Source organism: Perognathus longimembris, chromosome 14 (genome assembly GCF_023159225.1).
Source record: "Perognathus longimembris pacificus isolate PPM17 chromosome 14, ASM2315922v1, whole genome shotgun sequence".
NCBI lineage: Eukaryota > Metazoa > Chordata > Mammalia > Rodentia > Heteromyidae > Perognathus > Perognathus longimembris.
Window position 1 is genome coordinate 8888296 of NC_063174.1, and position 72089 is coordinate 8960384.

The 72089-nt window shown below is 44.1% G+C and overlaps 1 protein-coding gene across 1 annotated transcript; it reads right to left on the reverse strand.

The window, feature by feature from the left end:
- Positions 1–16588: 16588 nt before the first annotated feature.
- On the reverse strand, positions 16589–43224 carry Egln3 (egl-9 family hypoxia inducible factor 3). Its single transcript, XM_048362135.1, has 5 exons — positions 42547–43224; positions 21951–22070; positions 19755–19891; positions 18196–18269; positions 16589–16957 (listed from the first exon to the last, which is right to left on the reverse strand). Exons 1-5 carry the CDS (start codon positions 42901–42903, stop codon positions 16926–16928), a joined length of 720 nt encoding a protein of 239 aa, XP_048218092.1. The 5' UTR covers positions 42904–43224; the 3' UTR covers positions 16589–16925.
- Between the last annotated feature and the right edge of the window lie 28865 nt (positions 43225–72089).

A 72089-nucleotide genomic window follows, 5' to 3' on the forward strand; every position in this document is an offset into this window, starting at 1 on the left:
AGTTTGCCCAGACCTTAAGTTTAAGGCCCAATACTAGCACTAAATAAATAGAAATCAGTTTTATCAGAATCTAAGCAGGTATTTCATGGTTTGGAATCCCACTCAAGACTGAACATCTTAATTCAAAAAATTTAGGACACTGAATTTTAATAAGTATGACTCAATTATCCCAATAATTAATTCTTTTGTTGTTGTTGTTATTAATCATGGGGCTTGAACTCAAAGCCTGGGCGCTGTCTCTGAGCACTTTTGCTCAAGGCTAGCACCTTTCCACTTTGAGACACAGTTCCTCTTCTGGTTTTCTGATGGTTAATTGGGATTCCTGCCTGGACGGGCTTCTAACCAGGATCCTCAGATCTCAGCCTCCTGAGTGGTTAGGCTTACAGGCATGAGCCACCAGTGTCCGGCTGTATCCTCAAGAATATCAGCTATGTGGCCACAACAAAGAATTCTTTTTAAAACTGAGCTAGAAGCCCTCTTCTTGTCAGAGTATGACTTAATGACTGAAACTGAGAGGGAAAGGATTTGATCTTGTCCTTTTCACTCTGTAAATATTCTAGCAAGCTCTGGACAGTTTACCCCTCCTCATAGTCCATGTGGTCATCAGTCAAACAGCTGCTTGGAGTTCCATGGAGTTCGTATCCATTGAGATTTCATCACAATTAACCACGGATGCCATGCTGTAGACCACCAGTCCCAGCAGAGCCCTTCCCCATTAGCAACTCCTCCCCCAGGAACCCTCCAATCCCATCTGTGTACGCATGTGTACTGGGCAGGACTGATCTGTCTTCCTGGATGCCACCTCATCCCAGTTCTGTACCAGGCAGGAGCCAGAAATGAACTAGAGCTATTTGAACTGGGATAGTTTAACACAAACAACTATTTATAAAGATAAGTATACTGGTAAACAAGAGCACCCTAGCGGGCAGAGGGCCCTGGCTCCCATCCATAACCCTACCTATGCAGGAAGCTGAGAACAGACGGTCAATGTTCAAAGCCAGCCCAGGCAAACACATCTCAGAGACTCTTCTCTCTACTTAACCAGCAAAAAGCCAAAGAGAGGGATGGTTCAAGTGGTAGAATGCTAGACTTGTGCTGAAAACCCAAGCAAGAGGACAAGGGCCCAAGTTCAAGTCCCAGTACAGGTACCCGGCACACACATGCACGTGCACCCTAGGGTATTGTGCACATGAGCACAACATACATGCACAACACCCTAGGGCTGAAGAGGAGTTAGCTAAGGACAGAACAGACTTGGAAGGGCAGCTTCTTCCCCAAGCTGCCATCCAGACCATATTGGGGAAGATGAGGCTACAGCCCAGTGCATGGCGGCCCAGCTCTGATCCAAACTCAGGGCACAAAGACTGGTGGAGAACCAGGAGGCCTCACCCTGGGTGCAGCAGGCAAAACACACAGCATGAGACAGAGGCATAAACAAACTCAATAAGGTTCTGTGGCACAGAGTAAGCAGTAAGTGCCCACTGATAAACAAGACCAGGGTCCTTTCTCCCTGCAACATCCCACCATGACCTCCACAGACAAAGTTTCACTCTGAGCTCTGTAGTAGGCAACTCAGTATGGGGGAGGGAGAGGTAGATTTGCAGCTGAGAAGCTGTAACCCATCATGTAACTACTTAAGTTATTCCTTACTATTATATCCCCCTTGCCTTCAACCAACAGCTGCACAGCTGTCCCCGGCACTTTACGTGGGACAGAGATTCCCCTGTGTCTGCTGCCCATCGTGTCACTAGAGATGTCTGTTCACCTTAATTATAGGGTGTGGTAGTCTAAGGATGGAGCCCCAATGGAGCCCTGATACAGACCACCTCCATTTCCCCGAATTCTCCACTGGCATTGACCTTGATCCTCTAATAGACTCATCCACCCCTCCAGCTGCATCTGACTTTGGTTGCTTAGTCTTCATATTTTCCCATTTACCTAATAATAATTCCTGAAGCTCTGCATGGATGCTGATTCTCTTGACATCCGAATTCAACCAAAGCGGGCTGGGAATATGGCCTAGTGGTAAAGTACTCGCCTTGTATACATAAAGCCCTCGGTTGGATTCCTCAGCGCCACATATATAGAAAAAGCCAGAAGTGGCGCTGTGGCTCAAGTGGTAGAGTGCTAGCCTTGAGCAAAAAAGAAGTCAGGGACAGTGCTCAGGCCCTGAGTCCAAGGCCCAGGACTGGCAACAAAACAAATTCAACCAAAGTGCCACTGTGCCTCTCAGTAGAAGCATTTTACTTTGGCATGAAAACCTTAAAGTGAGCCAAGAGCCAGTGTCTCACACTTACCTATAATCCTAGCTACTCAGAGCCTGATATCAGAGGATCCCAGTTCAAAGCCAACCTGGGAAGACAAATCTAAGAGACTCTTCCCCAACTAATCAGCATAATGCTGAAAGTGGAAGTGGCTCAAGTGGTAGAGCGTGAGCCTTGGGTGAAAAAGCTAAGCAAGAATGCAAGGCCCTGAGTTCAACCCCCAGTATCAACACAAAGACAAAAACAAGCTTTGAAGCTAGCAGAGCCCAAACTCATGGGGACCAGAAACGCCTGGCAGATTTGTTAGCATGTAGTCTTTTGAGGGCATGAAGGCAAAGTTTCAGAGGAAGAAACTGACACATAGAGGTAAGATAGCTTCCACAGGTTGCAGTTAGAAACTGTTGAGTTGGATTGCTTTGACTCCAAAGTTCACATAGTTTCCACTACAGCATGTCTAAAAACAATTTCAGATCCAAACACTCCATGCTCTGTCTCTGGACATCTAAGCAGATTCTCTGTATCTCAGACATACATGATCATCAGCTGCCCGTGACACCCCTGCCCAAGTGTGTTTACCATCCCCCAAATGGCACGTTTGGCCAAGGAGGCCCAAACCATGTATGTCACCTTCACGCATTGTAATTACTTACCTTATGTTGGAGTTAAACCTTTACCAAGCTTGAAAACACAGCTAAAAGAGCTAGATCTTGGCTCTAGACCCTGAACAACTGAATGACCTCACTTCTTGTCCTGTGGACAGCAAGCCCTCAGCTAGTCTAGCTTAAGTGATGATCATGGTTTTGTATAACATGGTACACCTGAGAAGGGGGGCAGCATGAGTTGAGTTTGGAGGAACCCTTAAGGCCCAGGCCTGGCTGCTTGGCCTAGAAGGAGCAGGTGTGAAGGAGCTAGCTCAGCGCCTACAGAAGGCCAAAGGTCACCAGTGCCCTCAATCGCTGGACACGGCTATTTGGGATTATCTCTGCCTCCATGACGCACTACTGTGGGAGGGAGCACTGTCAAAGGTAAACACACAAGTAGGATTTGAGGAAAACATTAACTGGAACCTACAGTAAATGCAGGGCTCTTTTTCTTCTTGGTAAGAGGCAGCTGGCTGTAATCCAATCGTTAAGGAAACAGCTACGATGCAATTATTCTCCTCAAAGACGAAACTTCATAAGGACATTACTTTCATTTGGATAGGTCATCCACCAAGGCCGGGCTCTGGCAAAGGTTCTGGAGATGCAATTGGATTTGCACAGCTGAGTAACAGAGCTGCAGGTGTGACTCGCCCCTCACTTCACTGTGGCACACCCAGGAGGTGTAGGGGTAGAGAAGGGAGGGAAACTATCTGCCAGCAGCCTGTCTCCTCTCATCTGTCCCTCTATCCGGGCTCCCTGGATAAGGCCTAGGCCTTATTCAGGTGTTTGGCACAACTGACACCTGTTTCCTGTATCTTACACGCTCACAACCCAGCTGTCAGCGGATTGCATCTACAAGCAAGCTCACCCACAAAGGCCAGTAGGCACTGGCCCCCACTTTAGAGAGAACACATAGTGTGCCCACCTTATTCAAAAATCTATTGCATGTGTTTTTGAACGAGTGCAGTCAAACAATAATAAATTAAGAAAAGAATTTCCCAAGTTTTTAACTCTCACACGTGCATCACACAGCTCAATGGATAGGATGAGAAGCTCTCCGCAACCGGAATTCTCACCTGAGGTCTTTCAATTGTGCCAGCTGCTGTTTCCCTTCGTGTTGTGAACCCAAACCAAAGGATTCCCCCAAAGCGAGGTTAAAGCCATAGTAATCCTCCCAAGCCCCAAACGGCCCACATATATGCTTCATTGAAGTGACATTGGCTAAGGGGGCATCTCTTTACTGGAATCTGGGTGGTGTTATGGGAAAATTGAATCAGGTATAAGTACCACTTGACAGCACTGAAAGCTGCACAACCTGAGCATGAGCAGTGTGTCCTCCACGGTGGTCGCCTAGGAACCACAGACCCACAGATGCCAAGCCTCACTTTTTTTTGCATGTACCAGTCCTGGGTCTTGAACTCAGGGACTGAGCACTGTCCTTGAGCTTTTGTTCTCACAGCTAGTACTCTACCACTTGAACCACAGCTCCACTTCTTGGTGGTCCATTAGAGACCAGAGTCTCAGGAAGTTTCCTGCCCAGGCTGGCTTTGAACCACAATCCTCAGATCACAGATAGGATTACAAGCGTGAGCCACAGCCCTTGGCCCCAAGGCTTCCTTTTTCATACCATGGCAGTAGGACTTCCAATTTTCTGTATACTTAGCAAATGTGAATGTGGTACTTATTGACCTCACAAGGTAACCAGCACAGTTTCAAATATTCTGCAATAGTCACTGAACAAGCCTTACAAAAGCCTTTTAGGATACTCTGTGATTTGTCTCATTTTATAAGGAAGAAAACTGAGGCAAAGAGAAGCTAAGAAATCTACCCAAGGTACCCAGTGAGCCAAAGTGTGTTTCCAAAGTGCAGTACTGTTCCCTATGAGCAGCACACGCGCACATTCCGCTCTCACCACCCACAATGCTCGAATGGCAAGTCTTCTCTGTATTCACAAGCTCAAGAGACACAAGAGGCATGACAAGGAATTGTTTTCCGAGGCAGCCAGGCCTTTCTGTTCCAAAGTAGCAAAGCGACCTCGGACTCTTGAGGTCATCTGAAGTCAGCTGGCCTTTGACGTCACCATCTTCCCTTGCTTTGTAATAAACAAGGTAGAGGTGACAACACTTAAGATGGCTATCCTCCCAGCTCAACACAAACGAGAAGCCTGACCTGGGGGATGATGGGACCCGAGGATTGCAGGGTCAGGATTGCCCTGACCTGGCCCCCCAACCCCAGCCCCAGTCCCCGGACCCTTACCTCTGGGCATTCTGCAGTCACAGTCCAGGGGGTTCCGGGGGCATCCTTGCAGTGACAAGAAGAGCGAGGAGGATGAGGCTGCCGAGCCCCACCTGAAGCTTCCCCTGGCCAGTGTGGCAGACATCTTCACCAGTACTCAACACTCCTATAAGGATGAAGAAGAAAAGAAAGCTGCTCTCCTCTTAAGAACTAATCCATAATACACTCGGCACTGGTGGCTCAGGCCTACCAATCCTAGCTACCTGGGAGGCTGAGATTTCAGGATCACCATTCAAGGCCAGTCCAGGAAGAACAGTCAGTTGAGATTCCAAACCATGGTAAGCAATCCAAAGGCAGGCTCACGTGATAGAGTGCCAGATGTGGGCAAAGCAAAGCAAGCGTAAGGCCCCGAGTTCAAGCCTCAGTACGAGAGAAGAAGGACAGGGAGGAGAAGGAAGATAGAGCAGAGAAGGACATGAAAGAGGAAAGGGAGAAGGAAGAAAAGAAACGGACTATAATTCACTTCTGTTTTTATGTGGTTTTTGTTTGGTTTTGGTTTTTTGCCAGTCCTGGGCCTTGAACTCAGGACCTGAGCACTGTCCCTGGCTTCTTTTTGCTCAAGGCTAGCACTCTGCCACTTGAGCCACAGCGCCACTTCTGGCCATTTTCTATATATGTGGTGCTGGGGAATCGAACCCAGGGCTTCATGCATGCTAGGCAAGCACTCTACCGCTAAGCCATCTTCCCAGCCCTCACTTGTGTTTTTAGCAAAGCCTGAAAGCGGGGAAGGCATGGGTTTGTCCTGCAGGGGCTGTGTGTTGGGAGCTTGGTGTCGTGTGGCAATGCGGGAAGTGATGGAACGTTTAAGAAGAAGGGCTTAGCGGGAGGTCGCTGGGTCTTCAGAGGCCATGTCCTGGAAGGGAAAACTGGTCTGTATAGTGAGTTCTTGACAGACTGCAAGGTTATCCACGAAGAAGTCTGCCTCCCCCCCCAACCCCCCCCCCCCCCAGCTGCTGTCTGGCTCCCTGACTTGCCCTGTCTCTCAGGAGCACCCCTGCACCGTGCCATCCACGTTAGTCCCTCACCAGAGACTGCGCCAGTGGACGTGCAGCCCCCACATTCCAAAGCTGAGTTAAAGAAACGTCCTTTTTGTTTTTAAAGAGAGTTGACCTGCTTTAGGCATTTCCGTATAGTTACCAAAAAAAAAAAAAAGGAGTGGAAATAGGTTTGTATACTAAGTATTGCATCAGAGCTGGCAGACAAAATCCTTGAAACACCTCCCCTCCCTTGGGAGTGCTGGGGTTTGAACCCAGGGCCTTGGACATGCTAGACAAGTGCTCTCCTCTCGTATCATGTCAAGCGCACGACAGCACACCTTTTCAGCTCCTATATGCGGCGCTGGAAAACGCATACCTTCAGTTGCCTGGCCTACCTACATCCTCTACTGAGAAAACCCAAAAGGAAAAGCCCGATCGCTCCACCCACACGCTCAGTGGATGGCTACTCCTGTAAGGTAAATCCATTTTCTTTGTAGTCTTGTTTTTCATTTTGTTTTCTTTATTTAGTGCTTGCAGTGAGGTTTGAACTCAGGACCTCACACTCTGGCTTGGCTTTTTTTTGCCTAAGGCTGATGTTCTACCGCTTGAGCCACATCTCCACTTCTGGCTTTTTGTTGATGAATTCAAGGATGAGCCTCTTGGATTTGGCTTCCCGTGCTGGCTGTAAACATAAATCCTCAGATCTCAGCCCCCTGAGTAGCTGGAATTACAGGTGTGAGCCACCAGCACGCAGCTATTCATCATATTTTTAGATCATTTGGTAAGAACCTTTCATCTTTTGAGGCTGTATCAGAGATCTTCATTTCTTTAAGCCTTGTTTCCAAGTGCCTACGAGCATTACAGAAAATGCTTAGTGGCCATATTCAGGATGCCTAACAGAGCTAAGTGAGACGTGACAGACAACTGGTCCTTCTAGAAGGACATTCCCAAGTACACCCATCTCTGGGGAAAGCCTCCAGGCACTGAGGGCCCATCCCCCTCTCCAGGTTAAAAACTTCCTCCTTACTGTAGTGTATGTAGGAAAAGATTCAGTCATAACCATATATAGTCACATTTGGGGAGGGGGGAGTGGCAAGTCAAAGGCTAAAAACAAAGGGGGAAGAAAGAATGCATACATACTGAAGTAGCTAAGTTTATTCCCAACATATTTCCCTGGGACACGTGAGAGCAAAACAAAACAGCCCCAAACCCTTTCCCTGCATTTGAGTGAGCCACTGACTACTATGATGAATTCTCATGACAAGCCCCCAGCCTCCTTGTAACTGTGGAAGTCTTGCTGGCCACAAGCTCATCACTGCAAGTCCCAGCTGTCTGGTTCTCTGCTAAGTGGGTGTTCTTCATCAAGATAATATAAACTTACTAACAAAAAGAAATTTACAAGATAGTCCTAAGGGAAAGCAGGAGATAAGAGTGAGTAGCTAACAACAGTACCAGACACACAGAAGAAAAGTTTCTCTGAGCCTGACATTGTGACTAGCACCAGTAATCCTAGCTACTCAGGAGGCTGAGGTCTGGAAATGGAGGTTCTAAGCCAGCCTAAGCAGGAAAGCCTATAAGATTATCCTCCAATTAACCACCAAAAAAAAAAAAGCTGGAAGTGGAGTGTTGGCTCAAACAGTAGAGCACTAGTTTTGAGTGAAAAAGCCAAGGGACAATGCCTAGGTCCTGAGTTCAATCACCAGTACTGGCACCTAAAAAGAAGGAGGAGAAGGAAGAACAAGAGAAGGGGGGAAGGGGTGGGGTGAGGAGAATAAAAAAGTTTCTCCAGCCTTGGAAACCAAGCTTGCTTCCCAGCTCTCTGATCAGCTGCTCCAGTTAGAAAACCCCAAGGCCAAAAGATGATAATCCCAGTTCTGTGACACGTTCTGAGAAAGGCTGAGAAGCGTGTGGGCCTCTGAAAATAAGAAGCCAAGAGAAAAGGATGTCGAGGTTGGTTAAAAATAAAACTTATCAGATGAAAATTAAGTCCTGAGAATGTTATCTCTCCCCACAGGAGGGTGGAAAAAAAAAATAGGCATGTCAAGGAGAACACAGGCCACAGGGTGAATAAGCATAAAAATAGGAGGAAATGACCAAGCAAACGTGCCAAGCGTGAGGCAGGACTTTGCCAGGTGCGGGACTTCCAAGATCACCCCGCCCCACCCCGGCAGGGAGGGCCACCTGCCCCAGGGGAGAGGATTCCTGCAGGAAGAAAGTCCTGGAGAGAAAAAGAAGAAACCAGTAGCCACTGTTTCTGGGAGGAGAAAAAGCTTTCTCCTTCAGTGCTTTTTGGGACTCATTGTGCTTCTTCCCACCTGCATATACTACCCTTTCAAAGCAAGAATGTTCCTACCAAAGTTTCTTGGTTAACTGGGTGCTGGCCACTTACTGCCTGTAATGCTAGCTACTAGGGAGGCTGAGATCTGAGGATCTAGGTTGAGAAGCCAGCTCAGCAGGAAAGTCGGAGACTCCAAAGATAAAAAATAAAATAAAATAAAATAAATGCTGAATGTGGAGCAGTAGCTCAAGTGGTAAAACACTAGCCTTGATCACAAAAGCCCAAGGACAGTGCCCAGACCCTGAGTTCAAGCCCTAGGACCAGCACCCCCTCCCCACAAAAAGGGGTGGGGGCTTCTTGGTTAATGTCTCTTTGCCAGCATTTTCTGGCAGGTAACCTGACCCAGGTTCTCAGTAAGTTGTTCAAAATGCAGATAGTTAGGGCTGGGAATATGGCCTAGCGGTAAAGTGCTAGCCTCATATACTGGGTTGGATTCCTTAGCACCACATATATAGCAAAAGACGGAAGTGGCGCTGTGTCTCAAGTGGCAGAGTGCTAGCCTTGAGCAAAAAGAAGCCAGGGACAGTGCTCAGGCCCCGAGTTCAAGCCCCAGGACTGGCAAAAAAACAAAACAAAATGCAGATAGTGGGTGAATCTGTCCTGCTCCAGCTTCTTGGCCCTGCTGCCTCCCTGCCTTGCTCTGAAGGGAAGCAGCTGTCTACAACAATGCTTGACTAGGAGACCACGAGCTGTGAACTTGAGCCCAGAGGCCATGGGCTTGAACTACTTCAAAGTTCTCTCCAGCATGGCAAATCACCCCCACACTTACCCTCAAATCACAACAGTGCCTTTTTCCCTTTACTTCAAATCATCTTTTTACCTTTACATATGTGATCGGCCCTCAAGAAACAAGCATAAAACCAAGAACACCTGTTCAAATGAACTCTGTGCGCATGTGCACGCTCATGCATGCGTGGCCAGTACAAGGGCTTGAACTCAAGGTCTAGACATTATCCTTTAGCTTTTCCTCTCAAAGCTGGCACTGTACCACTTGAGCCACAGCTCCACTTATGGTCTTTTGGTGGTTGGTTGAAGATAAGAGCCTCATGGACTTTCCTGTCTAGGCTGGCTTCAAACTATCACCCTCAGATTTCTGTCCCCTGAGTATCCAGTGTTATAAGCATGAGCCACTGACACCCAACTAAAACTAATTTTTAATGATGTGGGATTTGTTTACTCTTAAAATAATTTCACTCAATTGCTTTTAACTCTGAAAATTGTGCCAATAGTAGGCAGCAGCCATTCTCTGAGATGTCGAACTTTTTCTGAATTGGTTTTATTTATGTGGTACTGTGGAATCAAACCTAGGGCCTCATGCAAACCCTCTACCACTAAGCTACATTCCCAGCCCAAGAGATGTCTAACTTTTAATAAAGAATCCCAAAATGATCTCCAGAAAGTCTTTGAAAAATTTTAGCATTGAGGTATATAAGCAGCAATTCTTTCCAAAAACACTAACTTTTCTAAGTATGTTTTTCAAAGATAAAACAAGCAAGCAAGCTGAAGGAAAGAAATTTGGTCCTTTTCCACACTTATAGTCTTTCATACTATTAAAATAAACTGGAAGAGGGGTGTGCCATAAAGAAATTAGGATGGCATCCTTCTATAAGCCCCTTTAAGATTAGCTGGCCAGGTATTGGAGGCTCACACCTATAATCCTTGGCACTCAGAAGGCTGAGATCCAGAGGGTCATGGTTGCAAGTCAGTCCAGGTTTAAAAAAAAAAAAAGTCCAAGAGTCTCCATCTTCAAAATAGCTAATAAAAGCCAGACAGAAAGTATGGCTCAAGTAATGTCAGCTAAGCAAACGGAGCAAGTATGAGGCCCTGAGTTCAAACCCAGAGTCATGGCGGGGGCAGGTTGGGGGACAGAATTAGCTAAACCAAGCAGAGTACAGCACACTTGTAATCCCAGGACTTCAGAGGCCAAGACATGAGGATCTCAGGCTCAATGCCAGCCTTGGCTACACAGTGAGAGCCTGCCTCAAAAGAAAAGAGAAAGATAGGTAGAGATGACACAAGTGCCTTTAAGAATTAACCATGTTTGTAAATTAGATGTGATAAAAGTATTCCACCAAAAAAAAAAATACCATTTACTTATCAGAACAGACTTCCTTGACATTTTAGCTGCACCTCAGCCTAAGGCAGGAACTAAGGAGCACTAGAAAGGAAAGGCAAGAGTCTCTTTCCCCAGGATAGATCATTTGACAGGCAGAAGCTGGGACCTTGCCAGCCTGATGAGAGGTCTCCTCACTACGCCCCAGAAAGTCCACTGATTCCTACTCCAAATGGCCCACGCTGTTTAAATCTGATGTAAGGGCAAGGGCACACCACAAAAAGCTGTCATTAGCCCCAAAGTCCAGTGTTCAATGAGCACCCAAAGTTCTTCAACAATCTGACAAAGCACAAAGAAAAAAATCCCATTCAAAGAACAGAAAGAATTTGACCACGCTGCTGGTTTTGGCCTGTGTGATTTTTACTGAAAAACTGGTACTCCTTGAGGAGGACAAGGCGCCTGTTAATGATTGTAAACTTTGTAGAAACTACAAAGCAGCAAGCATCTAATACCATGCCTCTCCCACCTCTACTCATTGCTAAATCCATTCAATCTTGGTTTTGTTATCAGTCCTGGGTCTTGAACTCAGGGCCTGGGCGCTGTCCTTCAAGCTTTTTTGCTCAAGGCTAGCACCTTATCACTTGAGCCACAGCTCCATCTCTGACTTTCTAATTGGAGATGAGTCTTATAGACTTTCCTGCCTGAGCTGGCTTTGAGTCATTATCCTCAGATGTCAGTCTTCTGAGTAGCTGGGATTTACAGGGGTGAGCCACCAGTGCCTGGCCATTCTTGATCTTTGGTTTGACATCTGCTCTGCAGAAAGAAGATCCCAAAGACAACAAACTACCAGGGAGCTGGAAGTCCTGAGTCAAATCCTGCTGTGCTGCTCCATCTCGCTGGGTAAACTTGGATGAGCCACCATGCTGCCCTGAGTACATTTCCTCTACAGTGAAAGAGGAAGAGCTGGGTCGGTGCTAGCTAAGAACAAACACGGGTGAGCCCGCAGCACAGGCCCTGCCTATAGAGATCACGTGCTCAGCTCCAGACAGACTTGCAAATGTAAAGAAGATGGACAACAGGAAAGCCAGCCATTCAAAGGCCCTACCCTAGCAACACAAGTGGGAAGCAACACTGAAAATCCTATTTGGATGTGAGTAATTAGGTATACCGTTTGAGGTTCTGTTGTTTGTTTTTGTTGTGCCAGTCCTGGGGCTTGAACTCACTGTCCCTGAGCTTTTTTTGCTTAAGGCAATAACTCTACCACTTGAGCCACAGCACCATTTCTGGCTTTTTGGTGGTTAATTGTAGACAAGAGTCTCACAGACTTTTCTGCCCGAGGTGGATCCTCAGATCTCAGCCTCCTGAGCAGCTAGTATTATACCCATGACCCACCAGTGCCCAGATGGATTTTTAATATAAATAAGCAGATAGCTGGGTGCTGGTGGCTTAAGCTTGTAATCCTAGCTACTGGAGAGGCTGAGATCTGAAGATCACTGTTAAAAGCTAGCCTGGGCAAAAAGTTCCATAAGGCTCTTATCTCTAATTAACCAGGAAAAGAGCTGGAAGTGGCTCAAGTCTCAGAGTGCCAGCCTTGATAAAAAAAAAAAAAAAACCAAGGGAGAGCTTAAGGTATTGAGTTCAAGTCCCAGGACCAACACAAAAAACAAATAAGCACAAACTCAACATATATTACCCCACAGAGTAATAGTAATGTAGATAGTTCATCTCAAAAAGAACTGTTAAGTTCTCCTGTGTGCTGAGAGTCCCTAATTACCACATTCACTGGAATTCCTGCCATTTAAGATTGGAGACAGAAACAAAGTCAATTGTATGACAGTTTTTAATTTAAAATAAATTTACTAAGAACATCCCTGGTGCTTGTCCTCACAGCAGATCAAATGTCAAAGGACCTCCTGTCTTACACAAACTGTTGACCACGAGTGACATTTCCCTTTACCACTTTCTAAAACAACACAGGAAATTTCAACAGTGAATGATCAAAAGAAATAGAATGACTGAGACTCTAAAACAACTTGAGTTAGTTAAGAGAAGAAAAACAAAATCACGTCTGAATGAATAATTCATGATTTAGACAGCCCCCAAATTTAATTGGTATTAACTACACTACTAAAGATTTTTTTTAATGCACTTAGGTAAGAGTTTTTATTTCCATGAAATTGGATCTTTGGTTCAAAATTGAATCTCCTACTAAAAAATCTCTGCCCTATAAAGATGATGTAATAGTGAGGTACGCTCTTAACATTTCATTGCTGGGAATATAAATAAAATTGATCTGATTATTTGCCAAATAATGTTTCTCCAGCCAGGCTCTGTTCTGCCCGCACTGTACTGTCAAAAAAAGGACAAAAAGCAGACACTCAGTATTAAAGTTGCATTTTCTAGCTTAATCTTGCAAGATTCATATTCAGCCGTGGAAAGTCAGAGTGTATGGAAAATTGATTTGTCATATTGTATATTAGTTAAGAGGACCTTTGTCTGGAAAAAATAAGCAAAGCCTAAGGGGGCAGACCTTTTGGCAAGCTGAAATATTGACTAAAATGAAAGACAGAAAACACAACCTGAATGGAACTACGTGATGTTCCTTCAGAATATTGTCACTATCATTCTCATGACCTTGGTAATCTTTTTAAAAGTGGCTACAGTTCTGCAGAATCTAAACTATATTTCTTTTCTTCTTTCTTTCCTTTTTCTGTTATTTTCTCCCCCCTCTCTGCCTCCCTTCCTCGTTTCCTTCCTTCTTTCATTCTCTCCTTCCTTTTTTCCTTCCTTTCTTCCTTCCTTCCTTCCTTCCTTCCTTCCTTCCTTCCTTCCTTCCTTCCTTCCTTCCTTCCTCCCTCCCTTCCTTCCTTCCTTCCTTCCTTCTTTCCTCCCTCCCTCTTTCTTTTCTTTCTTTATAAAAAAAAACTACTTATTTATTGTCAAAGTGATGTACAGAGGGGTTACAGTTTCATATGTTAGGCCATGAGTACATTTCTTTTTTTTTTGGCCAGTCTTGGACCGTGAACTCAGGGCCTGAGCACTGTCCCTGGCTTCTTTTTTGCTCAAGGCTAGCACTCTGCCACTTGAGCCACAGCGCCACTTCTGGCCATTTTCTGTATATGTGGTGCTGAGGAATTGAACCCAGGGCCTCATGTATATGAGGCAAGCCCTCTTGCCACTAGGCCATATTCCCAGCCCCTACATTTCTTGTACTGTTTGTTCCCTCCTCCCTCATTCCCCCCTCCCCCTCCCCCATGAGTTGTTCAGTTGGTTTACACCAAATGGTTTTGCAATTATTGCTTTTGGAGTCCTTTGTCTTTTTATCTTTTGTCTCTCGATTTTGATATTCCCTTTCACTTCCCTAGTTCGAATACCAGTATATACAGTATCCAGGGTACTCAAATGAGATACAGTGATAGTGCAGGAAGGGGATACAAGAGGATCATCAACAAAAGAAGCTACAGTTTCACATCACATGTTGAAAGTAATCACAACAGTGATATAACAGTGGTTTCCATAACATGGAGTTCATTTCACTTAGCATCATCTTATGCGTTCATAGGGGCATAGCTATTAGGCTCTTGTGATCCTCTGCTGTGACTAGCCTAAACCTGTGCTAATTATTCCCTATGAGGGAGACCATAGAGTCCATGTTTCTTTGGGTCTGGTTCACTTCACTTAGTATAATTTTTTCCAAGTTCTTCTTTCTTTTCTTTCTTATGCCAGAATTGGGGTTTGAACTCAGGGCCTCACACTCTCATGTGGCCCTTTTGTAATCAAGGCTGGCACTCTACCACTTGAGACACAACTTCCACTTCCAGCTTTTTGCTGGCTAATGAGAGATCATTAGAGATTGAGTCTCACCCAGACTTTCCTGATCAGGCTGGCTTCAAACCAAGATTTTCCATATCAGCCTCCTGGACAGCTAGGATTACAGGTATGAGCTCCCAGCACCTGGCTAAGGAATATAAACTTTCTAATAAACAAAACACTTTTCCTCGTTTGAATTAAATTTTTTTTCTGCAGGAAGTATGATACTCTACATCCCATTTGAAACTATTCTTCTCACTATGATACTACTAAACTCCTAAAACATTAGCCTAGGAAGGACTTACAGGTAAACAAATATGAAATGACACTATGATAAAAAGCTATCAGAAAATCTCAGCCTAAATTTACACATCAGCAGAAGTGACTCAATGGTAGAGCACCTCAGCATACCATTACCACACACACACACACACACACACACACACACACACACACACATCACACCAAAACATAGATTTACTATAAATATTACTCACTGGTGAAGCTCAAGAGTAGAATGCTTGTCTAATAATATGCAAAGACCTGAGTTCAATCCCTACCACTGCAAAAAAAAACACAAACATACACAAACAACAACAAAAAGAGAGATGCATATCCAAACTTTTAACCTCCCTTGCCAACGACGATGGAGGAAATAAATCAAACCATTACAATGACAACAGAGGAGTCTGAGTGTTTATTCAGGAAGTATTTACTGAGCCCTTAATGAGCCAGGTAGTATCTTAGGTGCTAGGAATACATTGCTTTGATTAAAAACATAGAAAATCCCTGTCTTTCATTGTGCCTCTAGAAGGAAGGATACAAGACCATAAACATAATAAATAAGCAAATGACATAGTAAGTTAGAAGGTGTAAGTATTACAATAAAACAAAATAGAGAAGTTTTTGAGAATGAATAACAATTTCATCTGGAAAATTTTCCAAACCATACAAGGACTAAGCTTATGTATATGTACAGGACAAAAAAAATATTTCTTGCTCTATAATGTTTATGAGATTTGTGTGTGTGTGTGTGTGTGTGCGCACACGCGCGCGCATGTGCCAGTAATGAGGCTTGAACTCAGGGCCTGGGAGCTGTCCTTTGGCTTTTTCACTCAAGACTGGAACTCTTATAATTTGAATAACACAGCTCTAATTCTGGCTTTTTGCTGGTTCATTGGAGATACGAGTCTCATGGCTTTTTCTGCCCAGGCTGGGTTCAAATCATGATCCTCAGATGTCAAGTCCTGAGTAGCTAAGATTATAGGCGTGAGCCACCAGCACCAAGCTGTTTGTAGAATTTTTCAACCAAAAAAAATGAAAGGGATTTTTTTTAACAATATGAAAGTAGAATTCAAAACTTGTGAAAGGTAACTTTCATAAAACAGATATTCAATAAAGAGTTCTTGAGGCAGTGAAATTTGTTTACTGCAGCAGTAGAACCTTCAAGAGTTCTAGCAAATCCCATGATTCTGGCCACTTTACCAACCAGTCCATCTCAAAGGTCAAGTCGGCTTGAAGAAAGGCTGGTAGGGACAGACAACACTGTAGAACTCAAATAGCTCTGAGATATTTTTAAATATCCACTTCCTTTTAAAAATAAAGCACCCTCCTTTTCTTATTTTGTTGAAGAAGGGTGAATTCATTAAAAAAGAACACTGGAAAAACATGAGAATGCCCACATTCCCAACTCCATCTTTTCTCCAACTGTTTTCAATGAACGCATTTATCATGTATCACGAAGCCTAGCTCTTTCCACACTTATCAGATGCTGACACTAGCAGGTAGATTTTTAAGCCTTTGATTTCAATTCAAATTTCCATTCCACCAAAGCAATCAAAACTACCAACATCTAGTTTTGGCCTCTGGGTAAATTAGGTTCTCCAAGTAAGAAATGAAACCAGAGAATAAATGATGTTGTCATCTTCAATTAGAAAGTCATTACTTTTAGCAAAATGGAGCAGAGACAGAAGGGCCCAGGGTGGAGGACCAGGAAACAGGAACGTCCACCCTATGGGATACTTTTAAATAGATCACCATGCCAGCAGCCCTTTCCAGAGGTAATAACACCATTAGGTCATAGTAATTTTCTAGAGACCCCAGCAGTCCCTGGTAAAGAACATCTGGACATGGATCAGATGATACAGATGTCTGTTTCCTGATGTTACGGCTCCAGTCACGTTGCTCTGTCTCATTGATCACCTTTTTAGCAAAACCTCCTCCTTTCAAATCAGGAAGTATGCATAAAGTGCAAGTGGGATTCACTCGAAGGTCCCAGGCGCTTCTTCTGATAGGGTCGCCAAGTCTGTCGATTAAACCGCTGGCCAATGAGGAAGGAGTTAGCAAAATGAGCTCATCTAGTGAAGAGGGTGTCTGAGGTGGGCGCAGTCCTGGTGCTAAGTACCACACAGTAGACAGGGAGGGGGAGGAAGCGAGCAGGAGCGGAGACTTTTAAGGTCACTTCAAGTGGCCATCTTTGGATCAAACTCTTAAAGAGAGTTTAGGAATCGATACTAAAATGAATGAGGCCAGCGGATTTCAGAGCAGTCAGTCTTTAGCAAGGGCAGATTCTGTTTTCCCTGGGTTGGAAACAGAAAAAAAAAAATAAAGAGTCAAACTTGATGAGCTTTATATCACCAGTGTCTGCAAGTAAAAACAGAAAGCTTCCAGTAAACAACCCCTATATGTGTGTGTATGCATATATGTATGTATGTATTTAGTGCCCATAGTCCAGCGTGAACTCGGGGCCTCAAGCCATCACTTGGCCTTTCAAACAAGGCTAGCATTCTACCACTTAAGCTGCAGCTCCACTTCCAGCTTTCAGATGCTCAGTTGGAGCTAGGAGTCTCACAGACTTCTCTGTCCAGGCTGGCTGAATGTCAGCTCCTCAGATCCCAGCCTGCTGAGTAGTTAGCGTGACAGGGGGAGCTGCAGCTCCGAGCTGACTTCTCATTTTATAAGGCAACTTAAGCCTCCGGGGAATTTTTCAGAAGTGTCTTGATAGGTAAACAGTTCAAATGGTTCATAGGTTAGGTAATGTCACATGCAAGATTTTTTCTTCCTGGGACTGGGGATTCAACCTAGGGCTCTTTGCATGGTAGACAGCACTTTGTAACTGAGCTTACATCTCCAGCCTTACTTGAAGACTTCTTAGGGCCTTAGTGACTAGCAGTGCTGTACTTCAGGAGAGAGATAGTATACAGTCTGCAGCACTTCCCATATTTTATGGGGACCAGAAATTTACCTTTTCACAAACCAACTTGGCAGGATCAATATTTTAGAGCAATATTTTTGCTGGTTTTTTTTTTTTTGAGACAATCTTATTATGTAGCCCAATCTGAGCTCACATTCATGATCTTCCTGCCTCTGCTTCTTACTATTGGGGTTACAGATGTGCATTACCATGCCCGGCTTATTGCAACATTTTCTGGGAAATGTTGCCATACAATATTGGTGAGAGAGGACTGGAATGGTTAAGCCAGACTCACTTTAAATTACACAAGCCATTTTAAATATGGAGTTATAATCCTATACCAAAATAATAAATTAGTCAGAATAGCTGGATTCTACTATCTTTGTTACGTGCCCAAAATTATGATCCAAATTTAATATTGCACATGTGTACTTAACATTAATGATGAAAATTAATCCTATTTATTATAAACACAGTAAGTAGGCATCCTCAGGAGACATCTTTTACATTCTTTTTTTTCTGATTATACCCACCATATATGAAGTTAAGCCACAATTGGGATTAAACATAGTATATTATAAAGATCAATAAAATGCAAGTCATAGAAAATGATTCAACACATACTAGTTAAATTCCTGAATTTCTTTTTGGCTTCTGCCCTTTCTTCTGCATCAAAGTACCAAACGGTCATAGCATATCTGCAAAGAATAAACAGGTATAAGAACTGAGATTACAAAAAAAAAAACATATTATGAATCTCACATTTTAAAAATAATTTGTAAAACTAACACTTGGCATTTTACCTATCATTCCAAGTTCCACCCCCTATTTTCATTCAATATTAATTTCTATGGTTTCAACTTTGTGTCAATGGAAGAAAGCATACAAGGACTTCTAGGTTGTGAGGTGAGGAGAATTCAAATGATCCTATAATGGAATCTTCCTAGAGTTCCTCAAGGATGTCAGCCCCATACAGGGAAGACAGAGAGTCAACAGATTATAACAAGGAACCATGGCCTTGGTAGAAAGGATTGGAAAGAATCCATTCTGTGGAAGACTGAGAGGCTCCAGTGGACATTAGAGAACAAAGAAAAGAAGGTGAACATGAGCAAACCTTTGAAAGATAACTTGGTGACATCACAGAAGAATAAAAACTTATGGCTTGCTTTGTCTAGTATGGGATATTGAGGCATGGCTATAATTGAATAATGATGACATCAAGCTTCTACTTCATTCCAATTATTTACTTTATCAGTTCCATGAGATAGACTCTAATAGGAGCTATTTTATTTGTTTTTTAAAAAGATTCCTTTTATAATCATTATAATTAACCACAGCAATGTTTAAAGCACCTGACTCCTCTCCACCAAGGTCTTCGGCCTAGCCTTTGCCAATGTTTCCCTTGGGCAAACTCAGCTAATTCTGCCACAGAAGACAGGGTCTAGTTACAGAATGCCATAAGCCAAGCCACAAGCAGACTTTGGTGGTAGAATTAGAGAGGCATGTTCTTCTAGAGCACATTACAACTTGGTACTGAATATGTAATGCTATTTGGGGTTCAGTTCAACTTGGAGATGTCTGGATGGAGACACTCCATTGGCTTTATTGAACGAGACTTGTTAAGGTCTTCATTCAAAGCTCACATCCTGTCCTCAGCTGCTATTTGTACCATAACTCCTCCAAACGACACTCCTATCTACTTCACATCTCTAGCCACAAGATAAAGGTAAGGAAGAGGTAGAACCAAGAATTAAGACTTTTACCAGAAGTCCCTATATTGATATTAAGCAATACTAAGTTGTTCAGTAACTGAAAACCTTCATATCCATGTGCTTAAAAAAAAAAAAAAAAGATGTAGCCAGGTGCCATGGCTCACACCTTCAATCTGAGCTACTCAGGAGGCTGAGATCGGAGGACCGAGGTTCAAGGCCAGGCTGGAGAGAAGTCCTTGAGACTCCATCTCAAAATAATCTAATAATCACTAAAGAAAAATTAGATTTGTATATTAAAAATTCCCAAGTTTCCCCTTTAACTCTCATTATTACAAACAAGTCAGGCTGTCAGCTAATTTAGAGTACAGCCAGTGTCTCACACACACCGATGTGATGATGAGTTTAGAGTTTCCTGGGAACTACAGTTTGCATCACAAGCCCCTCCACAGGAATCCTGGCCTGGACTACTACCTGGTCGCATAGGAAGGCTGGACTTCATGTGGATTCCTACGATCTGACCAGAAGAAGAGGAGTCTATCAAAAATGGGCTCCACATCAGCGATGAATGACTTCCCTTCTGGAAATATCCTCAGGATCCCACCGTGCAACTGGAGACAAAAAAGAGAGAAAGAAGGTAGATTAGTTCCTGGCCTCATGGGACTTTACTTCCAGCTGGAAACCACAATACCTCCTAAACTCCAAAATAATTGTTGTTGTTGTTGTTGTTGTTAGTTTTTGTTTGTTGTTTTGTGTTCTTTATTAACATGGGGCTTGAATTCAGGGCCTGGGCACTGTCCCTCTGCTTTTGCGCTCAAGGTTAGCATTCTACTACTTGAGCCACAGCTCCATTCCAGCTTTTTGGTAGTTAATTGGAGATAACTGTCTCACAGATTTTCCTGCTTGGGTTGGCTTTGAACTGTGATCCTCAGTTCTCAGCCTCCTGAGTAGCTAGGATTATAGGCAAAAGATACCTCTCCAGCCAAACTCCAAAATTTTAACTTCAGCCTCCAACACAGCATCAAACTTTATCTCTAGCTGACTGAGAGAGATACTTCTTATTCATTTCTTAACACACAAGGCCTTTTTATCTCTACAAACAGGAAATACTGATTACTAGATTACTTCTGTTACAATTGCCAACATCTGACTATTTTGACCTAAAACAAAATAGATAAAATCGCACATCCTACTAGCAAGTTCCACCTCCGACTAACAGCTTCCTAAGAAACATACCAGGCAGAACTTCCCTGCAATGATAATTTCTAGTTTTCTTCAAAACTCTTCTTAGTCCTATGTGACTGCATTGGTTAGACATTATATATTATTTTCCCTGAACTCTCAGATCACTTTATCTGCACTTATCCCACTCTCTTGAACTGATTCATTTTTTTTAACTGTGTATTCCCAATCTGTCCTACGAGATCTACATTCTAGGTGGAAATCAAATGTGGTCCATCACAGCACAAAGCCTGACATAGCAGGAACTCCAATATCTGTTGATTCCACTCTGGGTAATGCACTGTTACTGACCCAGCATAGCACCCCCTACGAATTTTAAGACACTTTAATGGATGTATGTCGGTCATGTGACTGACTAAAGGTAAGCCTTTTCACTAATTCATTGGCTTCCTAGCTTTCATTTTTCGGACCCCAGCTACAATATTGCTTTATGACATCTAGATGCTGCCCTCATGAACAGGAAATTGAAATGCAGAAGGTTCAAACAGGTCAAAGGAGCTTGTAAAGTTCTCTGACTTTCCAGACTCCTAAATCATTCTGAACTCTCAGAGCACGTATGAAGTCCAGCCAAATGTTCATCAGCATGAATGTAGAATTACCGTTGCTGTCTATCTATACCAGCCACAATGCAAAAAATGACTCTAAAGGCCTCCGGCATTCACAAACCATGGCATGTAAGCATGACAACAGGCCCAGGATAAGCTGCGTTGCCTTGAGAAAGAGGGCGGTGTGGGAAGCTGCTCTGGACTACTGGGACCTACATCCTATAGTTCTTTTTCTTGCAGACATCTTTCAATGTTACTGCTGGAAGGGAAAAACATACATACTACTGAGCATTGAGATCACTTCAGCTCTGAATTAGACTATAAAATCCACCCTTAATCCTAATACAGTTCTCTTTTCTTCAGCCATAGTCTCCACACCTTAACAATCACCTACCTACTTTCCACCAAGTTAATTTCTTAATCACTTTTTTTTTTTAAGCTTGCCAGTACTAGGGTTTGAACTTAGGGCTGTGCTTTGCTAGACTTGCTTGCTCATAGCTGGTGCTCTTCCACTTGAACCATGCCTCCAGTCCAGCTTTTTTCTGGTTTATTGGATCTGGAGTTACACAGACTTTTCTATCCAAGCTGGCTTCAAATTGTGATCTTCCTCCTGAGTAGCCAAAATTACAGGCAGGAACCACTGATGCCTGGCTCATAAGTCATAATCTTTACCTCATAAACTTCATGAACTATTCAATAGATGTGAAAAAGAGAAAATAGAAAACAGAAGTAGAAATGATTCAAAAGCCGGAGACAGAACTAGTTGGAATTCAAATCTTTTCTCAAGTGACCTGAATTCTTTTCCTAGTTGGAAGTGGCATGCTCTTTAAAATGATCTCCAGCACACCTTATCTGCTCCCAATCTCCCATGATTCCAACATACCTTAGCATCCCAATTCTTGTTCAGGTAGTAGATGCAGGTGATACAGCGTCCATCACCATTGGGGTTGTCCACATGGCGAACATAACCAGTGCCATTTCCTGGATAGCAAGCCACCATTGCCTGCAGAGAAATCCCCAAGAAGCTGCCGGTTAACAAGCTTCACTTCTATGGGTGAGCAGACAAGCAGTCACCTTCTTGACTGCCATATGATATTTAGTGAGATGCTAGCTTCTTAAGTACATGTCCAATACATAAACGTGGATCATTACCGTAACAAAATTAACATAAATTCATCTCTAGCACAAAAGCTTAACAAGCAGGCCATGCCTTATGGCTCAGTCCAGATGTAAGAATAACCCCACCGTTCTAGAGCATTTCAGACAGACTCTCTTCACGGCAACCTGTCTCCATCATCATTAGGATATTACTTTTTAAAAGAAGTAGGTTCTAGGTTCCGATTTGAATCCTGATAGAGTCACTAGGAATGGGAGTTGGGTATGGCAGTACGTCCCTGTAATCTTACCACTGAGGAATACCGAGGCAGGATGATGGAGAGGTTAGAGTATAGAGAGAAACTGTGACAAAAATAATACACGACCAGGGTGGCTCATGCCTGTAATAGTAGATACTCAAAAGGTTGAGATCTGACAATTGCAGTCCCTGCCTAGGCAGGAAAGTCTGTAAGACTTTTGTCTCTAATTAACCACCAAAAAGCTGGAAGTAGAGCTTTGGCTCAAGTAGTAGAGCTCTAGCTCCTCAGGGAGAGAGTTCAAGCCCCAGGACCAGCATCCAAAAAAAAAAAAAAAGAAGGAAAGAAAGAGAGAGAGAGAGAAATAGAGAGAAGAAGGAAGGAAGGAAGGAAGGAAGGAAGGAAGGAAGGAAGGAAGGAAGGAAGGAATCATTAAGCATGAGGCGTTAGATAGAGACCGCCCGTTTAGACAGCACCCCTGAATTGCAAAACCATGACACTTTATTTACAAAGAGACCCATCCAATGACAAAGGAAATCATGGCATGGTATACTCAGTAGAAAGTTTAGAACAAAAAGAAGAGAGAAGGAAAAGATCAAGACAAAGAAAGCCATACTTGTTAGCCACAGACCCAAGGAGACATTCTTTAGGAAAAAAGATAAGTATCTTACATCATCAAGTCTTTCTTTTTTTTTTTTTGGTTTTATTGTTTTGTGCCAGTACTAGGTGCTGATCTCAGGGCCTCACTCTTTCACTTAGTTTACTTGTTCACAGCTGACACTCTACCGCTTGGGCCATGCCTCCACTCCAGTGTTTTTACTGGTTAACTGGAGATGGAATCTCAAGGACTTTCCTGCCCAGGCTAGCTTAGAACCTCAATCCTCCGATTTCAGCCTCCTGAACATTATGTATTTCTTATACATTATGTATTTCTTAACCATGTTTCTTAATGTTTTGTCCTCTTACTGCCTGATAATTGTCAAATCAGTAGGTGATCTGAAGATCTCTGACTTTGTCTAAGTACTATCTACATCAACAAGGTGGGAAAAAGCTGAAAGGCACTTCAAACATGCGACTGAAAATTACTATTATAGGGCAACAAGCCTCTGTTTCATGGGAAACTTAGAAAGTAGATTTTTAAAAGGCGAAGTACAAACCCCCTTTTCTTTTCAGGACACTGCTATTTTTAAAAGTATTTTTATTAGGAGTCAAGAAACTTTAGGGACATAATAAAAAAATGACGACAGAAATTTTTTCCTGTTCTGTTCACTGCTGTGATCTTAAGACTAGGACTGTGCCTGAAACATAGAAAGTGTTCATTGAAAATTCAATGAATAAGTCAAAGAATTAGTGAATGGTTTCGTCTAAAGAGAAATTCATATTCTACCTAGATCGAGGGTTCTTTTAGAGGCATTTCACAGACATGCTTTCACTCATACATTTGCGGTTCCAGTTCAGAAGATTCTCTGATAAACAACAGAGTATTCCGTCAGTAAAATGACCAGTGGGTAGAGCCCCAATACTGTTGCACTAATGTATCAGCTTTAATCAGCTTCAGAACACTCCAATAGTAGCCTCAAAATGTGGAGCTTGACACCACATGGTTAGCTTGTTTTTGTCTGTCTGTCTATCTATCTAGTCTGTCTGTCTGTCTATCAAGGCTGAATGGTGACCTGACTTTATAATGATCTTCAACCTGAACTCATCATATCCCTTATACTTTCGGAAACACATGCAGCTAGCGATCCCCATATCCTGCCTCTGAACCTTGAAAATGTCAGCACAATCTTATCCTTAGAGTTCAGGCTTGACTGTTAGCTCCAGCATCTTCCTGGAAGTGGGATTTTGAGTTTAACTGCCAAAACGATTTAACAAATGATGGTCCACCTAAGGAGAGGATGGCTGCGAAAAGGGGATTGGGAGCAGATGGAAATAATGGCCTTTCTAGAGAAGAGGAGATAAATGAAGTCACCTGGGATGGGTGGAGATGTTCTGTCAGGATTATCAGGGCCAATAATGATAGTCACTAAGGCTACAATTACTGGCTGGACTTCCTGCTATCTGAGCCTCCCCCCTCCTCCCACCACATGTGTCTGAAAAGAAAAGTGTGCTGTCAACTTTACATTCCTAAGCAGCTCTACTCAGAGAGAAAGGTCAGCGGTCTGGATGCCAGCCATCTGTTTCATCCTACAATTCTACTGATCTCAGGCTGTCTCTCTCCTATACAGAGGAACCTGTGTCAAGTAAACTAGGATTTGATTTAAACATCAAATCTAGGGAAAGCAGTGGGGTTCTTTGGGGGTCATTCTCAAGTGTTTACCAGCATTCAGAACTCAGGTTAGAATCCTGAAAACCAAACAGAACCAGGGAGCTCACAGAAGTACATCCTCCACTGTTGGCAGCAGGTATAAAACACACACATAGAGGAAGAGGAGCTTCCTGTCAGGATGAAGGCTGAAATGGAAGCAGAGTACCTGACTGCTTAGGAGAGAGCAAGAGACCATTTATTTGGCCATGGTGAATATACATCCTCTCTCGTGGTTCCAGAAGCCTTGTTGTGCATCAAGTTTGAAACAATGGAAGGAAGTCATTGTGAGCCTCTGTGAGCCTGTTGAAACCCCATTGGCCAATGGGATCCATGCGTTTTCTGGTGACCCAGGAGATGGGCCCTAACTTGGGCATATTCCCCACTATGTGCTGGTCTTTGAGGCAGGATTTAAAACTACGAGGCTAAGTGTGTGCTGAGAAGCAGATATTACTTAGTAACTACCCATCCCTTCCCATGCCAAGTTGTGCACGAGGCAGAAACAAACTCCGGAAACAGATCGTTCAACTGTGCTGCTATCTAAATCTCATCCAATCTGGGTCTAGACTGTAGACATGGAGGAAAGCCTTCAATGCTGTATTGTTACATGAACAGAGGGCTCGAATGATTATCCACTAAACATTGGCAAGCACTGAACACTGACACTCACCAGGAGGATGTCTTATTTATTTATTACAGGCTTCTCATTGACTAAAACTTCCGGAGTGGACTAATAGTGGAGATTTACACAAGTTTCATAAACGCGTCAGTGTCACCTACAACAGCACATATGGTGGGGTCTGGTTCTGTTGGTAGATGGACGGGTGAGTCCACACACACACCCCCTTCCCCATCCCGTGCCTCCACTGGCCACTCCTGGGCATGTCCCTCCCCCACTCCATCCCCAGGGGCTGCTCTGCTGCTCTGTAGCAACAGGAAATGAGAGGAATGAACCAGGTGTTGCCGGGCTGGCTCTAGCCCAGAGATATGTGCTCTAGGCACCCTCAATAGTCACGTTCAGGCAGGAAATGTGTATGTGTTCTTTAAAGATGTCCACATAAGCTGGGCGGGGTGGCTCCCACCTCTAATCCTAGCTATTTGGAAGACAGAGATGGGGAGAAGCAGGGACTCGAGACCAGCCCAGGCAAAAAATTCACAAGACCTCCATCTCCACCGATATAAAAGGGGTGTGGTAGTGTGTACCTCTCATCTCGGCTACACAGAAGGTGTGAGGGTCAGACAGTTCAGACTGGCCCAAGCATAAATCTGAGACATTTGTTAGAAAAATAAACATTAAAAGCAACAGGGCTGGAGTTTGACTCAAGTGACAGAGTGCTTGCCTAGCAATCAAGGCTCTCAGTTCAAACCCCAGTACCACCAAAGAAACAAATAGATAAATAAATGGACACAGATGTCCACAAGTCCAAGTATAAGATCTGCTTCCCACGTGCTACGAGTAGCACACAGAGGTTCTGCTGATAAAGGCTGTTGGCAAGCTGACTTCATAGAACACTGAATCTCAAAGTCCAAAGATAAAGTTAAAAAATAAAAGTCTAAGATTTCCATTCCAATGCCTAAACAGAATGCTCACAAATGCAATGAACCACAGCTTGACTGCACGTACAAGCCATTTTAAATGCTGGCATCAACCATCCATTGTCCATTCAGCAATGGTAGTCATTCTTGAAACCTTACAGTTACCACTCTGATAGCTCAGTGGCAGAGTGCACACCCACAAGCCTTGGGTTCAATCTGCAGCCCCCACAAGGAAAAAAAAAATCTCATACCATGTTTGTTCTGGGAAATAAAATTTAACATTGTTCATGACGTGTCAGAGTCACTAGCAAGACTTGATCGTACAAGTTACAGCAAAGTGGCTCTGTATGCAAAGTCCAACTGCACAAATTAAAATATTCATCTTGTTCCTTTACAAAATTTGCAACAAATGAAAATCTATGGTTGCATGACCTTTAAACTTGCATTTTGATCTACTAGTGAGTATGAGATCATGCTCGCTGCTGAGCAGAAATGCCCACCAACTTTTATAAGACTTGGTTTTGAATTAAAAATGGTTTTGTTGCAAGGTACCAGTGGTTCATACTTGTAATCCTAGCTACTTAGGAGGCTGAAATCAGAGGCTCAAGGGTCAAAGACAACCCAGCCCATTGTAAAAGAGCCAGTTAAAAAAAAAAAAAACAGATCTAGGAAGAATGGTTCAAATGGGAGAGCGTCAGAATAACAGTCATGAGGCCCTGCGTTCAAGCCTCAGCACTGCCAAATATACTATACTGTTAGCAAGACCCTGTCTCAAAGATCTTGTGCAGAGCATGCTGAAAATAAAACACAGCCTTAGTACCACATAATCCGTATTTAATCTCTTCATATCCCAGTTTGCTCATCTGTAAATTCATGACACTGCATGCTTATCTCCCCATTTGCTGGGACTTCAAAATGTCTTTCAGGAATCCATTGTAACTTCCATATCAGGACTGCCAGACTAGATTGTAACCTGCCCATAATTGACCGAAGCCAACCAGGTACTCCCATGTTAGGACTCTGGAGGGTATAGTTCAATGCCACCTGCCCTAGCAGACTGGCTGCCATTTGCAAGAACAAATTTTTACATTTGATGATGTTAGCAAGCAATAAGATCCTTAGGGAAACTCTCCTAAATGTTGTTGCTCAGGGTCAAAGAAATAAATCAGGATATATGCTGTGATCACCTATAGTCCTAAGTTTCTTAAAAAATCAAGCTTGCACTATGAGCGAGCAGGTTCAGCCATCTCTCAGCTATGTCCCATCCAAAGGTGAAGCTACAACGTAAGTACATCACTCGCATGCTTCCCCACACCTCTGCTCCAAGTCCCCTTCTGGTGTGTCCACTGAATACAGAGCGATGAGGACCACAGTCCATCCCTCCCACCAAAGCACATGACTACCGCGAGTCAGGAAGAGTAAGCAAGTAAGGAAACACACAAACACACGATTCAAGATTCAACAAGGCTTTGTTAGCTTAGAAAAACAACCAACTCCTGGATGCCTGGGGCTCATGCCTATAATCCTAGCTACTCAGGAGCTACTCAGGAGGCTGAGGTGTGAGGATCACAGTTGGAAGCCAGTAGAGGCAGGAAAAGTCTATGAGACTATCTCTAATTAGCCACCAAAAAGCCAGAAGGAGCTGTAGCTCAAGTGATAGAGCAACAGACTTGAAGAAAAAGCTAAGGGACAGTGCCCAGGACCTGAGTTCAATTAAGCCCCAGTACCAGCACTGAAAAAAAAAGAAGAAGGAAGGAAGGAAGGAAGGAAGGAAGGAAGGAAGGAAGGAAGGAAGGAAGGAAGGAAGGAAGGAAGGAAGGAAAGAAGGAAAGAAGGAAAGAAGGAAAGAAGGAAGGGAGGGAGGGAGGCAAGGAAAAAGCAACCAATCAACTTACCACAGCAGATAGTGCTTAACAGTGCATATTTTCTAGCCACATGAGTCATAGGACTCATTCACATTCGTGGCAACAGCCTCAGTGAGAAATTTTCAATGTTCTCAGTCATCTGTGGGCTGAGGGCTACACTTCCAGGGAAATGTTTCTGGGTGATTTGTGGTCAGCACAGAGGCATTTTGTTTAAGAGGCATATTGAGGTGGATAGTAGACAGGACAGCTCTTGGCTAGATACGTGATACCTTGGTTTGTTTTTCTTGTGTTTGTTTGTTTTGCTGGTCCTGGGGTATGAACTCACAACCTTGCACTTGCTTGGCTTGCTTGCTTCCATCTGGCACTCTACTACTTGAGCCATGCCTCATGCTACATACGATTAGGTTTTATTTGAGTCAAGAGCAGACCTTACACACACATAAATGTGCTGCAGCTCTCAAACTCAAGAGTCTCCTTCTTAAAAAGAGAAACAGAAATAAAAACCCTTTAAGTTTGCTATAGGCAGGCATCACACAGGAAAGGGTTTGGGGTGACGATGGTGGTTAGGGGAGGGGGAACATGAGACCACTTGCAGACACTGGCATTTTAATAGAGTCCCAATTTGACCTATGAAATTGTGGCTTCCCTGTATCTTGCTGATCACATTTCCCTACACAACCACAGAAAGGAATGAGAGGGGAAGGGGAAGGGAGGGAAGAAGTCTGGAAGAGGCATTGTCTCTGCAAATTTTGTTTTAAAAACAAATAAACAGGAGCTGGGAATATGGCCTAGTGGCAAGAGTGCTCGCCTCGTATACATGAAGCCCTGGGTTCGATTCCAAATTCAGACAAAATGTCAAATTCATTATTTTCCATTTCAGAGCTATAAAGATTAGATTAAGCTTAGTCTTTATCTAAAGATAAAAAGATCTCCACCTAATAGAGATTAAAAAAAATTACACAGTTGAGAACAGGAAAAGATAACTGAATTTCTTACTCCAGCTTCTGATCACCTTCCTAGAAGGGGGTTTGAGATCTTCAAGGTCATTTGTGGTATCCACTACTGTCACCAGGATGAAATTCTAAAATACAACAAGGGCCTCCCTAGAAGATAATGGCAAAGCATTTATATGCATAAAAAATAAAAAGCACTTCTGGATTTTTATTGTTGTTGTTGTTGCCATGGGGCTTGAACTCAGAGCCACCAAGGCTGGAATAAAAAAAGAGAATTGTAGAAAATGTTAGCACTAGAGAAAAAAGGTAGGAAATTGCTCAAATGGTTATCAGTTATCTTCGTTGGCACTTTGCTTGTTGTCTTTGTTGTTGGTTAAGATCAAGCCTAAGCTATTTCCTTCCTTCTAGTGCCTTCCAGTGAGAAACTGATGTCACAAAATGCAGGGGGAAATAGGAGCCATTGTAACTTAAGCTACCTCCAGCTACTAAATAGTCAAATACCTGCTAAGTTAGTAAGCCTTTTAAGAACCCCAAATTATTCATGAAAATATTTTCTACTCTCCATGTCCACCATAAAAACTATTTGTCTTCCTCATTTGTCCTAAACCCATGCTAAAAATAATTCCATCCCCAGAACCTTATCAATTTCTCCTCACAATATAACACAATAATGACCAGGCCCTTACACTGGAGTGTGTTAATACCCTAGGAACTTAGTACTTCTGCAAATGGAAAGAACTTATTACCCACTCTAAGCTACCTTGATGAGGTGGGTCTAATTGCCCTTCCTGGTTGGGTGAGAATCCTGTGGCTAGAAGGCTGGGAATCATCTTCATTTTAAAATCTCAGGATACTCAGATGAACTTGGCCTTAACTTTGAGATCATACAATGCAAACAAGCACCAACTTGGGAACTTCAGTTCAGTTGTCTGGGTCAGAAGTGGCATATCTAGATTGTGTGTGTGTGTGTGTGTGTGTGTGTGTGTGTGTGTGTGTGTGCCTGTGTGCAGGGAATGGGGCTTGAACTCAGGGCCTGGGTGCTGTCCTGAGCTTCTTTTGCTCAAGGCTAGCACTCTACCATTTGAGCCACAGCTCCATTTCTGGCTTTTTTGGTAGTTTATTGGAGATAAGAATCTCAGGAACCTTCCTGCCAAGGCTGGCTTCAAACCACCAAACTAAGAAAGATAAGCAAGATAGGGAAGGTGACAGGGACTCAAGCCTGCAGTAATCCTAGCTGTTCAGGGGCAGGAGATCTGAGAATCACTGTTGGAAGCTAGTCCAGGTGGGAAAGCCCTGAGACTCTTCCCTCTAATTAACTAGCAAAATAGCCAAACATGGAGCTGTGACTCAAGTGGTAGGGCACCAGTCTTATGTCAAAAAGGAATAGCACCTAGGCCCTGAGTTTAAGCTCCAGTGTGGGTACCAAAAAGGGGGGGGGGGATAATTAGCTCCCACCCCATCCCTGGAAAAAAGGTACATTCTCACATTCTCTCTGTCTCTCTCCATCCCCTCCCTTCCTTACTGCCCCCTCCTTGCACAAAACCACAGGAGCTCCCCAGGCCTGTAAAGTCTAACTGTACTAGAGGGTCCTGTGATTCAGACTTGAAGGGGGGTGGGAATTGCCCTCCCCCAAGAAAAGCCACTAGGACTCTCTCTCAGCCGAGCAGGGATTTAAGGGAATATTGTCATTCCCCTCTCAATTGTGGTTAATTCCTCCCTTTGGAGGGGATTCAGCCAGGGCCCTGCAATGAGGCACAGTAAACAGGGCCAGCCCCATGGACGTATCAATGCAGGCTGTTTGAGTTTGGGAAAGCCGCCCTTCCCGTGGAGGCCTGGCTTCCGGCCAGCTGGGTGATGACTGGGTGACAGGGCTACGTGCACTTCGTGAGGGTGGCAGCCAGCCCACACCCGAGCCGGCAGAGCACAGAACACCGCCAGTCAGCCTGAGGAGGGAAGGGCCACCGGGGGAACCCGCCGCTCCACCCCCCTCTCCCCCTGTCACCAGAGAAATGCTTGCAACAGGGGCTTCCTCACAATTACAAAACCAGCACAAGTCAGTCAAGCCCAGGCTGAGTCCATTTAAATAGGTCAGACATTTAACCAGATCCTTTCTGCTGCCTCACCAATGGTAACAGAGCAGCTGCTGTTTCCTGAGAGCCCCAAGGACCCAGATAGGTGGCACTTGGGCGCATCTTGTTTAATGAGAAGGTAAGGGGCAGCCAGGTTCTGAGTCACGAACCTTGGAAGTCATAGGTGGACCTGGAAATGACCATGTTTCTAAACAGAACAAATCCATGATTAATCCTTCAGGTAACACCTCCCCACCCCCTCCTCAGGACTCATAACATTTAATGCTATTCAACGTGAGAAAATAGCCTTATCAGAAAAAAATAAAACCTCACCTGCAGCTCTTTAAAACTCTGATCTAGCTGGGCACAAGTGTAGCTCACACCTGTAATCCTAGCTACACAGAAGGATGAGAACAGAGGATCAAAGTTTGAAGTCAGCTCAAATAGGAAAGCCCATGAGACAGCCTTTTATCTCCAACTAACCACCAAAAGGCCAGAAGTGGAACTGTGGTTCAAGTGGTAGAGTGCCATCCTTGAGCAAAAAAAGTTAAAGGACATCACCCAGACCCTGAGTTCAAGCCCTAGTATGAGCACTGAAAAAAAGAGAAGAAAGAAAAAGGTCTGCTCATCTAACAAAGACAAGGGATGCCATGAGCTGGCCTGCCAGAGAATTATATAATTATATCTAGGCCTCTTTACATTTTCCACTCTGATCTTAAAACACTGGAAGGACCACTGGTAAGACAATTCTTTGTGAATGGATAATATATAAAAACATCACTTTCCATCAAAACATGCCAGGAAAAATGTCTTGAAGCAATATTCATGAGACAGGAGAAACATCCATTTGCACTTCAACACTTGGAAAAAAAAAATCTATGTGCTAAAAACGAGAACGCTGACACACAGGAAGCCAGTACAGTTAGAAGTCATGAAACAGCCTCCATGTGTATGCACTGGGCAAACACATGTCGCGTGTTCACTGTGTGCCCGACCTGTGCTGGGAACTTCCCAACTCTTAGGTCATTCCTTCCCCAACACCCAGCAAAGAAGGAACATTTCCTCTAACTTACGGGTGAAGACGTGAAAGCACAAGCAGGGGTTTGAAACTGGCTTGAAGTGCAGATTGTGTGGTTGAAGACCATAAAGGCTACACCGGCTACACTTTGCCAGGGAAGCTCTCTAGTGTCTAATCTTCACCAACTTAGCCCCATTCTACTCTTGAGGGAACCAGGATGCTCAGGTCTATTACTGAAGGCATAGTGGTTGCTGCCAGGCACTGGTGGCTCATGCCACCTGATAGCTCAGCTGGGGGCTAAAGCTAATCAAGAGGATGAGCTATGAGAACCACAGCTGGCCCTAGCAGGAAAGTCCATGAGATTCATCTGCAATTAACCAGCAAAACACTGGAAGTGGAGCTATGCCTTAAGTGGTAAGAGTGCCAATCTTGAGGGAAAAAGCTAATGGACAACACTTAGGACCTGAATTCAAGCCCTACTACCAGCATGTGACCCCCGCTCCGGGGGTGGGGGTGGGGAAGGAGTTATCTCTTAATATCCACATGCAGGTTCTAAGACCACCCCCATGGATGTCAAAACTTAGGGATGCTCAAGTCCTTTCTATAAAATGGTAGATTTGTATGTAATTTAAACACACTTTTCCATAGACTTAAAATAATTTCTAGATTACTTTCAGTGCCTAATACAATACAAATGTTAAGTTGTTGTTATATTGTATCATTTAGGGGGAAAATGACCCAATTTTCCCCCTAAGTGTTCAATACAGAACTACTTTTTTCAATATATTTTTGATGTACAGTTGGCTGAATCTAAACATACAGGAAGCTACTTGAATCTAAAAATACAGGAGATGGACTACATTTGATTCATCTTTCCATGGTGATAAAAAATGAAAAAATATGAGTATGCTTGAAATTAAGTCTGTAAACTAAAAGCTCAAGAGGCCATTTGAACAAGAGCCAGAGGGAAAGGAAATGGACTCTGAACCTGTGACAAAGCACCCATATCTAAGCTGTTGTTGTCTTTTTACCACTGCTGGGCTAACCTCAATCCACCATCAAGTCTCTGAAGCCCCTATGGAACCTTCTTGGCCTCATATGCAGTAGTCATCAGCCTCCATCTTATCCCAACACCAGACTGAGCTTTTCTTCCCTCTTAAGTTATACAGGAGGAAGTCAGTCTCTGTCTCTAGAACCTTCCTTCATCAGGTCAGGCCAACAGCAGCCCAGTTTCCAGACTTGTGTCAAAGTCAGATACATGGCCAATGCAGAAAAATGGAAAAGGATATGCAAAAATATCTTACTCCTAAGGGGGGAAAAGTCCTCATAAAAGACTCCCAGGGTGAAATCCAATGTTCCCTACTCACACAAGCCCGGAGCTTGTTTGAGTGAGGTCTGAATTCTACTACCACATAGATTAGAATTCACAGGATGTAGAACTTGTGTTGTGTTCATTAGGATTCATCCAATACATTCTCACTGGCTTAGAGAAGGACTGACATTTGCAAGATCTGGTTATAGGGTAGAAAGTAGAAGGCTCCCAGGGGAAAAACATGTCCAACTATTGTCAGGAGTAGAAAGAGAAACCAGAAATAAAGAACCTGGTCTGGGCCTGGGAGTTAGGGAAGTGGTTAATTATTCCCACACTACTCAGTGATAGAAGATTTCCAAATATGGAATTGAGAGAAACAAAAGCATGACTAGTTGGATATTATAGAGCTGAGTTGGTGAACCCACATTTCCAAACTGCTCCCAAAATACCGAGAAAAGAGGCATTACCTGAAAACAAGTGGTGTGATCTCCAGAGGAACCAGGAATGAAATTGCTTTCCTCCAAACTCCCAGATAAGGAACAACAACAACAAAGACTTCTCTGATGGTGTTCCTGACTTATCAAACACAGGCCCAAACTTTTAAAGTGCAATCAAAGGCTGGGAGAAGCAAATGGTAGCCACTTCCCCATCTCTACCTTTGATTGACCATACCTTTGATTCCAATCATGCGAGTTTCCATTGATTTGTCCTGGTTTTCCCTATGAAAGCCCCAAACCTCAGCCTTCTTCGGCTTCCTAGAGACCAGCTTTTTGGTCTGGAAAGCCACACTTGAGGCTTGAGGCTGAACGGAGCAACACCCATAGTAACTAATACAGATTTATTTTCCCTTTGACTCACCACTACAGGGGAAAGTTGGGTCTAAACTTCCTAATAGTTCTGGAAAACTCATCTGACTGGTTCAAATCATAGAAAAGTTATCTACATGTATGCTTAACATGTGTTCTTGAAAATCTTACAACTGAACTAAAAAACACCTGCTGTGTTTCCCATTTTGGCTATGAATAAGCTCAGATTTCATCAGTCAATTTCACTGATTGACCGATTGTGTGTGTGTGTGTGTGCGTGTGCGTGTGCACGATGTACTAGTGCACTAGTATTGGGACTTGAACTCAAAGCTGGGACTCTACTCCTTGTGCCACATCCACGCTGGCTTTCTGCTGGCTAACTGAAGATAAAAGTCTCTTAGATTTGTCTGGCTGAGCTGGCTCTCAACGCAGATCCTCAGGTCTGTCTTTTTCACAGCTGGCATTACAGGTGGGAATCACCAGTGCTGAGCCCAACTCGGATTTATTTGGTTTTCTGATTTCCTTTCTACAGAGAAGCTGTAGAAAGATACAGCACCAGTCTTCAGAAATGTCACCCCGTGGTTCTCGAACTTTAGCACAGAGTAGGGTCACCTGGAGAACATGTGCATTCTCGATGCACTAGGTTTGTGGAGAAGCCCAATAATTTGCATTTCCAACTTGTGTCCAAGTTGACTGTGACACTACTGGACGGGAAAGTTCTCAGAACCGTGATTATTTAGGGTCAAAACCAAGAGTGTTTCGTGCCTCCCCCCACCCTCCCCTGCAATGATAAAAGAATTAGCCAACTTCAGTGGTTCATTTGGGGAACTGAAAAGGAGAGCCTGGAGCAGTCTGTGACCAGGCTTTGTGGGGTCCTTCCTAAAGCTGGCTGGAAACATTCCAACTGCCACTTGCTAGCCTTCCTGTGTAGGCTGCCTGTCAGGATTACTGGCATGTCAGTACTAGGGACTGACCGCAGAGAAGCCTGCTCTCTCCAGGAATCCAAGACGAGGTGACAAAAACAGGACTTTCCTTGTCAGATGAAAATTAAGGCTCAGTTTTCATTTCATTCTGTGTGTGTGTGTGTGTGTGTGTGCACGCGCGTGCGTGCGTGCGCGCGCACCAGTACTGAGGCTTGAACTCAGGGCCTAGGTACTATCCCTGAACTCTTTTGCATTCTACCACTTGAGTGGATGGATGTGATGGTACATACCTATTAGCCAATGATGGGGGAAGTACAATGTCTGGGCAGAGGTATAGGCCTGTTATCCCCAGTAGCAGGGGTAAGTACAAGCAGGAAGATTGCAGCCCGTACAGACCCAGGCACAGAATGAGACCTTACCTTGCAAATAATCAATGTGAAAAGGGGCTGGAGATGTGGCTCATGTGGTAGATTGCCCGTCTAGCATGTCTAGCCCTGGGTTCAATCCTAAACACCACCAACAGAACAAGAAAAGAGCTGGAGGCATAACTAGTAGAGCCTGAGATATCCTTTGCCAGAGGCTGAGCCAGGATCAGAACCCTGACGTTCTCTTCTCTCTCTCTCTCTCAGCCGGACCTGTATGTAAGGAATACTAAGATCCAACTACAACTCAGTACTTCCTAGAAGGAAGCATGGATTTCAGAACTGAAGAACAACTTACAAAGCTAAGTTCCTTTGAGATGCTCTCTCATAGCATGTCAAACAATTAACACTCAACATCTGAGACCACTGCAGGCTTGTCCTTTCCCTAACAAAACACAGGTGGCTTTTTTTGGTTTCCACTGCTATCTAAGTCCCTTTTGAAAATGAAAACAAAGCAAACAAGAACTTGGGAATTTTAAGGGACAAAACTCAACAGTCTCTGCATTCAAGAAACTTTCAAATGGAAGGTCAACAGAGTAAGCAATCAAATAAATATCTTAGGGCTACCTACTGTGTCAGGAATAAAGTTCTAGGGAACAGACGCAATGGCTTCTGGGAGCATGGACTGTGAAGTGCAGAAGGCCTTGGTGATGCTCTCAAGGCCATGTGTCTGGCAAATTCTTCCTAGTATTTTAGGGTTAGGAGAGAAGGAAAGCTACAGTATACACACACACACACACACACAGAGAGAGAGAGAGAGAGAGAGGAAAAATAAGCAAGCTAGGGACCAATGTCTCATGCCTATAATCTCTGAAGATCATGGTTCAAAGCCAGCTCAGGCAGAAAAGTCCATGAGACTCTTCTCTCCAGTTAATCACAAGAAAAAGGGGGAGGAGGAAGGAAGGAAGGAGGAAGGAGGAGGAGGAGGAGGAAGAGGAGGAGGAGGAAGAGGAGGAGGAGGAAGAGGAGGAGGAGGAGGAAGGAAGAGGAGGAGGAGGAAGGAGGAGGAGGAAGAGGAGGAGGAAGGAAGGAGGAGGAAGGAGGAGGAGGAAGAGGAGGAGGAAGGAAGAAGAGGAGGAAGAAGAGGAGGAGGAAGGAAGAGGAGGAAGAGGAGGAGGAGGAGGAGGAGGAGGAGGAGGAGGAGAGAAGAAGAAGAAGAAGAAGAAGAAGAAGAAGAAGAAGAAGAAGAAGAAGAAGAAGAAGAAGAAGAAGAAGAAGAAGAAGAAGAAGAAGTTGAGAGTGGAGCTATGGTTCAATAGAGCTTTAGCCTTGAGCAAAAAAAGCTGAGGAACAGTGCCCAGGCCCTGAGTTCAAGACCCAGACCTAGCACCAGAAAGGAAGGAAGGAAGGAAGGAAAGAAGGAAGGAAGGAAGGAAAAAATGAAGGAAGGAAAGAAGGAAGGAAGGAAGGAAGGAAGGAAGGAAGGAAGGAAAAAGAAAAAATTCCAGGATTACCTGGGTAGGAAGACAAAAAACATGCATACATCATCACTAGCAGCTCACCAAAGACATGAACAGAAACTCAGCCACAAATCAATGTCAAAAGAAGATGCAAAATTCAAGTAAATGCCACACTGCTTTAAGAGAAATAACTGAAAGAAAGGGGGCACACATGCCATGTATAATTAACAAAGTTAGCTGATCTTACTTGGCAAACAGACAGTGCTCTGAATCAGAGCCAAATCAATGCTTCCTGGAAATCTGCCAAGGCTGAATTCCTTAGTCTGGTATCACGAAATGATGTGTCTGTTGTATTTACAATTCCAAAGCCTCTGCATTCAGCTACCCGCTGGGCACTCCTGGCAGATGCCCAGCAGAATAAATCGGAACTATCATTACTGTCAGAACAAGTACACTGACAAACACCAGAGAAAAGTGACACTCGTTTCTTAAAAGAACATTAGTGAACAGCTACAAAGTGCTGTTCCAAAGGAACTGTTTGTCAATACAATCAGAATCATATTTAAAATGCTGAAGTAAGATGAGAATTCATGCATCAACTCTGGGCTGCTGATAAATGGAACATTAGCGAATACAACCCTCCCTTGTACAGTACATGTTTTCAGACCCATCTTAAGGACCTGTTCAAGATGTCTTCTATTTTATTAGAAATAATGTAGCTTCAAGTACTAAAAGGTACTTGAAGGATATGATTTACAGAATACAGTCCATTCCCTTCCCCAAAGATGTTCAGTGCTTCAAGCTCAGTGCAACCTTTCCTAAAATATTTTATTCACTGACAGGTTTTAAAGATTTTAACTGCAGAGACACTATTTAGGGTAGCCAGTACACAGTCTCTATACTCTAAGAACTATACCTGTTATGGGGGCTCCGGCAATCATATTACCATATTTGTGACATGCTTCTACATGCCTCCCACCAGCTCCAACCAAGACTCAGGTCCCCCTGAGCCAAGATGAGCCCATCACATTTTTCTCCTAGGCCTCCAGTTGAAGGCTGAGGTGGCCATGACGGGCAGCCATCTTGAACCATGCACATGGAATCAGAACTAAAGCCACATTGGGAGAAGAGAGAAGAAACACACAAGCAGAGAAGCAAAAATGAATCACAATGCTCAAAGAATTAATGTACCAGTTGGCTGCGATATGGAGGACTATTTCATGGTCCCAGGTACCCGGATGTTCCCAGCATATTATCCCATTTTTGCTTAAAATAGCTTCCAATTAGAATAAGCTCCACTAAGTAGTGGAGATTCCCGACATTACTTGAGAGGGGTAGGCCAAAATCGTTACTGCTCAACCATGGGGAAATAAACCCACTTCCCTGTAGCATGTTTTCTTTAATTCATGAACTTTTTGCAATTCATAATTCCTCTGGACTGCTTCTGCAGAAGGGCTGTCATTCTGGTCACAATGCAACCTCACTCTACCACTTGAGCCACAGCACCCCTTCTGGCTTTTTCTATATATATGGTGCTGAGGAATTGAACCCAAGGCTTCATGTAGAGGTAAGCACTCTACCATTAGGCCATATTCCCAGCCCCTGTTAAGGGTTTTAATAACCCACCTTGTTAAATAATTTTCCTAAAAATAAACAATAGGAACATACTAGCACAGCGCTTCATTTTCTCCTCAAATGTACTCAATTGACCCATTTCAATGTGTTTTTTTTTCTTTCTTGTTTGTATGCAAAGCCTCTAGCTTAATCCATCTTGAACTAGAGAAACCTGCAGTTCAAAAATATATGGCTACTCAAGAGGCTAAGATCGGAGGACCTTGGTCCAAAGCCAGCCCAGAAAGATAAATCTGGAAGACTCACATCTCCAATTCACCACCAAAAAGCCAGGAGTGGAGGTGTGGCTCAAGTGGTAGAGTGTCCGCCTAGAGTGGAAAAGCCAAGTGAGAATGCAAGACCCCGAGTTCAAGCCTGGGGGCACAAATAATTTTCCTTAAGTATATGGGATTATAAGCTTATTCTCCCAACCTTGCACGGAACACACTCCACAGGCGCTTGTTGAATACATGAAAAGAAGACAAGTAGGAAATCATAAAGGTTAAGAACATAGACTCTGGAGTCAGAGACGTGGGTTAGAATCTCAAGTCTCCACTTAAAGCCTGTAACAATGACACATGCTTAGAATTCTAAGAACTTTATGTGTATTATATTTAATGTTCCTTCCCTTCAAAAGCAGTGCTTTTTCTCATTTTACCCTAGTTGAAACCTAAGAAATTTACCTAAAGGACATAAGGTTTGGTAACTCCTACCCTAAGCCTCTAAACGCTTTTATAACCCCTTTCTGAGACGTTAAGTCAATTATTTAAGCACTCAATTTGTTTAAGTCCTGGCTCTGAAGATTAAATAAGATAGCATTTGTACAGTGTTTAATACTGTGCCAGACAGAGCGAACTGCTCAATAAAATGTATTTATTATTATTAGAGTTAACTAACTGGTGAGTCTACAATGAACTGCTTCAAGCAATGGGGACATTTGGTTCTATAAATTACACGTTCCCTGGAAAACAGCCATTTACAAGATCCGGACAGCCAAAGCAAAAGAAGTAAGTTACAACCAGTATTTATCTTGGATGAGTTCTGAAATCTCCAGAAGGGAGGAACAGATAAGAAATCTTTTGCCAGTCTGAAGACAATGCTCGTGTGTAAGGTTAGGGGGCGCCATACTGCTGCACATTGTAGGGAACCATGTACCTAGAGGGTCTTCACCCTGGGTACATATTTTTTTAATTGTTATTGTTATTATAAAGGTGATGTACAGAGGGGTTATAGTTATATAACTCAGGGAGAATACATTTCTTTTTAGACAATGTCACCCCTTTCCTCGCACTCTCTCCAAGTTTCAGTCTGGATTTTCCATCAACAAAATTGACAAGTATCGGTGTGTGTGTGTGTGTGTGTGTGTGTGTGTGTGTGTGTGTGTGTGTGAAGGAATGGGACCACTTAGTATTTCTTTATAGATTCTTCCACACCATATGCTTTGGCTATTTCTTCAATGAGATGAAAAGCATTATTACATTACTCAGTGACCATTCTAAGTCCAGCCCTCTCACAAATTAATTAAGGCATATGAATTAGTAAGTATAACTCCAAAGAATTTAAAGTACCTATAAAAGGGGAGAGGGTCCTAAACTAAATCTATATACTAGTAATTAGCCTCTATACATTTGTGTAAGTTTGGAAAATTAGCCTCTCTACATTTTTGTCTTTGGGAATTTCCCTAATAAAGTATAAATTCTCTTTGAAAACTAATTTCTACCAAAAACTTGCAAGAAACTGGATGTCTCTATGTCTTTACCCTGGAATGAATATAGAAAAGAGCTTACACAGAAACGGATTCAACTGAAGGAGTAAAGCAAGTAAAGTCATAGGTGAAATTAAGGTGAAACTGACATACATCACATACAACTGGAATGTCTTGAACAATGTTTTAATAATGAACTTTGAGTAAGAGACTCAAGTCCACGGACACCCTCATACAAGCAAACCTAACTTGAAAAAGAATGTTTCTGACTCTATTATTTTCTTTTCTTCATGCTTGGGTTACTTTTGGCTCTCATTAGCCAGGGAATGTTCCAATCTAGAGGTGATCTTTCTAAAGGGCAGGGCAGAACAGCTTTGTGCCAAAACAGCTGAAGAAAAGACTGAAATCTCGATAGGAGATGTCCTTTTAGTGAACACAAGGAATTATTCTCTTTTCTGACACACTAACTGAGAAGTTATTTACTCCATCCAGAAGACAGCCCTTAAGTGAAGAGATGCAACTAATTTTTCTCCTGGCTGCAACTTAGTGCGTTCATTCCATTTGAGAGAAATTCTAGTCTAAAATCCTACTCTCATCCATTAAGTCAAAGCTAAAAGAAAAATTAATTTTCAACTATGTTAGTGACTTCATTCTACCAATTAATTCTGACTCCCCTCCAAGCAAAATTCATTCCTAGAATGCTGGGAGGGCAGGAGGAGTAGGTGGGGTGGATTCCTAACATCTGAGTTAAAAGAACCTTTAAGTGATAAGAAGCCATTGGCTCATCCATGTAGAACTCCCAAGAAAGAGCCTGGGAATGTAGAAGCTAACTCTCCCCTCCCACATTCCTACCCCTAACCCCACTCCAGGAAAAAAAAGAAAGGTCATTTAGTGGGGGAGGGGGGAAACTAAGCAAAAGATAAAGGATGTGCCAAGTGGTACTTCAAGAGGATCAAGTTCAAGGCCAGCCTGGGCTACATAATAAGACCTTATCTCAAACAACAACAACAACAACAAAAACTCTACAGAAGTTTTCTTAGCACAGGCAGCCATCTATCAGGCCCCTCTTGCACTCATCCATTTCAGCTCTCCACACATTTCCAGACTTCCCGTCCTCACTTATGGCATAAGCAAGATAGCATTAGTTTATTCCAAGATCAATCCTACACGGAGCAATATATATTACACTTATCAAAGAATGCTACTAAGGTGAGGATTCGCCCGCTCTGCTGCTGTTTCAAAAACTTTTCCAAGTTTGAGATTAGACCACAAAGCAAGAGCAAATCACTCGGAATTGCCATAGGATGGCCGGGCTGGTCGGTCTACTCCTGTGAAGTGGCTGAAAGAAAAGCAAGTAACAAGACCACCGCAAAGTACAATACCACACCCACACCGTGGCTTCTACCCATTCCCACAGTTCTGTCCTTTCCAAGATAAACACCCCAATGTTTTCTAGCCCATAGGAACAAAACCCAGGTGTCTACATACAGGTGCTAATGTACCCCCTCTGTCGATTCTTTATCTGGTGGTTTTGAGTGGCTCTCGCCATCAGTGGGCAGTTAGGAAATGAACGTGGTAGTGTAAGAAGAGAATTTCCAGTCATGCAGACCAATGTCCTGGGTCCAACAGGTCAAGCAAGGGCAGCACTCCGAAATGAACCGAGTGTTACCTTTGTTCGCGCACACAACTCTCCCTTCCCACCCTCCTCACATCCCACAAGCCAGTTTCCACAACGCAAAACCACAGTTGCCCCCAGAGGTCAGGAGCATTTCAGGAATCCCTAATGGAAAGGCAAGTTTCGGTGTGTCTTACACAGTCGCCGACGATCATGACTACACGGGGACCCATCTCCACGAGTCTAATATCCTTTCCCCGTCTTCGGGTCTTGGAGAAATCCCATGTCTTACAATCAGACCCAAAGCCACTCTGGTCCGGGGCGATCGTTTCCAAGGCCACAGACAACCCATCTCGAGGCCCTTCCCGCCGACTTCTCGGAGGCGTTGTTGGCACGGGAGGCGGAGGGGTCATAGTGCAAGAGGGACACCAGGCTGCCTTCTTGGTTAAAAGACAAGGTTCACAGCCCAGCGAAGGGGACGTGCACCGGCCCCGGGGCTCCCCGTCCCCCCCCCCCCCCCCGCAGCGGCGGCCGTGCGCCCCGGGCCACCCCACCCCGCGCGCGCGCGCGCGCGCCCCGGTCCTTACCTTGGATCGCTCCTTCACGTAGTATTTGCCCAGCCGGCTCCCGCAGTACAGGACCAGCCTGTCGATGAGGGACAGGAGGAAGTTGATGGCCTCGCAGCCCTCCTCGTTGCCCCCGATCCACGTGATCTGGTCCCCCCGCAGGTGCCGCTTGGAGACCCCGGCGCGCGGCCCCGCCAGCTGGCCGTCCCGCAGCACCCCGTTGTAGTGCAGCTGCTTGACCCGCTCCAGGACGCAGTCGCCCACCACCTCGCCCAGGAAGTTGTCCAGGTAGCAGAAGCCCACCTCGTGCAGACAAGGCACGATGTACTCCAGGGCGATCTTCTCCAGGTCCAGCCTCATGATGTGTCCCAGAGGCATCTCGCCCGCCGAGCCCGGATCGGGGACCCCCAGGGTGCACCCGGACAGGGAACGACCTCCGAGAGCCTGACACCGAGGTGCGGGGAGCGGAGCCCGGGGCGCAGCGACCTGCGGCGGCCACGATCCCCGCGCCACCGGAGCGGCCAGGGATGGGAGAAAGTTGCTGTTAACTCTGGTGGGGGGGAAAGGGAGCCCTGTCCGGGGCCCCGCGGGAGGTGCACGGGACTCCACCACCCAGCGCCCGACTGGCCCAGCCAGCAGTCCGGGGCCCCTTAAGGAGTTGCGGAGCAACCTCCGCTGCCGCGGCGGCCCGGGGCGGGGAGAGGCGGAGGCCCGGCCCCTGAGCCCGGACGGTGCACGTCACGGCCCCGCCCACCGCGCGCCCGGCCCCGCCCACCGCGCGCCCGGCCCCACCCACTACGCCCCGCCCCCGGCAGTCCTCCCCTCCCCCGCCCCTCCGAGCTACGGCTCTCTCCAGCAGCCCCCGGAGGACCTCAGTTGAAACTCAGAGGAAGCCGAACGGAGTCTGCAGAATGCCGTCGATTTGCGTGTTGTTTTTTCCCACCACAAACTTGAAAAGCTGGATCCGCAATCTGAAATGCAAATGAAATTAATTGCATACTTCCGCCGCCCTGTTCTGGGCTAGTCACCTCCGGGGAGCAAATGCATTTTATTAAGCCACGATCTCCTTTCTAGGTGCCCCCGGTGCCTGTGCTTGTTTCCCTTCCCTTTGCCCACCAGCCCCCTCCCCCGCCCCCCCCCCCCCCCGGCCAAGCCACTAGCAACAGAGGACTGTAAGGAATTCGGTGATACCTAAGATGAACACATGAATGAACATTCGCAGGAACCCCTACTGTCTGCAAGGTCCGGCGTGCTTCCAGAGGGGCTGGGGGAGGAATGTGTACAGGAAGGAAACGCTGGCTCAGATCTGCTGAACTGCTCAAATAGTGCATTCCACCCAGTCACCATTCAGGCTTTTCACTGCGGTATGATGCTCTGAAATTCTACCTTCAAACTGAATCACATGCACCTGTAACACAGACCTTGGTATGTACCCCCAAAACATACACTGTATTCCAGGTCTCTCTTGACTTTTCACAAGCAACTGCACTCTCACAGGAAGGAGGGACTCTGCCTGCAAGACTTTTTAATTATCCACAGATAACTGATTTTTAACTCCTTTATCACTGGAGATCAGAATCAGGATTTTTTAAATATCATAAATTACCTGCAAAGTGATTTCCATCGTATACAGCTTTTTCACCTTCCTCCCCCCCCCCCCCCCGTACTGTTTGAACTCAGGATCTTGCACTTTCTTGGTGCTCAACCACGGGAGCCATGCCTCCAGCCTGGCTCTTTGCTGGTTATTTTGGAGATGGAGTCTCTCAGACATTTCTGCCTGGGCTGGCTTCGAACCTCCATCATTCAGGTCTCATTTACTCAGGATGACAAGCGTGAGCCACCTGCACACAGCTCAGCCTTTAAACTTCTATTTCCCTCCAAATGGCCCACTTCTGTGCCTCTGAGGGAAGTTCAGGCCCAGAGCCAAGGAAACAATGCCTCTCTATGATAGAAGCAAAGGCTCACTGCCAAGTAAGGACCCACACGATGTTCCAGCAGGGAGTCGAGGAGGGACTAAGCAGCTTTGGTGGGGAAAAAAAAAAGGCCCAGCCTAGTCAGTGCTAAATCCTCTCCTTTGGAATAACCATCCAGCAGGAGCTGCTGCCCTGGGGGTAAAGACTCCCAACTGGCTAGCACACAGAAGCTGCCATTGAAATCCCACAACAGCTCCATGATGGACAGAAGCCTATCATCTTCAAACCCCACTTGCATAGTAGCTGCCTAATACAGACTTCTCAGACAACCCATGTCTGACTCTGAGCCACGCACCATACACATGGGATTCTGGACCAGAGTCCTGCAGAAAATTCTACTTGCAAAAAAAAACAAAAAAACATTCTATTGGGGCACCTCCTGAGTATTTGCTGAAAGAGTAGTAAGCAGATTCGCCTGGCCTAGAAGGAACCCTCAGAGGCCCGTGGAGGGGGCAGTCAGGAGTTTGGCAGAACATTTAGATCTTCACTTGGTCTCCCCTGCCAGCTGTGGTGGCGGGCCTGTCCTGGGAGTGGAGACCCAAGTGAAATCCATTTTATTTACATCAAGGAGTGAAATTGGAGGTGCAATAACCGAAAGGGAAAGGGCCCTGTTCCCCACTTCTGCTTGAACCCTGTGTAGCCAGGTGCCTTGGGCATCCATCTTCCATGAATAAAGGGTAAGGAGAGAAACCTACTGTAAACCTTGCTGAGCTAGCTCAAGAGTTTCTAGCTGTAAATTCTTTGTAGCTGCAACTGAAACTCCTACAAATGATTCAGAGGGAATTTGAAAGGACTGGAAACTTACAATAGCTGGTAGAGGTGGTGTGGCCAATAAAGTCCAGAATGTGATATACACACCTCCCCAAAGGACTTTAAATCCCAGAGCTAGAACAGGGCGCAGGTGCTCATGCCTTTAATCCCAGCTTCTAAGGAGGCTGAGATGTAAAGATCAGGGTTTCAAGCTAGGTGGCGCAGACAAACCCAAGCTACTCTTATCTCCAGTTAACCAGCAAAAAGCTAGAAGTGGAGATGTGACTCAAAAGAAAGAGCATCAGCCTTGAGCAGAAAAAGAGCCAAGCAAGAATATGAAGCCTGAGTTCAAATCCCCATATTGGCACAATAAAACAAATCCCAAGGTTGAATTATTTAACTTACTATCCCAATAATATTTCAATAGCTTCAGAGTTACATTGCAACTAGTTGTAAGTAGAATTATAAGGGAAGCAAGTTCTTCTGTTTGATAGCCTTAAGCTCATCTGGATGACTTTGGTTGCAAAGCATGGGCACTTTGGGGAGGAATTCAATCCAGAGGCACCATCTCTGCTTGGCAGGGCACTTAGCAATCAATCAAGGACCTCCCAATCATCCGGGCTGCCAGCACTGCACTTGGCAGAGGATGCAGAGGTACTATGACTGGCAAACATCAGTGTGTGCTTACACACAGGGGCACAGACAGGCTGGAGCCAGGCATGGACTCTGAAACTGAGCAACAGGGACAGAGCCCAAGCTCATTGTGAAAGGACATGTGCATTTGCTATTTGTCCATCAATCTGTGTCCTTTTAATAAGGAATATTATTAGAGTCTCCAACTTTTGGCCCAGAACCATCCTTGGACTGAGACCCTCCGGCCTTCCCTTATCTTCTTCAGCGCTGGGATTCTAGATGCATACTACTGTGCCAAGCTTCTTTGAGATGGGATCCTGCTAACTTATGAGGGGGTCTGGGCTGGTCTCCAACCATGAACCTTCTATCTTTGCTTTCCAAGAAGCTTGTTTTATAGGCATGAGTCACTGTGCTCAGCTTTTTGGCTTAGTTTTGCAGAGGCTTTTCCATTCGCTTGAATGTTTACCTTATTGTGCCTTTTTAAGAAAAGAAAACTTATTTCATAATAGTGTTTTGAATTACAGAAAAACTAGGAAGGATTATAGAAAGTTCCTATATACTCCATACCCAGGATCTCCGTGGACTGGTAGATGTGTCATACTTTAAGAGCTAATCTTGATATGTGATTATGAACTAGAGCCCTTGCTTTGTTCAGATTTTCTTCATTTTTATGTAACAGCTCCCCCACCCCAGCCCTTTGAGGATCCTGTTGATGTGCAGAGGTTGAAATGCAGTCCACAGAGCTTTCCAGGGAACGCTTGCCAGGCACGTCTTCTTCCCAGCCCTTCAAGCTACTACCGGACTGGCCCAGAGAGCCCGAGGGAGGAACGGAATGGAGAGCTGGGAACCGGCCTTCTTCCTTCCTGTTTGTTGATTTGAGTAAAAGGCGAAACATGTATACAATCTGCAGAGAACAGTATTATCCACTCACTTCAGCAGCTGAGCATCGGGGAGCCCCTGGAAGGACCTGTCTGCACAGCCAGTCTCTGGGGCCAGCTAGCTAATGTCACCCCCCCCAGGTAGCTGACGTCACCTCCTGCCCCCAGATGTCCGCTATTCTCCTATTTATCTCCTCCCCCCTCCTCCAGTGAAAGAGCCTGACTAGTGTAAGGTGGAGGGTCTCTAACTAGAGTGGGAATCAGCTGGCATGCAAGTTTGTTAGAGCAGCTTGCTGAGCTCTGCCCCAGAGTTTCTGACTCAGTAGGTTTTGGGTGAGGCCCCTAATCTGCATTCCTGACTGGTTCTCAGGAGTTCTGCTTCTGCTGATCTAGATCTCTCCAAACCTTGGCTCTAACCCCATCAGTGAATACAGGTCTGTGATCAGGGGAGAGGGCGGTCTTCCCCAGCCGAAGCTGGAGGCTCAGAACCTTGGATGGATGTTCAAGGTAGTTGAGAGTTTCTAAAACTGCACTCAGATTAATACATTAACATTTCTGGAGCTAAAGCCTAGGGATGGTCAGTTTTTAAGAATCAATAGTATACAATAAACTATTTGCATACATAAAAGTGCAATGAACAATTAATATTTATGCACTGGTAGTGAGAATCACTGGCCTGCTTTGGAGACAAGAATTTATATTGGAAAAAGTCTCTTTCCTGCTCAATACAAAGAAAGAAAACACAGCCCCCATGGCCTCTGGAAGCCTTCTTGTCTCTATGAAGATGGCCAGTCACCAGATGAAGCCAATGTGGAAAAAGGCAAAGCAGAATAGCGAGAGAACTTGGAGGCAGGTGCTGGTGGCTCACACCTGTAGTCTGAGCTACTCAGGAGGCTGAGATCTGAGGATCCTGGTTCAAAGCCAGCCCGAGTAGAAAGATATTTGTGATTCTTATCTCCAATTAACCAGCAAAAAGTCACAAGTGGAGCTGTGACTCAAGTGGTACAGCACTAGCTTTAAGCAGAGCAAGAGTGCAAGGTCCTGAGTGTAAGCCCCAGTACCAGAACCTAGTATCAGAGCCAGTATCAGAGCCTAGGTGCTGTCCCGGAGGGTTTTGTTTTGGGTTTGGTGTTCAGTTGGAGGTAAGTGCCTCAATTGCCTGGGCTGACTTTGAAACACGATCATCAGATCTCAGTCTCCTGAGTAGCTAGGATTATGAGTATGAGCCACTGCTGCCTGGCGCATTTCCTCATTTTAAAGCCAGTCAACAGAAGTTTTCAGGTACAAACCTTAAATTCATTGTAACAACACCCCAAGACATGTACAGTCATGCGAAACTGTAAATCAACAGCTTCTACTCTTGACTATACTGTACCTAGGTCCCTGTGTCTCATACCCTGCAGAGACTGGCTTCCCACTCGGAAGTATGACTCAAGAGAGAGCAGACATACAGGGGCTTCTGCAGCCAAAGTCCCTCTCTACCTCCTCACTGTACATGTCCACCCTGGAAGTTCTAAGAACTTCTCCCCAACAAAGCAAATGAACAAACAAGCAATCACCTAGCATTTTGCCTTATACATAAAATATTTAGGTTTTTTCCTTCTATGCAAAAACTCTCAAAGTAGTCAAAAAGGAGGTAATAATAATTACATTCCTCACTAATTGTTGTCTTCAATTGCACATTTGTATTCAAGCAATCATAACATAATAATCAAAACATAAATAACCCTGGAAGATTGCTGGAGTATAGCAAATGCCTATCAAATGCTTTACTGTGTACATTTGGTATACTTGATGACCAAACAGAACGCAAGGGAAGGGGGAGAAGATGCTAAATGTTACTAGCAACTGTTTCTGAGTATGTGGAAATATAGAACTTTTCGACATTCATTGTATTTTCTTTTTCCAATGTAGAAACTTAAGTCTGTTTTTTGTGCTGATACTGACTCTTGAACTCAGGGCCTCCTGCTTGATCCACAGCTCCACTTCCAGCTTTTTTCTGACTAATTGGAGTTAAGGAGGATCACACAGACTTTCCTGCCCCAGAGCTTGGCTTTGAACCTCAATCCTCAGATCTAGCCTCCTGAGTAGCTAGGATGACAGGCGTGAGCCACCAGTGCTTGGTGGGTCTCTGGAACGTTTTGCCTGGGCCGTCCTCAAATTGTCACCTCCTGCTCTCTACTGCCCAGAGTGGCTGGGATTACAGATGTGAGCCCCTATGCGCTCCTCCCTGATATTTTTTCAATCAGCTGACACTGATTGATAGGCTCACGTGTCCCCAAAGCTGACAGTGAATTCAGCCATTCAGCAGCAAATCTGCCAATTCGACTGCCTCTGGTCACTGGGACCTCCCCTCTTCTCACTACCTCCACTGCCTGAATAGCTGGCCCATTGGGTGTCATCCTCTTCGTAGATGACTACATGGGTGACCCTCAGCCCACCCAGCTCTGCATCTGGCCATCCCAGTGTTCTCTACACAGACACCACAGCCATTGCCTATGACACCTACGACATGATGGCCCATCCCATGTGAGCCCCCTGCCCTGGTAACAAAACGAAAGCTCCGGAGTGCAACCTCACTGTGCCATGGTTGCGTCACCAGCCCTCCGGCTCTTCATTGTTTACTCGCACTGCCTTCCTTCCAGTTCTTCCATCCCTTCAGCCCTGTTGTGTGCATCCCTTCACAGGGCAGCTTCAAGCCACTTCCTCCCTACTCGGCTCCTCCTCATTTCAGCTCCTGGCTTACTTCCTTCACAGGCTCCAACAAAACCTGACCTCTACCAAGCACTAGGACTCACCCCTGTAATCCTAGCTACTCAGGAGGCTGAGATCTGAGGATCGTGGTTCAAAGCCAGCCCCAGGCAAGAACATCTCCAATGAACCACCAGAAAACCATAAGTAGAGCTGTGGCTCAAAGTGATAGAGTACTAGCCTTGAGCAGAAAAACTCAGGGACAGTGCCTAGGACCTACGTTCAAGCCCCACAACCAACAACAAAAAAAGGCCAAGTGGCCCAGTAGTAAAGTGCCAATTATGAGCAGGGCAAGCTGGATAAAAACACAAAACTCCAAGTTCAAACTCCAGGACTGGTAAAGCAACAAAACCAAAACAAAACACCCTAGCTAGGCCCTGGTGGCTCACACCCGTAATCCTAGCTTCTCAAGAGGCTGAGATCTGAGGATGACACAGACAAATCTGAGAGACTCTCATTTCCAACTAACCAGCAAAATGCCAGAAGTAGGGATGAGGCTCAAGTGGTGAAGCACTAGCCTGGAGCCCAAACAGCTGGGGGACAGTGCCCAGATGCTAAGTTCAAGCCCCAGTACCAGTACAGATGTAGATATACATGCATGCGCACGCGCGCGCGCACACACCCACACACACACAGCCTGACATTCTGTGGCCAGTGATGGTTAATGCTTGTAATGCCAGTGCTTGGGAGGCTGGGGAAGGAGAATTCCAAGTTTGAGGCCGGCTTGGCCTCAAACAAACACACCCATTGTTTGACTGGATCTTACTCCTATCCCCCTCCCAGGGTTGTGGGGGCAGGAACACGGTGAGAGCACCATGCATTTCTGCTCAGTGCCCCAACCAGCTGTCTCAAAGCTTCCCGCATTCTCTGCACGTTCGTATGTACACAGAGAGAAAAGTTGGTTCCTATCAACGGCCTCAGTATGTCAGATGTTGACATTGTTATGTTTAGCTGGAGAATAAAGCACAAGTTTATTCAAAGCTAAGGAAAAGTAGGAAGGAAAAAACTTTTTTGACAAACAGACAAAATTCATCAAAGATGAATAAACAGCTGGAGAAAAAAAAAACCTAATCCCCTAATGAAATAGCAGTGGTCTCTTAGCAATTTAGTTCAAATTTTTCTTCTCACAAATTTGCTTTGGCCTATGTTGATTTAACCCTGTGAAAGAAAGTTGTCTTCCTCTCTGGGCTGGTTTCTAGGTCATTTTGATGGTGCCATGGAGGGCTAACCAGAGACTTTTTCCTATAACTGGATCTCCTTGTGGAAACAGTTTTAGCCCTTACCTTTCTTGAGTGCTTCAGCAAGGTGCTCATTCTCTTCAGTCAGTAGACCAATATTTTCTTCTATGCCTTGGTGTGCTATCCTTGGTGCCAGAGGCAAAGATAAGTATGACCTACTGGGCTGGGCATGGTGGCTCCTGCCTGTAATCCTGGCTATTCATAGGTAAAAGGGCTATAGTCTGAAGCCAGAACCCCCCACCACCACCAAAAGAAAAACAGGAGACCCTACCTGGAACAATAACTAAAAGAAAGAAAAGGGCTGAGGGCCTGGTTCAATTAATAGAGTAACCCCCTTTCTGAGGCTAGAATTTACCAGACAGAGCAGAAAGACCTCATAGAGAACCTGGAGGCTGTAATGGGGCAAATCATGTTCTCCCCTCAACCCCAATAATGAGAACTGAACACAATCAACCAAGGCTTAAAATAAGTGCAATGAAGGTCAACAAAACTCATTTCTCCCTGGAGGTAAATAACTTGAAAAGCTCTAAAAAGCAAATCCTCTCCAAATTATTTTCTTAGTTTTAGTCCTGTTTGCTGACTCCCCAAATATATATCTAAGCCATTTACCTAGTTAAGTAACACTCAGGGATGTTCATGCAAAAAATCTGAGGGAAAGAACATTCTAGAAAGGAGGACAGAGCAAATACAGTGACGTGAGAGTTGGTGCCCACAGCCCAGGAGACAAATAAAGGTTTATTGGAACAGTCCGGCAAGTTTTTCTATTGTCTCCGACTACCTTCATATCAGGACAACAGACAACTCTGAGCGTGACTGTCCTTAATCTCTGTTTCCTGCTGGCCCTACCCCTAGGGCTTCACTCACCATTGTAGCACAATAGCACCATAGACACTTTACGTCAGGAAAATCCTAAGTTATTTACCCTACATCCAGGAACAGAAAAAGCGTGAGACTCCTTGTTGGATTTTTCTGAACCATACAGTAGCCTCCAGCTCAGACACTGATAATAAGAGATAGTGACCCACACCTTTTACAGATTACTATCAAGTTGGAGTTGGCAAGCCAGGGGATAGTGGTTCCATGCCTGTAACCCTCGCTACTTAGGAGGCTGAGATCTGAGGATTGTAGCTCGAATCAGCCCAGGCAGAAGCAAAGGAGGAACTTACGGAGTAGAGTGCCAGCTTTGAGTGAAAATACTTAAGAGACAGCATCCACACCCTGAGTTCAAGCCCCAGTACCGGCACCAAAATAAAGTAAAAATAGACTTAGAAATTGAACAGAGAGAATAAGACATACAAATGATCAATAGATATAGGAAGAAATGCTCAACTTCCTTAGCCATAAGGAAAATTTAAACCCAAACCACCCTAAGATTTCATCTTACCCCAGTCAGAATGGTAGTTATGAAGAAAACAAGTAACAAATGTTGGCAAAGATGGAGGTGGAGAATTTCATCCACCACTGGTGGGAATTTAAACTAGTACAACAACTTTGGAAACCAGTATGGAGTTTCCTCCAAAAGCGAAAAATGGACCTACTTATGACCCTGCCATGCCACTCTGGGACATATAGCTGAAGGAGAGTAAATCAATATATAAAACAGATACCTGCATACCCATGTTTATTGCAGTTCTGTTCACAATGGTCAAATTGTAGAATTAGCCAAGGAACATTACCAGCTGATGAATAAAGAAAATGTAGAACATATATTCCATGGACTATTACACAGCCAGAAGGAATACTGAAATTATGTCATTTGTAGATAAATGGATAGAACTGAGATCATCTTTTTGAGTGAGATAAGCCAAGCATAAAAAGCCAATTATCTCATTTTTTACTCATTTGTGGAAGCTAGACCTAAAGGACATACATATAGATGTATACATGTATATGTGATGGAGGGTGAATAATATCAAAATACATTGTGACATGTGTGAAGATGACATTAGGAACCTCGCTGAAAGCTATTGATTGAGAGAAGGATGGGGAAACAGGGAAAAGAGTAATAAAGGCCATTCTAATTAAAATACATGCATGTGTGAACTGCCATGTGCCCGTTGGTACAATTAACGTATACTAGCTAGGAAAAATAAGAATGACAGGAAATTAGAACAGGCTCCGGAGACAGGAAACGGAGAGGGCAATGAGGGTGGGAAAATATGTGATCCAGTTATTTGTGTATATGGAAATAGAACAATAAAACTTGTTGAGATCATTTTAAGAAAGGCAGAGGAGGGATGAGGGAGAGCAGTCGAGGGGGTAAATTTAATAGAGATGTATATAGGTGTGGAAGTGTCACAATGAAACTTCCTTTATACAACTAATATGCCTATAAGAATATCCATAAAGCTATTGTTGTACAAGATAAATGAAAATGAAAAAAAAACTAGAACAAAACACAATTGCAGAATATAGTAAATGTTGACATTAAACTCTGAAATTTGCATATACTTAAAACCAATAGAGAATGAATATTCCCAGCTGACTTATGTTAGGCTCTTATAGTTTCCACTTTATTCTGGGGGGCAGGAGGGGTGTGGGTGTAGGTGGGTTGGTCCTAGGGCTGAAACTTAGTGTCTGAACATTCCGGAGCTTTTTTTTGCTCAAGCCTAGCACTCTACCACGTGAACCACAGCTTCGCATCCAGCTTTTTTGGTGATTAATTGGAGATAAGAGTCTCATGGACTTTCCTGCCTGGGCTGGCTTTGAACCATGATTCCTAGATCTCAGCCTCCTAAGTAGCTACGATTATAGGTGTAAGCCACCAGCACTGGCCCAAGTTTACATTTTCTTTGTTTTTGTTTTTGTTTTTTTCCAGTCCTGGGGCTTGAACTCAGGGCCTGAGCATTGTCCTCAGCTTCCTTTTGCTCAAGGCTAGCTCCCTACCACTTGAGCCATAGCGCCACTTCCAGCTTTTTCTCTGTATATGTGGTGCTGAGGAATTGAACCCAGGGCTTCATGCATGCTAGGCAAGCACTCTACCACTAGGCCATATTCCCAGCCCCATGAATGGTTATTTAAAAACCGGCAAGTCTACCCTGAATCTCTGTGGCTTCCCAGAGCATCACGTGGTCTCTTCCACATGCACACATTCAGCCCTGTGATTCCACCTGCCCTGAGGCCCTCACCAGGTGCCAGATGGGGCTCCCCAATCTTGGACCTCCCAAGATCCAGCCTCTTTCCTTTACCAACGATCCAGCTGTGAGTAGCTTGCTATAGCTGCAGTTACAAGTACGTGTCGTTACAAATAGGTGAAGATGCTGTAGAAGGAGCTATATCTGCTTGTGGTGGTGCTCCCCTTAAAGGTGGATTCACTGTCCTGTCCCTATACCATCCACTTCCGCCCAGGCAAGGGTTCCTCTGCGCCTGCTCCTTAAAAGACAGGCGCAACTGCTGTCTCAATGTGATCACATGACTCTGATGTCATAAAAGCTATTCTAGTTGCAACCCAAAAGGCATGGCTCAAATGTATTTAAACTCGAATCCAGCCTGAACCTGATGATAAATCATGCCACACAAAAGATTACTTAAAATCTTCTGTTGTTGCTCCAATATTTTTAGTTCAAATTTCTCTTTCCTTTCTTTCTTACCATCTTTCCTCCTTTGCTTTCTCCACCTTTCCCTTCCTCCCTCCTTCCCTTCCTTTCTTCCTCCATTCTTCCTTTCCTCCCTCTCTTCCTTTCCCTGCTTCTTTGTTTCCCAGGACATACTCTACCACTTGAGCCATGCCCCTCCACACATACACCCTTTGGTTTACTTGTGAGTCAGGGTTTCCCTATGTAGTCCCAGCTGGCCTGGAGCTCCTTCTTCCACCTCTGCACTACTTAGGATTACAGGAATATCCAGCATGCCCGGCTTGTTCTTTGACACTAACGATAATAACAGACAGTCAACCATGTGTCTAAGTTTTGTGGTGCGTAGCCATTTGATGAACTTTATCAGGTTTCCTCAAGGCAAAAACTCTCCTAAAAAAGCTAGACATTTGTCTCTAATTTGTGTTTTAGACATGTTATAAACTTGCAAATTTATGTCCCAGTTGATTCAATCTGCCATCCCTACCTAAATCTTTAGGGAGAATTAACAGGAATGGAGCTTAAATCGTGGTAATTTATTCCATTTTATCACTTCTACTGGTCCTATAAAAAGACTCCATCTGTCAAATTATCTTTTCTATTTTTTAAAAAAAGCAACTTTTCATCATTTTCTTTATATGGGTATGTTGAACACGAGTAGTTTCAGTATCTGTGTCATGAAAACTAGGTGTTCCAATAAAACTTGTTCTCTTTTTTTAAATGATCTGTACCTTAGCCTCTTTCAAGAGGAAAACTTCAGCCTCTATCGTGTGTTTATAATTCCCTCATACAGAATGGGACTTATTGCTCTGGTTGACTATATTATGACATACTTGAGAAGTATAGAATAAAATATTCTTATGTTGACATATCCTTGTGGTTTGGATTTTAACCCATAGTTAGTGAATCTTTCTTTTTAGAAAGTGTTGCCTGGGTTTTCTTGAAAGTACAAATAGTAAGAATTTTTAAAAGGGCAAACCTAGTTGAAGTGTGTGTGTGTGTGTGTGTGTGTGTGTGTGTGTGTGTGTGTGTGTGTTCCAGTACTGGAGCTTGAAATCTGGGCCTTGTGCTCTTGCTTGGCTTTTTCTGCTCGAGGCTAGCACTCTAACACTTTAGCCACAATTCCACTTCTGGCTTTTTGGTGGTTAGTTGGAAATAAAAGTCTCATGTACTTTTCTGCCTGAGTTGGCTTTGAACTGTGATCCTCAAGCCTCAGCCTCCCAAGTAACTAGGATTAGATGGGAGTCGACAGGTATCTCCATACCTCCACATGTATTTTCAGCCCTGTGACTGTATTCCCAGGCTGTGAGAATACCCATGGGCCTGGTGGCTGGGCCCCCAGAGACCCACTCCTCCCGTGAGCGTTCTGTCTTATAATCTTCTTTGCACTACTCTTTCCTTAGGTCTCTTATTCAAGGCCTCATCTAGGACTGGGAGAAAAAATGAAAGAAATTCTATTAAATATAACTGGGTAAGCAATACAGAATTTTTTACTAGATGTCCCCTGTGATTTTTTTGCCAGTCCTTGGCTTGGACTCAGGGCCTGAGCACTGTCCCTGGCTTCTTTTTGCTCAAGGCTAGCACTCTGCCACTTGAGCCACAGCGCCCCACTTCCAGTTTTTTCTATTTATGTGGCACTGAGGAATCGAACCCAGGGCTTCATGCATGCTAGACAAGCACTCCACCACTAAGCCACATACCCAGTCCTGTGAGTATTTTTTAACAGTACTGGAGATTGAACTCACAGCCTCACCCTAGCAAGGCAGGTGCTCTACCACTTGAGCCATGCCTCCAGCCCTTTTTGCACTAGTTATTTTCAAGGTGTGTGTTGGGGGTAGGGTCTCACTTTATGCCTGGCCAGTCTGGGCTACATTCTTCCTACTGGCACTTTCCCAGGCCACTGAGACTGCCAGGAGCACAACTCTGTGCCCAGCCACTGAGTGATATGGAGTTTCTTGAACTATTATGCCCTGGCTAGCCTCAAACTGAGGTCTCTCTCCCCCATCTGCCTTCCAAGTAGCTAGGATTATAGGCTTGAGCCACCACACCCAACTATATTCTGTATTTTTCATTTGCATAGTCTGGGAACTCCATTCCCAAGTTATCTTTCTGTCATATCTAACTTTGTCTCATGGGTAAAAATAGAGGTCATTAGCACAAACTTCTACTTCTGACATTCCCTCTACCAGTTTACCAACCGGAGGTCATACCCTCAGCTGTCTCTCCCACTCCTGTTACTGGCTGCTAAGACCAGCTTCTATGAAGAGGCTCAGACTCTTTGCTGAGGTCTGGCTGACCCTGTCCTCGCCCTTCAGCTGTGTTAGTTATCCTGAGAGAGAAAGCGCAGAGCTGCACCCTGAAAGATGCTCCGAAACCCAGCCCTGGGTGGATGTCTGCACTTAGTAGAAGCCAGAACCCAGTCCATGGGGAATGCTTGAAATTTACAGCTCATATAAATGAGATCATTTCCCAAGACTTAACAACAACCTTTTTGTTGGCAGTGCTTGGGTTTGAACTCAGGGTCTTATCCTTGCTAAGCAGGCACTCTACCACCTGAATCATGTCCCAACCATTTTTTGCTTTTGTTATTTTAGTAAATTTGCTTTTAGTTACTTTGCTTTTAGTTATTGTTCAGGTAAGGTCTCCAATTTTTACTTGGACTGGTCTGGATCTATTTAAGTTCCTTGGCACATTTACACCTAATTTATTAATTGAGATGGAGGTCTCAATAACTTTTTTGCCCAACTAGTCTAGCTATAATATTCTCAATCTCCAATCTTCTGTCTTCCTAATTCCATTTTCCTATATGTGCATCGAATGTTCTAACTGCATTGGCCCACCTTCCCCTCTCCGTTCTATACGCATTATTTTGTGTTCTTTTTCTTTTACTGGAGATACTGTTGTTGGAACTTAGGGCCCTCATCCTTGCTACACATGTGTTCTACCACTTGGGCCACATCCCCAGCTTGGCTTTTTGCTGAAGATAGGTTGGAAACTAGTCTCTCTGGCTGGCTTTAACCTTCCATCCTCCAGAGCTCAGCCAGCAGAGTAATTAGGATTGCAGGTGTGTGATCCTGCAGCTGTGTTGTTGTTGCTTCTAGAATGGATCTCTACCACTGTATGGACTTCAAGATCCCAGCCAAACCGGAACTCACCCCATCTGGAGGATGAGCGGCCCAGGAAGCACACTCAGTCATCATGGGGCCAGGTGAAAAGTGTAGAGGGGCCATACAAAGTGCAAAGGTGATTTCTAGGTCAAAGAGCTAGAAAATCTCTCAGGGAAAGCCAGATGTGAATGTGATGAATTCCAGAGGCCAAGTGAATTTGATACATCCTAGAGAGGAGATGCACACGCCTCCAGCAGTCCTTGCCGCATTCCTCAAGTTCTCGTCAATGACAAGTCAGGTTCATTTTGAGATAAACAGCCCTTCTTCCTTGGCTCTGTCCCCAGGAAACATTCCCCAGGATTCTGTTATGTGCCCTTCCTTCCTTCCTTCCTTCCTTCCTTCCTTCTTCCTTCCTTCCTTCCTTCCTTCCTTCCTTCCTTCCTTCCCCAATTAAAGAGTAGTCCTGCCAGGCACCCGTGGCTCAAGCCTGTAATCCTAGCTATTCAGGAGATTGCAATCTGAGGAAGCCAGCGTGGGCCAAAAAGATGAGACTCTTATCTCCAGTTAACCAGCAAAAAGCCAGAAAAAGGAGATATGGCTCAAGTGGTAGAGCGCCAGCCTTGGGTGAAAAGCTAAGGGACAGTATCCAGGCCCTGAGTTCAAGCCTCAGTACTATGGCACATGCACAAGTGCACATACACACACACACACACACACACACACACGTAACCACATAAACTACTCCCTACTTCTATAGTATAATCAACTCTCAGCTCTATTTCTAGGACTTACCTCTCTCTCCCAGGAGAGAGAATTCTCTCTTGCCAGGAGGTCCTGGCAATTACTTTGTGTTCTTGCCTCTCTGTCCCTCATTGGTGAGGTCCTGAACAGAGTTCACCTGAACAGAGTTAGGTCATAGTTGAGTCAGAGTTCTCTTTCTCTGTGAGAAAGTCAGGAGAGAAGAGGAAAGATCCATCGACTTCTTTTGGACACTCTGGCGGTGTGTTAATGTTGAACTGCAGGGCGAGCTTCTGGAGGGAAAAATGGACGACCCACAGGTAGACTAAGGGAAGATGGCCCAAGTTTGGAGACAACACAGGGGCCTACAGCTGAAACCAAGGACTGGCATTGCAGGCCTTCATGTCAGAACCCCTGCACCCCTGCTAGAAGCCATAGGCAAAGCACTTGTATATCCTCGTAACAAATTTCACCTTTGAGCGCAAGGGAGCAGGAATTGACTTCTGATGCTCGTAACCAGAAAGGTACTTCTGTTAACCTTGCCAAGTCATAGCAAACTCAGGTAAGTCAGCCCCAAAGCAGGAGGAAATCAAACAAGAACTCTGCAATTCGCACCTGTTGGGAGGCATCTGAGAATTTTTTTCCTAGGTAGAATTTTGGGAGTTTCTATTTGATTCCAGAAACTACACTGTTAAGTATCATGGCAGCTTCAGAACAGTCATCTGGACACCAGTCCAGCTGGGTTTTTACAGATATATAACTTGATGTAGATTGGATTTCTCTATAGGAGATTTAGATTAGTTCATACTTCCTAGAGAGATACAATGGGCTGTAAATTGATTTAAAAATTTTTTGTTCTTCTGGGGTCTACTAATAATTATGAGAATTTTTTTCTAACATAGCATATTAGGCTATCTGGAAATAAAGCCTTCACTTAACATGTTGCTTTCAGGATTATCATTTTCTAAAATGATGGCTTGACTGCATCTGAAACTTAAGGATGTAAGGAACAATTTCTAGAAGTATAAAATACATAGGAAAGTAGTTCATTTCTAGAGGTTTAAAGAGAACCCTTAAGAGTTCTTTTTATAAGATACTAGTATACTTATTACAGCATTATCTAAAAATTGTAAGCTAACTAAATGTTGATTGCAAAAAGTTTCAGGATTCTATGCTGCTCTTTAAAAATGATAATGTATAGCTGGGTGCTGGTGGCGTAAGCCTGTAATCCTAGCTATTCAGGAGGCTGAGATCTGGAGGTCTGCAGCTCGAGGCCATCCTGAGCAGAAAAGTCCACAAGACTCCACCTACAAAATAAGAGCAAAAAGCTAGGGTGAAGGTGTGGCTTGAGGGGTAGAATACCAACCAAGAGACAGCAAGCTAAGCCAGTGTAACATCCTGCTTTTGAGTCTGGTACTAACAAACAACAGCAACAAAAGATGATACCATTTTGCAATTGTTAACATGGACATTTATTTGACATGTATTCAGTATATATCCAATGGATGAAGACAGCTTATAAAGCCAAAGGTGCCTTTCCACTTTTGTAAAGTAAATATATCAATCTGAAATTCTAACTGGTATTTGTGAAATTGCCTTTTCACCAATATCGTTTGTGATATTTGACAAATTATATTTGCGAAGCCACCTCTCTTTGAATGATAGAAATATAGACATTTTGGAGTGATGAACTATTTCAGTTTCTGTATAATCTTTTTGTATTATCTGTGGGTCTTTTTTTTCAGTCATGCAGGAGAGCCATTGCTAGGCAAGGGCTCTGACCACTGAGCTACACTTCTAGCCCTTATGTGATATTTTCAAACAATGTTCATATATTATTTCAACTGGCATTTTTCTTTTTTCCAACCTTCCTTCTTTCCTTCCTTCCTTTTTTTTTTTTTTTGGTTGGTTGTGGTCCTGAACTCTGGGCCTGGGCACTGTCCCTTAGCTCTTCAGCTCAAGGCTAGTGACTCTCCTATTGAGCCATACTGCCACTTCCAGTTTTCTGGTGGTTAATTTATGGTTTCCCTCATAGGGAATAATTAGCACAGGTTTAGGCTAGTCACAGCAGAGGATCACAAGAGCCCAATAGCTATACCCTTATGTATGTATAAGATGATGCTAAGTGAAATGAACTCCATGTTATGGAAAAGATTGTTATATCACTGTTGTAACTACTTTCAACGTGCTATGTGTGACCGTAGCTTCAATTATTGATGATCTTCTTGTATCCCCTTCCTGTGGTTGTACCTGCACTATCTCTGTATCTTATCTGAGTACATTGGAAACCGTGTATACTGGTATTAGAAGTAGGAAACTGAAAGGGAATACCAAAATCGAGAGACACAGGGTAAAAAAGACAAATGACTACAAAAGCAATACTTGCAAAACTGTTTGGTGTAAAGAACTGAACAACTCATGGGGGGGGGGGGAGGGAAAGGAGGAGGGGGGAATGAGGGAGGAGGTAACAAGAAATGTATCCAATGCCTAACGTATGAAACTGTAACCTCTCTGTACATCAGTTTGACAATAATTTTATTTTTTTTTTGGCCAGTCCTGGGCCTTGAACTCAGGGCCTGAGAACTGTTCCTGGTTTCTTTTTGCTCAAGGCTAGCACTCTGCCACTTGAGCCACAGCACCACTTCTGGCTATTTTCTATATATGTGGTGCTAGGGGAATCGAACCCAGGGCTTCATGTATGTGAGGCAAGCACTCTTGCCACTAGGCCATATCCCCAGCCCAATAATTTTTTTTTAAATGAGTCTCATGAACTTTCCTGCCTGGATTGGCTTTGAACCATGGTCCTCAGATCTCAGCCTCCTGAGTAGCTAGGCTTACAGGCCTGAGCCACCAGCATCTGGTACAACTGGTATTTTCATTTTTTATAATATCTTTACTTCTGAAAGGTAGGTTCAAAGAGTTTTAATATAGCAACATTCCCCCCCCACACACACACTCACCTCTAACTAGAATCCATCCTAGAGATTTCTGGCAGAGGGCCACTTATATAATAAGGCAACTCACTACTTTTGAAGTAAACAGGGTATTTCTGTTGGCAGAATTCCAGTTAGGAAAACCATGGAATTTGAGGACCTACAGAATACTTTGGGGATATTTTGGATACAATGGTACATCCAAAGGATGTATGGCCACTCATACCAGAGTGCTGAGATAAAGAGAACAATGGCATGTGTGTTTGGTTTGGTTTTGTTTTTTTCTGCCATTAGTGGGGCTTGAACTCAGAGCCTGGGTGCTATCCCTTGACTTTTTCACCTGAAGTTGGCACTGTACCACTTGAGCCACGCAACTCCCCTTCCAGCTTTCAGGTGGTTAATTGGAGATAAGATTCTCACAGAATTCCTGCCCAGGCTAGCTTTGAACCTTGATCCTCAAATCTCAGCCTCCTGAGTAGCTAGGATTACTTACAGGTGTGAAGGACTGGCTAATAATGCGTGTGTGTGTGTGTGTGTGTGTGTGTGTGTGTGTGTGAAAATCAAAGTTGAGGATGGTTTTTGTTTTGTTTTGTTTTTGTGCTAGAACTGGGTCTTGAATTGACAGTCTTGTACTCTTGCTTGAACTTTTTCGCCCAAGACTGGCACTCTACCACTTGAGCCGTAACTCCACTTCCAGCTTTTTGTTGCTTAGTTTCAGAGAAAGAAGGCTCACAGACTTCCTTGCCCAGGCTGGCTTTGAGCCTCAGTCTCAGATCTCCTATCCTCAGATGTCAGCCCCCTGAGTAACTAGGATTATAGGCATGAGGCACAGGCACCTGGTAGGACATGGATTTTTGTTTGTTTTCAAAAGCTGAATAGCTGTGCAAAACAATGAAACGCCAGCACCTATAGTCAGCATTAGCCACAAGAAAACACCCAATTTGGGGGGCTAGCTCTACTGCCACTGGGTAGAAACTGAGGGTGGGCCGGTCTTATTGAGATGTCTACAGGCAGGGGCCCCAAGTGACATGTGGGCTACAGGAGGTAGATCCTCCATAGCACAGCTCTGTTTTCTGATATTCCAATCTGCCTCTGTATAGCTCTATTCTTCAGCCCTACAACATAGAACTCCTTTCATCCTTGTTCCAAATGAAAGATAAAAGAAGCGTGGTACCTTTGAAATATGCAACCACAGTCATTTCTAGTCCCCATGAGTGGTGGTGGCCTATGACCCCGATCTCTCCAAATCAATGCCTTCCCCCCACTTGAAGGAAAGCTGCATACCTAACGAGAAGGGAGTCATCACTCAGCTTAAACTGTCAAACTCTAGTGCATCAGCTCACAGCAAGAGGATTCCAGGCTTTGTTAAGAGAAAAAGAGTTTTACCTAATCCACAGAGTTTGTCTTTTCAACATTTTAAGGGTCATGCCGGTGTTCAGAGTCACCTTTTTGTTTTGGTTTGAATTTTTTGTGCCAGTACTGGGGCTTGAACTCAGGACCTGGGCACTGTCCCTTAGCTTTTTACTCAAAGATGGTGCTCTACCAGGTGTTTGGTAGTCAATTGGAGTTAAGAGTCTCACAGACTTCCCCGCCTGGGCTGGCTTCAAACCAAGATCCTCAGATCTCAACCTCCCAAGTAGCCCGGGTTATAGGTGTGCGCTGCTAGCATGCTGCTAGGGCAATGGTTTTGAGATCATCCGCTTCATTTTCCAGGTGGCTTCTTTCCTAAAATTCTCAGCCTCTAGAACTTGCGTAATTCGCTGGAACTCCTTTCCTAATCCCAGCTACCTTTTCTAATGATTTCCCTTTCTAAAATAGCACATGGCCCCAAGAGACAAAATCCCCTCGGGCCTTTGTGTGACTGGCTGGAGAGGTATGTCCTGTGCACAAGGGCCTGATAAGCTCAGAAAATACTCTTCCACCAGGCTGTGGAGGCTGACGCCTCATTTGCCTCATTGGTGAATCTGAGTTTTTTCTGTAGAGGGTGGGGTGTGGCTGGTTTTTGTTTTGGGGTTTTTTGTTTTGTTTTGTTTTGTTTTTGGTAGTACTGAGATTTCAATTCAGGGCCTTACACTGGTTCGGCAGGTGAGATATACCTCTCCCTTATCTTTGTGTTTGTTTGTTATTTTTGCCAGTCCTGGGGCTTGCACTCAGGGCCTGAGCACTGTCCCCAAGCTTCTTTCTGCTCAAGGCTAGCACTCTACCATGTGAGCCACAGCGCCACTTCCAGCTTTTTCTACATATGTGGTGCTGAGGAATCGAACCCAGGGCTTCATGCATGCTAGGCAAGCGCTCTACCACTAGGCCACCTTCCCAGCCCTTGTGTGCTTTTTTGTTTGCTGGTTTGCTTGTTGGTCTATTGTAGGGCTTATACTCAGTGGTCTAGGCGCTTCCTCAGGTTGTTCATTTATAGCTGGTGCTTTCTTAGTTGAGCCATACCACCAGCCCAACTTTTTGTTAGTTAAGTAGAGATGGAATCTCTCAGACTTTCTACCTGGACTGGCTTCAAACCACGACCCTCCGGATCTCAGCCTCTTGAGTAGCTAGGACAACAGGTGTGAGCCACCTGCACCCAGCTGTGCTGGCTATTTCTGAGATAGAAGCCTTACTTTCTGCCCTGGCACATGCACAAGCTCAAAATCCCTTTCATTTCAGTGATACTTATTGGGCCGGGCACCCATAGATCACACCTGTAATCTGTTAGTTCCCATCAGAAAAATTTAACCCACTGTCAAAATGCAATTGGCCCTAAAGGTAATTCAAGAAGAGCAACAAATTAGCAGAGTCCTTGGCAACCCCTTCAACTTAGGCTATGTCTTTGTAAAATCAAATCATCAAGGCCAGGCACCAGGGGCTCATGCCTGTAATCCTTGCTTTCCAGCTTTTCAAATATCTTTATTTCTTCAAAAGAAATTTTAGATTTCCCAGGCACTGGTGGCTCACATCTATAATCCTGGCTAGTCAGGAGGCTGAGATCTGAGGATAAAGGTTTGAAGCCAGCCCAGATGGAAAAGTCTATGATACTTATCTCCAATTAACCAGCAGAAAGTTGTGGCTCAAGTGCTGGAGTGCCAGCCTTGAGTGAAAAAGCTAAGAGAGACTGCCCAGGTCTCGAATGCAAGCTCCAAGTCTGGCGCACGCACATTCGCGTGCACACACACACACACACACACACATACACACAACAATAACAACTACGAATGGATTTACTTAGCCAATCTACTTAAAGGAAAAACTTGGGGCTGGGAATATAGCCTAGTGGTAGAGTGCTTGCCTCACATGCATGAAGCCCTGGCTTTGATTCCTCAGCACGATAGATATACATATATATATATACATACATATACATATATATACACACACACACACACACACACACACACACACACATCCAGAAGTGGCACTGTGGCTCAAGTGGTAGAGTGCTAGCCTTGAGCAAAAGAAGCTTGGGGACAGTGCTCAGGCCTTGAGTTCAAGCCCCAGGACTGGCCAAAACAAAAAACTTGTCATTTAACATCTTTTTGGTGAAAGCAAAAATAAGTGTGTTGATGTGCTTTCTATTTCAGTCCCATTAGAGATAGCCTAAAAGATAAGAGACATTATGACCTTCTTTCTCTTCCATCTCTCAGGTTGAGAGAAGGCGATTTTCCCTTTGTTCCACAGACACTGCAGCGTGAGCTGAAAAGTAATTAAGTACTTTAGGAGCTAATCCAGCATACGCTTTGAAGCAGAGGCAAATCCATGAATCCAGTTCCTTGGAAGATTGATTTCTCCTTGTGGTTCTTGAAATTGTACATAGTAATTGTCCTGGAATTTAAAATTCATCTGGGGGAATTCCTGTTCTCTATTTAAAGGGCAAATAGCTAACAATTTGGACATGTAGTGGTGTGTGTGTGTGTGTGTGTGTGTGTGTGTGTGTGTGTGTGTAGTGAGGGGACAGTGCCGTGAAAATCACCGTATGGATAAAAATGGTTTCTCTCTCACTACAGTTCTGAAAATCCCTTACCTGGAAAAATTGTAAAGCTTGTTTTCAAAGCCAACGAGCGTCTGTTGACACTCTGAGCTTCCTAGGCGGGTGCTCTGGTTACAGAACCGCCACCCTCGGGCTGGGTTTACTGGCACTGTTGGCACTGCTGTCTTCATAGGCATAACTTAGTCAGCTGATTTTCTCAGTAAAGATTTTGCCTTCAGCCAGGCACCATGGCTCACACTGTAACTCTAGCTGCTCAGCTAACATCACTCTAGGATCTCAACTGAGATTAGCTTTGGAGCTTCGAAGCCAGCCTGGGCAGAAAAGTCCATGAGACTTTTATCTCCAATTTACTAGAAAAAAAAAAAAAGAAAAGAAAAGAAAGTGGCGCTGTGGCTCAAGTGGTAGAGCACTAGCCTTGAGCACAAAGAAGTTCATGGATAGCGCCCAGGAGCTGAGTTCAAGCCCCACAATCAGAAAAAAAAAAAAAGGAAGAAAACCTCTGGGATGGTTTAAATGAGAGATGAGATTGGCAGCTATTGTGAGCTGCCCATCCATCAATCAATCCTAACCCCTGACTTCTCAGACAGACCCCAATATCTCAGTTGTTTGAAATAAGTAAAAGTGATTGAATCTATTAATCCATTCCCAAACCTGACATGAACTTCTGGTGTAGGGCCAATCAAGGAATCAGTAAAGAAGGATTTGTAATTTTATTATGGAAAGAAGAACCTGGAAATCATGGTTCTTGCTGTCAGGTAGGCTGTGGCTTAACTGGATGAGATGAAGCTAATTGGCCTAAACCTGGACATCGAGAGAGATGTTTTATTTCTAAGTCTTAATAGTGCTCTGTAGGCTTCAAGGGGGATGGAGGATGGGTTAATGAGGGAAGGCTGAGCTGAGCCAAGTTGAAGGAGGAATAATGGAAAGATGTTTAGAAAGGCAACGGGGACAAGGCATGCATTCCCACTGAGGCTTGACAGAGCCAAAGCTATGGTGCAGTGCGGGGAGGAGGGTGTGTGTGTGTGTGTGTGTGTGTGTGTGTGTGTGTGTGTGCATATGTGCATGCCAGTCCTAGAACTTGAACTCAGGGCCTGGGTGCTGTCCCTGAGCTTTTGTGCTCAGGGCCAGTGCTTTATCACTTCAAACCATAGCTCCATTTCCCATTTGGGGGGAGTTAATTGAAGATAAGAGTCTCTCCTGCCTCAGCTAGCTTTGAACTATGATTCTCAGATCTCAGCCTCCTGAGTAGCCACAAGTACAGGCATGAGCCACTGGTTATTGAGAACAAAAATTTATCAAACTTTTCTGCTCGGGTGACCTCAAAACATGGTCCTTCAGGGGCTGGGAATATGGCCTAGTGATAGGAGTACTTGCCTCGTATACATGAAGTCCTAGATTTGATTCCTCGGTACCACATATATAGAAAAGGCCAGAAGTAGTGCTGCGGCTCAAGTTGGCAGAGTGCTAGCCTTGAGCAAAAAGAAGCCAGGGACAGTGCTCAGGCCCTGAGTTCAAGGCCCAGGACTTCCCCCCCCCCCCAAAAAAAAAGTGGTCCTTCAGATCAGAATGTGGTCTCTATGATCTGTTTTGGCAATGACAGTTGATGAAGTGTTCCCAGTACAAAGCAGGTGAATTACTTGTGAGATACTAGAAGACTTTCTAGCTAGGGTGGGGCCCGTGGGTGGGGTCAAAGGCAAAAGTAGGTTTCCATGTAGCTCAGCAGTAGAAATAATGCCTCAAATGCCCAAAGTCCAGGACTTAACTCTCAGCACTGTCAAGAAAACAAAACCAAACAAAACTTCCTTTGCAATGTCTCAACAGAAAATCCAGCCAGTATTGATATCTGGCTAGATGTGAAAATAAAAATGGAATGAGTCAAGGGTAAATGCAAAGGTAGATGAGTTGAAAGAATGAGTCAGTCACAGAACCAGAGGAACTGCTCAATGAACCGCCTTTGAACATGAACTAGAAATGACAGTGAGCTGTGTCCAGCGGTCACTAACACTGTAGAAAGCAAAGAAACCTTTTTTTCAAAACCAGAGTCTACATTATCTAGTCCTCCTAAGCAGGGAAACTGCCCCCAGCTCGCAGAGACAGGACGCTAACTGATGAACTGTCACACACACAAAAAAGAAAAGAGCAGGTGTTCAGACCTGTAATCCCAGCTCCTCAGGAGGCTAAGTTTGGAGGGTCACAGCTCAAAGCCAGCCAAGGCAAGAAAGCCTGTCAGACTCTTATCTCCAATTAATCACCCAAAGGCCAGAAGTGGAGATGTGGCTCAAGTGGTAGAATGCTAGCCTTGAGCACAAAAGCTCAGGGACAGTGGCTAGGTCCTGAGTTCAAGCCTAGGACTGACACCAGGAAAAAAAAAAAGTGAGAAAGATTCCAAGCGCATCCATTTGGGATCTTACTGTGTGTGCACCTCCTCTTCAGGGCCATCTGCTGCTCCGTCAGTAATAAAAACCTTCACCTCCTGCCCATAAATTTCACTCAAGCGTATTTCCCAATACATCACTTCTGGTGGCAGGGAGATTGGCTGGGAGACTACAGCAGTGAAGCAGGAAGGAGGCGACGGTGAGGGTCCAGCCCTGAGTTGTAACAGCCTAAGTACACCCTGTGTAGACGGATGTGCTCTTTAGGAGGAAGAGGTGACAGAATGTATTGATGGATGGGCTGTGGGAAACGAGTGAGAAGCTGGATTCTAGGATGAAGTCCAAGCTTCTGAAATAGGCCGTTGATGAATTGTAGTTTAGGTCATTGAGACAGAACAAGACTGGTGGATGAGTGAATTTGATCAAGACGCAATGTCATGAATTTAGTTTGTGACATCAAACTAAGCAGAACAATGTTCCCTCTGCCTCAATGCTGTTCAGATCTTAATTCCCAGGACCCATGAAGATTATCACCTTACAAGAAAAAAGAGGCTCTAGAGGTGTGATTAACTTAACAATTTGAAGATGATGAAGAGATTATCATGAATAATCTATCATGGATGAGCCCAGGGTAATCACACACACACACACACACACACACACACACACACACACACACACACACACACACAATAAGAATCAGAATCACTGATGGCTTTGAAGATGGAAGAGTGCACAAGCCAAGGAATGCAGGAAGCCTCCACAAGCTGGAAAAGGTGAGAAAATGAGTTCTTCCCTGGAGTTTCAGAAGGACATAGTCCTGCTGACACCTTCATTTTAACTCAGTGGAACTTCAGTTTGAACTCCAGGCCTTCAAAACTGTAAAAGATCTTAGCCTCCTGAGTGGCTAGAATTACAGGTTTGAGCCTGTAATCTATGATTTTGGCATAATCTCACACAAAAGACCAAGACATGATATGTCTTTTGCATTTCTGAATCAATATTCCTACATATTTGTGTACTCACATGTATGTGTGTATTACATGTATATGTGTGTTGGGAGAGATCTGTTTTTTACTTTAAATTTTTTGGTATGTGAATATTTTTTATTATATATTGATTTAGACTCCTGTGGATATATGCCTAAGAGTGGTATGGTAGGGTCCTATAGTAGATGTATTTTTAGTTTTTTGAAGAACCTTCTAGTTGATTCCCATAGTGGTTGCACTAGCTTACATTCCCACCTGCAGTGTGTGAAGATTGCTTTTTCTCCTGCATCCTCGCCAGCATTTGCTGTTGTTTGTTTTCTTGATGAATGCCATTCTGACTGGGATAATATGGAGTCTTAGTGTAGTTTTGATTTTGCATTTCCTTTATGACTAAGCATGGTGAACAGTTTTTCACATATCAGTCATTTATATTTCTTCTGAGAATTCTTCTTCTTATTGTTTTTTTCTGTTGCTTTGTTTTTTGAGTTATTTTTAAATTAAATTTTATTAACAAGGTGATGGACAGAGGGGGTACAGTTACATAATAAGGTAGTGAGTACATTTCTTGTCTTATTTGTTACACCCTTCCTCATTTTTCTGTCCCTTCCCTAGTACAGATAAGCATATATACAATATCCAGTGTACCAAAATCATATACTTTAAATTACTGAGAACTAAAAATACTAAAAGTAATTCTGTTAATAATACTTTTATTTTTCTTGATAAGCATATATTAATCATAAAGAGAAGTTTCACCATGGCATTCACATGTGCATATATTTTACTTGGATCAGATTAATCTCTTCTATTGCTCTCTCTTTCCCCATCTCCTCAACCCACCACCCCTTATTTTCCTCAGCGTTCAGTGTTGTGTTTGTTTGAGTTTTGTTTTTGGCATATATTTTCTTCATACTCAGACACAGCATATTTCAGTTATCCTCCATCGTTCTCTTTCCTTTTACTCTTTTTTGTCGTTTTTAAATTTGTTTTGTTCTATTTTGTTCTGTGACAACAGGCTGGAGTTAAACTCACTCTATGGCCTAAACTGGCCTCCAACTTGAGATCCTACTCCTCTGTGCTGGGATTACAGGCATGTGCTACCATTTCCAGAATATACCAGAACAGTTCACAGTGGTGTGAGGACCAGAGAGACAGAACTCCAGTCACTGAAAGTATTCAGTTGAGAGGAATACATGAGTTCCAAGATCTCTCTTAATTCTAAAATTAGCAATAAAATTCAGGAGACAAATCCTCAGCACTTGCTATATAATAGTGATCAACTCAATTTAACTCCTGTAGTCTTTTACAAAATAGGAGAAACAACATTGCCTTCAACCTATATAAACGTGACAGGTGGAATTTAGAGGGAGTCCAGAAGTCCTCTGATAATATTTAATAGATAAGCAAATAACCATTTTGGTTTCACAAATACAATACTAATGTTTGGTGTTTTTTAAGAGTAATGGTTTTCTTTATTCCCTCAATTAGTACTGAGGTGGTTCTCAAAAAGTTATTTGCTATCCATTTCCCTCAGTGGGTAATGCAAATACAACAGCATGGCCCGTAGCAGTGGAATCCTTAATGAACAACTGAAACCCAAGCCAGGATTGCAAACACTCACTTTTAAAAACTCAGGTTGTATGAGGCGCATTCATTTTGTGTCTCTCACTGCCATGCTTTCACAATCTAATTGATCGCAGTCTGACTTCCTTCACTGGCATTGCTCATGCCACAGGGATGCAGAGAATCTTCTCATAAGAAATGAGGTGTCACTTTGTCTCCTGGTTTGGCCTTGAGCCAAACCAATCTCAAAGCAAGACTCTTGAGGAGCTGAGACTAGAGGTATACATCACCATGTTTACTTCAAAGAATCATTTTTTAGAATGATTTTTGAGATGTGGGTATTTTTGAAAAGTAAAACAGGGAAATTATAAATGTAAGTTAATGCCACAATGAGAAACCACTTTTTATTGACTAGGATAATGATAATAATAATAACTTTTAAAAGGCACAATACCAAGTGTTAGTAAGGGCGAGGAAGAATATAGACAGGGTTTGTATAAATGTGTAGGGTATAACCACTATGGAAACTAGTCTAGCATTTCCTCAAAATGTTACACAGGGAGGTAGGTATACATAACCTACCAATTCAACTTGTAAGTATATCCAAAAATAGCAATGGAAACTTACACCTATACAAAACTTCAAACACGAATGTTCAGAGACACATTATCTGAGTAGCTAAATCAGAGCAATAATCTAAATGCCAGCCACTGATTAATGGATAAGGAAAACATAGTATTTGTACGGCAAAATATTTCTTAGCCAATGAGAAGGAACGATGTACTGACATATACCGCACTAGAGATCAATTGGGCTAAGTGAGAGAAGCCAGTCCTGAAAGATCACATAGTATACAATTCCACCTACAGCATCTGATCTGAATAAGCAGATCCACGGAGATGAAATGCTGATTAATGCTTGTGTAGGGCTGAGCGGAAAGAGGGGGTGACGTGAGATTGACTGAGAGTGGGTACAGAGTGTCTTTGTGGGGTAATAAGATGCTCTAAGATTAATAGTGGTAGTGATTATACAGCTCGAAATAGCCATTTGAGTCTCTGTTGCACTGTGTACTTTGAAGGGGTGAATCATATGGTATGTAAATTATATTTTAGTGAAGCTGGTTAGAATACCAGAAAGAAAATTATAGGTTCGCATGTCCATTTCAGCTTGATAAGTGTTTCTAGCTGATATGGAGCCTGTTGTAATAGTTCCTAGATGTGGTTTTTGTATCCAAAAAGCCACCACAGAAATAATGTGTGGTCTTCTAACTGGATATTTGGCTAAAAATATAGAGCTCTAAGATAAATACCAGAAGATAGAGCAACCTAACAAACAAAATTTAGACCAGAGACAAGTTCTACAAATGTGTACTATTAGATTTAGAGCCTTAAGAACTACTGAGATCTAGTGTAGGTAACTATAGTTAAGAGATCCATCAGGGGCTGGGGATATAGCCTAGTGGCAAGAGCGCCTGCCTCGGATACACGAGGCCCTAGGTTCGATTCCCCAGCACCACATATACAGAAAAACGGCCAGAAGCGGCGCTGTGGCTCAAGAGGCGGAGTGCTAGCCTTGAGCGGGAAGAAGCCAGGGACAGTGCTCAGGCCCTGAGTCCAAGGCCCAGGACTGGCCAAAAAAAAAAAACAAAAAAAAAAAAAAAAAAAAAGAGATCCATCAAATGAGTCAAAAGCCAGACCTTCTAAAAATCACTAAGAAGGCATTAGAATCTTTTTTGTGTGTGACTCACGATCTCCCCTAACTTTTTCACTCAAAGCCATACCTCTACGTCCAGATTTTTTCTGGTTAAACTGAGATAAGAGCCTCAGGTTTTTCTGTTCAGATCGGCTTTGAACTTTGATCCTCAGATCTTAGCTTCCTTAGCAGCTAGGATTACAGGTAGGAGCCAACAGTGCCCCAAACACACCATCTCCAAAACACAACAGCAAAAGAAATCGATAAACAAGCACAACAAAAGAGGCTCAAAGAAGTTTTATTTCTTTCATTCCTTCTGCTTTCCCTGTCTTCCTAGTGTGACTGAAAAATGGAGTGCTCAACCGTGTACCTTCCTTTGAACTATGTGCCTGGCAATTATGC

Bases quoted from the DNA above. Each gene is read 5' to 3' on its own strand.
- Egln3 (XM_048362135.1), bottom strand. From the start codon at position 42,903: ATGCCTCTGGGACACATCATGAGGCTGGACCTGGAGAAGATCGCCCTG. The intron at 18,270-19,754 runs GTAGTAGTCCAG...TATTCTTTGCAG, and splicing joins CAGCCTTCCTATGCGACCAG to ATATGCTATGACCGTTTGGT. The intron at 16,958-18,195 runs GTATGTGTTGAA...TTTCCAACCCAG, and splicing joins GAAATTCAGGAATTTAACTA to GGAAAACAGAATCTGCCCTT.